The following is a 72,089-nucleotide window of genomic DNA, read 5'->3' on the forward strand; positions in this document are numbered from 1 at the left end:
GACCGTACTCCGGCTATCATTTTAAATGATAATTGGTCATTATGTATTCAATAAAGAAGTCCTTCAAAGCAAACAATACAATATCATAGTATTCAAGATACACGTGCAAAAATACTAAAGTTTTCCGCGACTCCGTTTACAAAATGGGTCAACGACCTCGGTGGCCCAGCAGTCAGCACTATGGACGCTTAATGAGGAAGTCCCGGGCTTGATTCCCGGTTGGGTCAATTTAAGAAGCGTCCTTTTCTTCATAAGCATTTTGCACGAGTTAAATTCGTATAAAGGGTATTACCACCCTTTATCATAACTATGCGAAACTTAGTTATTAACATTATAAGCGGTTTTTAACGGACTGCAAAAAAGGGAAGGTTCTCATTCGATTGTATTTTTTGGTGCGTTTGTTACGCAATTACTCTGGCATTTGTTTATTATTATTATTAGCAGCAGCAGAGCATGTGAAAACCTATTTCTGCAGCCAAGATGTAATGTTAGCATTACTGCGTTCCGGTTTTGAAGGGTAAGGGTGCTGGTGAAATTACAGGCATGTGGGACTTGTCAATTTATGTCTCAGGGTGTCGGGCGCAGTGGCAGTGCCCCTCAGATCTTTTCGATTTAAAGCTCTGAGTGGCACTGCAACTGTTCTGGACAGGCGTGGTGCTTACCATCAGGCCATTACCAAAAAAAATGTGAACCGATTTTGATAATTATTTTTTTGTTATTTTTTAGCTTATTTAGCTTATCCAAAACACCTACAATTTTAACACATTAAAATACAATGATATAAAATTAAAATAAATTGAAATTACTAATACAATTTAAAAAATGTCAAAACTTTAACGTACTTGGTAAGTAATTTCCTATACCTACACACACTCACACTCATAGCCCCGCACTGGGGAAACCCTGTATCGCGGTTGCCATTAACACACATAGACAACCACAAATTGCACCCAAACTCACTAGAGAAATAAATGTAGGCCATACAAATATTTCTCCCGGCCCGGGAATCGAACCTGAGACGTCCGCTTGGCAGGCCAGTATGGTAACCGTTTGGCCACTAAGGCAGTTACGTTAAAAGTATTTATTTAAAAACATGTTCGCCTTCTTAAATTGTCCAAAGGAATCAGCAAATAGGTCAATGTATCAATACGGAGGTACCCTCTTTCCAACATGTTATACATGTTGGAAAGAGGGTACCGCCGTATTGGTACTATTTAAATTTGAAGAAAATATTCCACCTCTAAGGGTGGCAAACTAGGGGATGAATCCGATTTCGCACACTTTCCGGTAACCGTTTCCAATAAAACGTGGCAAATAGATGTAATTCCAATAAAAAAGTCGGCAAACAAACTTTTTAAGTCGGTTTGTTTTTAATCCCCTAGATTGCCACCCTTAGAGGTGAAATATTATCTTCAAATTGAAATGGGACCACCAACCAACAAAAAAAGAATCATCACAGTCGGTTCACAAACGCGTGAGTTACCGTGTAACATACATACAAAAAAAGACAGACGAATTGAGAACCTCCTCCTTTTTTGGAAGTCGGTTAAAAAGTTACAATTAAAGAAAGTTATTTTATACCTTATTTAGTTTCAGTTTCACATTAGTCCTAATGGGAATCGAAACGCATCGGCATCCAGAGCCCACAATTAGGCTACCGAGATCCTGAAATATATCAATAACAACCACCATGTTTCTGGCAAAGAAATAATTTGATTGGTTGATCAATGCCTTATGACATTAACCTGTCAGACCAGAAACTATCTGGTACGTAACTTACATTGTAACTAATGCGTTCGACTGGCTGTACCATTTGTTTTGTAAAAGCAAAACATGAAACGTTCGTGAGATACAAATGTTGTCCTCAAGTGACCCCACGAAAGAGGTCACTCACTCTTCCCTTGTTATCTTAAACGACCATAAAGTTGTCAAAGACATAAAGTGTGTTATGTCTGTTTTATGACAACAAATCGGATTAGTTACGATACAGTGGGCAATTCTTAAAGCCTTATAGTATAATAAAGACACGTCGGGCAACTCCCGCCCGTCTACATTTCGTTCCGAACTTAGGGTTGTCACATTATTGTATTAAAGTTGTATAAACAACGTTTACTTTTCATCACACGTGCACGTAAACAGTATGCAGGCTATAGGCAGGCATTTCAACCATGGTCGGTAATGAAAAGAAGACAGGCCCGAGTGTTTTATTTGGGGCATAATAATCAAGTTAGTCTGCACACAATTATATTATTTACGTGCAAGTGTGATGAAAAACATTGTATGGTTCCATTGACTTACAATTATATGGACGTCGGGTCCGCGCTAAAAAGTGTCCGAACTTATAGGGCGTTAAAATCGTATACAGAGCGTCATTCACGCTCTAGTCTTCGTTTGTTCGACTGGCAGCGAAGCAAGCAAAATTAGACAGTACTGCGATGACATTACAATTTAAATTCAACGTTTCAGCTTTTTCATATTCCTTTACATGTCACTACGTTTAAATAGGTTGACTTGGGACATTTTTTTCGTGGTTTTTGTATTAGACTCGTCGTCCATTTATTTGTAAGTCAATGTATGGTTCACAAGCGGGACGGGGATTACGAACGTCTTCGACTTCGGGCTTCTAATAGAGTCCCTGTTAGATGAATGTACTTATTACCTTACCTATTTCTGTTGTTAATTGGTAATGCGAGTATTACAGCGTTCCAGTTTTGAAAGGCTTTTTATGATACCAAATGACTTGACGAATAAGGAGTGCGCGTGGTGGGTAGCGACACGTCCGTCCTTAGCTGTTACAGTGTCATTCAGAGCTTTAAGATGCAAAGATCTGAGGTACACTCCCATTGCGCCCGTCTTCCTAAGACAAGTTGCCAAGTCCCATGTACCTGTAATTTCACCAGCACCCTTACCCTTCAAAACCGGAACACAGTAATGCTTACATACAGCTTGACGGCAGGAACAGGTAAGGTAGGTAATATAGCAGTACTTTCCTAATATTTTTCATTTTAACTGACAAAAAGGAACCATATTTTTTGTGTCTATGTTACGAGGTTACTCAGGCATTTAAATTTGAAGAACATATTCTATCTCCAAGGGTGGCTAATTAGGGGATGAATGCAGTTTATTGAATTTCACCCACTTTCCATTAACCGATTTCAATAAAACTTGCCACATAGATATGGTGACCTACACTAGAGCTGCGGCCTGATTTTCATTCAAAACGGAATCGATCCGATCGGGTAGTCTCGAAACCAGATGTGTTTCTGAGTGAGAAGATGAACATGATTCCTACTATATCTTTCTAATTTATGAGTTAAATCAACTATTGGTCTAATTAGAAATGTCAAGTTTCCAATCGACTAGTTGTGAATCGCAGTTACGCGCCTCGACTTGGAAAAGACGCAGTTTCCGATAGGGAGAGGTTTAAAATCAAGCTGCAGGTCTGATGATGGAAATGGCTGACCATGAGAGGGACTCCTCAACATTGTACAGCAGCAACCTTGTGTTTGGGCACTTAAGATTCGTTTCTGCGATGAGGCCAGTTACTTTACTGCGATATTAAGTTAAAACATTTTTGTCTTTCATTTTCAATCATTCCTAGATTTCAAAGGGCGTATTATTCACTCTATATGTATCACTTGAAACTTCGCATAATTTCACGAAATTCAGCCGTTAAGTGGCCAGCTCGATCATGTGATTGAACACCGCTGGATTATTTTTTATGTTAAAGACAGAGTCTATACGGAGCCAATCGAATCGATTGCCGCCTTAAAACACAAAATTCGTGAAGTGATTAACGAAATAGACCCACCATTTTGTCAAAAAGTGATTAAAATCTTTGAAAGAAAGAATCGACATCTGTAATTGTGGTCGTGGTGGACATTTATCAGATATTATTTTTCATTCATAATTGCCAAACCTTACTTTTTTAATACAATACAAATTTGAATCATTGTCATCAAAATTTTTATAGAATTGATATTCAATTATTTTTTATGTGAAATTACTACACTAGTTTGTTTACTGACGTCTTCTAACATACCAAATACAAAGACACCACAACAAACACAGAAGAATTCGCGAGGTTCGCTGGTTCGTTCCGTGCCTTGGTTGATATAGCGTAAGGCACGGTATGCTAGAAGACGTCGTCGGTTCGAATCCGGCCGGATCGAAGGAATTTTTTCTGAGTGTTCGATCTTTGTATTAATAATTATAACATTGTCATCTAAATTTATTGTTTTATTTTGATTCACAAAATAAAGTTCTTGTTGAAAAACCCTATATAATCCCGTTAAAAATCTTTTCAGTATTACATCAGTGCAAATATTGTTAAAATCGGTTAAGTGAATCATCATACATCCCACTGTTGGGCACGGGTCTCTGTTTAGGCGCGGTTTTAGGCCATAGTCTGCCGCGCTGGCTAAATACAGGTTAAGGTCTTCACACGTTTGCCAAAGATTGTGAATTACATTTCGAAAAACTCAGAGAACGAAGAAACGAAGAAACTCAGAGATGCAAACACGCGGCCTTTGTTTGAGAGACTATAGGTCAAACCATTAGAATACTACGGCTTATTGAAGAAAGTCCTGCGGCTTATGGGTTAAACTTGCAACTTTCATCTAGTTGCGCCGTGAGGAGCACGTTCTCGGCTTTTTCTGTAATGTTCTATATGACCCTCGTACTCCACCTACCTTAAGGAACGTTTTCGCTTCCCGGGGAGGATCACAACCGTGAATTTAGGTCTAAAATGGATAACCTATTGAAACCACCTTTCACTCTCTCGGAGTATTTAAAAAACTCTTTTACGGTTAAGGCTGCACAACTATGGAACGAACTCTCGTCTGAAATCCGACATTCAAAGTCGCTTCCCATTTTCAAAACTGGATTCGTAAATATCTTCTGACACTGTCCTAATCTGCAACGTGTATTTATTTATTAGTAAGTATTTAAGTTTATTAAGGTATATTTATGTATACTAATATACATGTAGGTATACTATACTATATTTATTATTTGATAAAATATAATGTTCATTATTGTTTATTTTCCTATATCTCAAAGGTTGTCTGGAAGAGATCGCTCTTAGCGATAATGCCACCTTTGCCCACATTAGTTTTAAGCCGTCTATGTACTGTTTTTGTTTTTTGTATTTGAGCAATAAAGTATATTTATTATCTATCTTTCTTTTGTAGTGGGTTAAAACTCGGCATCTTTTCAAGGCCAAATTAAATACGTATTTTCTAGCCAAGCTTCGTCCTAGACAACGTCCGTGTTTCGCATCAGGAGATTAAATTCAAAATTTATGTCGGATGTAACATTATTCTGAAGTTATGACTGGACTTAAAAACAATATTGTAAACGCTTCCCTTTAGTTTATTAACGGCAAAAGCGACTTAGTTCGACAGTTGCGCTGGTCAAATGTAGATTGGAAACTTGCAATCCGTTCGAAAACAAAGAATTATTGTATTGCAATTGTATTTATTCACCCGCAACATTAACTTTGCCGCAACACTCGCCCATATTGACTTCTTTATTTTGCAACCGGTCAGTCCGTAACAGCGCCAAGTGCTACACAGTCGTGTGTTATTTAAAAAAGCAAACAAGTTTTTGAACGTAAGTGAATTTTGTTTTGATTTATTTATTTAAGAAAAAAAAACGAAATAGTGTCGCGCCTTTTTTTTCTCATAAATCCTTCTTTGTTGTGTTTGCAAAGATATTCGTGCGATTGTTGTTTTTTTATCTTCTAAAATCAAGTCGTGCTGTTCAAGTTTCCTTCAAAGTGGTCGTCCTTGAAAATGTACTTTTATTATTTAGACATGCACCTCAGAAGAACTGAAATAATATAATGTAGTACACTGCTTGCAATATTATAAAATTCAATATATTTTGTTTGTATATTTTACAATTTTTTTTGTCGAATACCTGCTTCAGTAGATAGGAAAACACTTTTTGTTGTTTCTAATTCCAATAATACATAAAAATTAAAAACTAACGGTCGCAATTTAACTTAATACAAATTTTCCAGATCAAACAAAATTACTTGGCTTTCTCTTAAGTAGCTCTTATCAAAGTCAGTCTCTCGTTAGGTTATATTATAACAAATAATAAAGAGGGGAGAAATTAATTTACTTAAAGTATGAACATTTTCTTACTACGGACATACCCATTTCGTCATCAATGCGTATACAATTTATTTCTTTATTATTTATTTCTCAATTCGACAACGTTTTTTTTTGTACGCATGTTACGCGATAACTTTGTGAACCGATAATGTTGATTCTTTTTTGTTGCTTAGAGGGTACGTCAATAGGGGTCCGATTTGAATTTGAAGAAAATCTTCAAGGTGGCAAACAAGGGGATAAATGACTTTTGAAGTCGATTCGGAGATTATTTATAATATCAAGTGGAGGGACGAACAAGACGTAAGCTTACTGATAGTTACGCGCCTGTCCATAACAGTTGCTCTGAAGATCTGTGGGACACTGCGCCCGACACCCTGAGATATAAATTGTACAAGTCTCACGTACCTGTAACTTTATCAGCACGTTCATATTACTGCTTGGCAGCAGAAATAGGTAAGTTGGCAGTACTTCCCTGGACGGACTCTTTCACAAGGAGCTGTAGGCTACCAATTTTTATGTTCGTTAAAGTTTAAGTAACTATAAATTGAAAATGAAACTAATTTTTCGTATCTTATTTCGTGAATATTTGTTTTTTTCAAATGAACTAACGTGTCGGGCCCTTTACAGGTCCCACGGCTGACTGCAAAGTATAATATTATAGTATATTATGCAATCGTTTCTTAGTGAGGTGTCCTAAAGGCTTATATTTATAATAATGATCTTTATTTTCTCTGTAAAGTTTTCACTGTAGTCTTACATTAACTGATATATAAGCACTAACATTTGCAGAAACTAAGGCCTGAACTAGGTTGATCCTGTATTTCAGGTCGCCAAGTCTCTACCTCCGTAAAAAAATCAATAACATTATACATATAAGTATAGGCAAAATAAAGGATGTTGGTCAGACAAAATTTGAAATAAAAATTAGTTACTAAATAGTCGTGTTAAATTACGGAGTACAAGAGAAGTGCAGTTGTGTGCGTGGGGGTTACGTGTTCGTGTGTGTTTATCACTCTCCCCAACATTGTTTTGTTTTTAGACCTTTAATATTACCATTTTTAACTTCACAAGACATCTTCAATAAATTGTTCTGTTTCATTGTAGTTTAGTCCATTTTATCACGACTTTCTTGCATTCGTAATTATTTTGAGAATAAATTTTCAAATTTAAATTATATAAGTACGATCCGAGGAAGGTAAAAAACCAAATTATATATCGATAATATTTCGACCAATAGAATTCGACGCAGTAGAACGTTTGAGTAGGGTCATATTTGATATTTGATATTTTCTTTTTTTTTTAAATTGTATTATTAAAAAAAGAAAATGTGAAATAGTTCTATATACAGAACTGTAACGTCCTAACCATGGGACATGTAAAAGGCCCGAAACGTTGGTTTGCTTGAAAAAACCTCTACTACGATCTAGATCCGAAATATTACTTTCATATCTTAGAAACGTGTAACAATCGTAAAAACCTAACTGCTCGATGTGAAATGAATTGTGATTCGATCAATTGTTAATATAGCACTAACATTTTGTAATAAAATATTTATAATGATTTTAAAATTAGTATAATTTATATATTATAGTTTGTTATTTATTCTATTTAACATATTATGATTGTATTATTTGATAACCTCGGTGGCGGAATAGTTTGCACCATGGTTGTTGCTTGGAGATCAGTCCATCTGTTTAGGAGCCACAAGAGCTTCAAACTTAAACTACTTTTTTGTGTCGATTGTTAAAAATTGGTTTCCCGAGACAGGATACCTAAGATGCTGGCACCTACAGAACAATAAAGGGGAAGAAGTGCTTTGAGAGCGGCGTACTTGTTCCAACAGTACGCGTCGTTCCACATACTTGAGCTCAATCTACCATTTTCGCTTTGTACGTTATGATCTTATCAATTATCTCTCGTAAAACTTTGAAAGTCCTACAAAAATACCTTATTTAGCTTGTAATATATTATCTATTGGTGATATTTCGTATCATCATAAAGTCATATTTTGTTTAATTTTATTAAATTTTCCATTTTCTGTTTATAGTTAGCATTTTTCTGTTACCAGAACCGAAAGTAAACCGTATACCGCCGGACTACCACGCCGAGGTCCTGGGTTCGATTCCCAGGCCGGAAGAAATATGTGTATGGCGTATATTTATTTCTGTCGTAAGTTTAGGTGTAATTTGTGGTTGTCTATGTGTGTGTCCATGGCACCCGCGACACAGGGTTTCCCTAGTGCGGTGCTATGAGTGTATTGTAAAAAAATAAAGATAAAAAATATTCTTCTTTTTGGAGGAATAAGTAAATTGTAAATTATCTTACCGACTTGTCCAGACGGTCTATCAATTTTCAGGATATGATTTTCTGATAACAAAGGTCACTGGAAATCCTACGGGCCTAGAAATTGGAAATTTGGAATCTGAAGGATTTTAATATATGGCGAGCGGCTAGGGAATGAATTCCCTGCCTGCAGACTTCTTCCCTGAACGTTATAACTTGGACCTTTTCAAGTCCAAGTGAGTAGGCATTATTTAGTCGTGCATGCTCCATCGTCGACCTCATCGTCACTTTCCATCACGTGAGATGGAGGTCAAATGCGCACTTTGTTTTTGTATAAAAAAAAAGAATAAGTAACCGTATCCGAAACCTCTGTACACAACGCCATTCATTATTTCCGCCATTAAATAACGTAACATTGCCATTATTCTCAGTTTACGGCCAACTGTAAAGGTTAAAACTAACTTAAACATATTACCCTCGGCCATAACTTCAGATTTTTTTACGTGCTGCTTTTTTTAAGAGGCTAACGGTTCCAACTCCTACAGCGACACGTACGTATAATTTTACTTTGTAAATAATTATAACTTTTTTATGACAAAAAACCGACCTCAAAAGTGCGTGGATTTACATATATTTGCCAAGTTTTATTGATATTGGTTACCGGAAAGGGCGAGAAACCTGATTCATCCCCAACCAAATTTTCTTCAAATTTAAATGAGATCAATACTAAGATATTCTCGTTCCAACAAACAAAAGAATCACCAAAAACATACATAAAAAAAAAAGTCTTCCTTTCTTGAAGTCGGTTAATTACGTACAATTCGCAAATGTTTAGTTGCCTCCTAGAGTCGTATAAATATAATACTCAAGTCAGGACTTGAGCATTGCAGTGAGCACTGAAAATCATACTCAAGTCCTTGCCAATAAGGGTCGTATTTCCAGTGCTTGAAATCATACTCAAGTCTGCTCAAATCCTGACTTGAGCATTGAGTACAGTTCTGGAATACGACTCTTAGTGTTGTAAAAACTCGAGTCCGATAGTCTACATTTTAAGACTCGAGATCAATTCACAAGACTCGACTCATAAACTCCACTGCTTGATATATTACGAGCCTATCTAGTTTCCGAATAAACTCGAGTGCGACATTCGTGCTCGAGTCTATTTAAGTCACGAGGCGAGCTCGCGACTGGTATTGACTTGTAGTATATATATAATTCATTATCATATCTGCCGGAAGACTTCCACTGCTGAACCTATGTTATGTAGGCCTATGCCTCCCCCAAAGGTTTCCAGACCTGCCGATCAGTTTTGTTCAAAACTCGAGTTAATTTTAATTACTCGAGTTCTTTAAGAGTTGATGCAACCTCAAATGGCTTTGGTTGATTCCGGATAACAGCGAAAGTGTTGAACACTTTCGAAATAATCTCAGCACAGAGTACTAAAAAAACCGACCTCAAAAGTACGTCGAATTACGTCTATTTGCTAAGTTTCATTGAAATATCCCCTAGTTCGTCACTATACAGGACTTGACCCTGTAGATAATAAAAATCGGTTCTCGCTACTCAAAGTACATTGAGAGAAAAACGCCTTGAATTGGAGAAATAGCAAAATCAAACGTTGAAGTAATTGCTCCTAAATTAATGTTAGGCGCTATTTATAAAAATGAATGTTCATGCGTGAACAGCCACCCTTAGAGGTGGATGATTTTCTTCAAAATGAAATGGGGCCACTATGGAAGTACCCCCTTTCCAACAAAAAAAGAATCATGAAAACCGGTTCACAAATACCGGAGTTATTGCGTAACATACATACACCCTTACTGGGTGCATGTAACATTTTGAATGTAACGTGTATATGCAAATAAAATAAATAAAATAAATAAATAAATAAAAATAAAAAAAAAGCTGTATTCAATAGGTACTTTACACATACCAAAGATTTTTTTTTAATATCAACAGAACTAAATAGAACTCGTTTGTAAAAAAATTAATTGGCCGCTCAACCCAACAAAATGAATTGTATTAGTACGGGAAGAAATTTAATTCCTAAGATAGTATCGACTCCTAAATATGAACTACTTATTTAAGTCCACTATTTTTGAATAGCTGCGATATCTATAAATACCTAGATAACGTATTGCAAAAGTTATGACGCGAAAGATATAATGGTAATTTGTTTCATTTTTGCAACAACAAAGACTGTCAAAAGACGCACATTTTCAACACGAAACGAGTTTTAACCGGTTCACTGTTGCAATTTGAAATTAGAAGCATTGGGAGTACCAAGGGCGTTCGGCACCCAAAGCCTGATGTAGTTATTGCAACAAAGATGCAAAGCGTTATCTAGTGTCCTGTGACAAAAACACATTTCGGTCTATCCCTTCTAGATGGCGTAAGTTTTATTCATTTAGATTCGAGATTTAGAAGGTGGCACTCCGCTCTTGTTGCATAGATTATAAATGTGAGAATTTCGGACGCGTTACAACCTGCAGTTTGTAAATAACTTATTTTAATGTAGTTGTAGCTAGCGATGGGGCGAGTTGTATTTTTAACCGACTTCAATAAAAGGAAGAGGTTCTCAATTCGATTTTTTTTTTGTATGTATGTTACGCGATAACTCCGGTATTTGTGAACCGATTTTGATGATTCTTTTTTGTTGGAAAGGCCTCCATAGTGGTCCCATTTAATTTTGAAGAAAATCATCCGCCTCTAAGGGTTCACGCATGAAGGTTCATTTTTATAAATAGCGCCTAAATTTTATTATAAAGAGCAATTATGTTAATGGTTGATTTAGCTATTCTCCAATTCAAGGCGTTTTTCTCTCAATATACTTTGAGTAGTGAGAACCGATTTTTATTATCTCCTGTGTCAAGTCCCGTATAGTGACGAACTAGGGGATGAATCCCCGGATTCACTTGCGCACTTTCCGGTAACCGATTTCAAAAAAACTTGCCAAATAGATGCAATTCCACGTACTTTTGAGGTCGGTTTTTTTTAGTACTCTGTACTGAGACTATTTTCAACTCGAGTTACTCGAGTTGACGTGACTGCTAACTCGAGTTGCAACTCGAGGTAACTCGACTCGGTTTCTGACACAGCAATCGCGAGTACAACTCGAACTGACGATTCAACGAGTTGCACACGATCGGCCGACCGACCGCGACTCGAGCGTTCTCCGAAGGTCGCCGAGCCGACCGAGTGAGAACGAGTAGCAGATGTTCGAATGTAGAATTCGAGTCGGCGCGGCGCGGCGAGAACCGCACCGAGCTAACTCGTATTCATAAAAAGTAGCTCGAATTATTCGAGTCAAGTAACTCGACTCGCCCTTCGCGAGCGACTCGAGCGTGCTCCGAAGGTCGCCGAACGAGTAGCCTAAGCATATTGCGCTGTATGAATGAATTATTAGGTACTATATAGGACGTAGCTCAGGTAGCGTAGCGAGAGATCTTTTTAAATATAAACCGGGATAATCTTCGTAAATAAATATTTATTACGTATTTTACATTACATGTTGATTTTTGGAAGCTTCTTCTAGAACTCCTAAGATGTTCTTCTTTTTTCTATCCTATTTTTGAAATACATTCTAAACACAAATCTGTATTCATTCAGCCAGTACTTCTACTCATAGAGTAGAGCCTAGACTACACTACCCAGCCGAGTTAGCTGAGGTCATAAAAAAGTAACTCGAATTGACTCGTTGTGGCAGTAACTCGAAGTATTCGAGTTAAATAACTGGATTCGCCCTTCGCTAGTTGTATCCGCCAAACCAAAGTAGAAGGATGTAAAGAATCTCGACGAGCTCGTTAAAGTAAATACGATTTAAGTTGACTGTAATAGATTGGCAATAGGTTACTGGCTTACAGAAGTAGTGCCATTAAACGCTAAACAGTGGCGGTTTCTTGTGAAAGTACAATTCAAAAGTGAACATCCTTTTTTATATTTGAATACTCAGAGCTTTAGAGCTTTAAATTGCAAAGATCTAAGGTGCACTACCACTGCGCCCGTCACCCTTAAGTTGACAAGACCCACGTGCCTGTACTTTCACCAGCACCCGTACCCTTCAAAACCGGAACACAGCAATGCTGACATTACTGCTTGGCGGCAGAAATAGATAGCAGTACAACCCTGGGCGAACTCTTTCACAAGGAGCTCCACTTAGAGCTTCGAAAATTACATTAAGTTAAGTTACAAAAATTCTGTTGCGTTGGCAACAGAACCGAAATGTCTAGGAGTCTATCCGACCAAATTACAATGTCAGCTTCATTAGCATCATGCGTCTTTTCATTTGGTTGAGTGTTTCTTATTTGACAGTAATGTGCAAACGTTCTTAGGCTTAGGTACTCTAATTTAGTTCGTGGGCAGTACTTTTAAGTATACCTCAAATTGCATCCGAGGTGTCCTTAACCTGGTGCGGGTTCATTGCCCTGAGTTTTAACCGAGGTGGATTGAAATTGCGGCCTATAATCTAAATTGGCCGGAGACTGTTTGACTCATGCAAGTCATACAAATCAGCTACATGTAAACTTGTACGTACCTAGTCTTGACCGTATTATCGTAATAAGAATTTATATAGTTTAGTTTTAAAAACGAGTTTGATTATACCTTATTGGTGTTGTATAGGGCTGGGATAAATATACAGTATAAACTACAAATGGTGATAAAAAAACAACTGTATTCACCATTGACTTACAAATAAATGGACGACGGGTCTAATACAAAAACCTCGAAAAAGATGTCCCAAGTCAACCTATTTAAACGCAGTGACATGTAAAGGAATATGAAAAAGCTAAAACGTTGAATTTAAATTGTAATGTCATCGCAGTACTGTCTAATTTTGCTTGCTTCGCTGTCAGTCGAACAAACGAAGACTAGAGCGTGAATGACGCTCTGTATACGATTTTAACGCCCTATAAGTTCGGACACTTTTTAGCGCGGACCCGACGTCCATATAATTGTAAGTCAATGGTATTCACATAGAAATTTTATTCCACTGCAATCTAATTTTCGTTACTGTAATTGTTACAATACACAATTACAAGTTTTTGTAAATTTTCAATATTAAAATTCTGTGTTTCTAATTTTTTTTTTAGTGTATTAAACCCTTTATTTTGTTTTTTCAAGCACGCACGCACCTCTCTTTTTTTTTAATTAAATAATATATTACGTAATATTGAAAATAACAATTATTGCAAGTTTCGTGTAGAAATATGGTCCAAACCTCCAACCAACCAGAACAATAATAACGCAGTCTAAACATGTAATTATGGAAAATAGAAGTCACTTTTTTATTCTAAATATCATTATTTATGTAGAAAACAAATTAAAGAATGTCAATTATTGTAATAAAAAATATATAATTAACATTAATCCGGGCCCTAGTGATGTATAAGATTACCAAAGTCAGTAAAAGGTGTTCAAAATAACTTTTTATAAAAAAAAGAAACAATCCCAAAAATTTTAAATTACATCTATTTGCCAATTTTTATTAAAATCGCTTAATGGAGAGTGAGTGAAATCCTATAAACCGCTCAAATTTAAATGGGACCACTATGGAGGAACCCTCTTTCCAACAAAAAAAGAGTCATGAAAATCGGTTCAAAAATACCGGAGTTATCGCGTAACATACATACAAAAGAAAAATGAGAACCTCCTCCTTTTTTTGAAGTCGTTTAAAAATCTTGTAATATTTCCAATCAACTTGGTTTTATTTCACGTCCACGAAGAGCGCTACAACATCGTTTACAATATTTATTTCAAACATCCTAGGTCGTAACAACCTGCATGAGCTAAACGGGTTTTTGTCACCACGGATTTTTGTCATCCAAGTGCGCAGAAGCTGAATAAATAACCGTTAGAATTAAGTTTTTGTTTTAAACTTCATAAATTGCAAATTTCGAATATCAACTGGAATCTTATTACACTTAATAGAAGTGTACATAGCCCTTTAAATGAATTAGGGTCTTTGTAAACACGACAATCAAGAACAACTAGTTTATTTTTATTCCTCGTAAAAGTTTGAAAGAGTTTTGAAAGAAGACTGCGTCGTTTTAGCGATTTTACTACAGTTCAGCTAATTGGTTAGGTGCTTATGTACATAATTTAAAAGTTTATTCATCGAAAACCGCTAGTGTGGTAATGTACTAGTGTAACCAAACAATTCTGTTGTTGCCACAATCTGACCTCGGCACGGCGCTGCGAAATTTCGAAACACACATAAGATGTGGTTTTTAGATAATATAAATACAATTATAACTTTTTATAAGTAAAAACCCACCCAAAAGTTTGCTTATCCATATTTACATTGTTCGTTATTTAATAATAATAATAATAAAAATCCATTTATTTAGGTAACATGGACCCAAGGTGTTAGTTACAAAATCACTTACATCTAATGTTAGTACGTGTACACAAAACAACAAAGACAAAGCACAATAGGACACCACTACTTATTTTTAAGTACGTGAATCATTGTTCAATGATTTGACGTATGGACAGTAGAGCCGGATCATGCTCAGGATGCTGTTGGGGCTGACCCGAATCCTGCGCGGCAGCCCCATCAGCATCCTGAATGTTGTATTGAACGCGTAGAGCACTGTACTGTTTTATTTAACTGTTGTTTATGGCGAGATACACGAGCCTAGTAATTAGGGGAGGTGTGGGGGATCACCTCTCGCGTTACGCAATCCGCACGTTGTAAATTAAGATTCTATGATACAACCACAAATGGCTTTGGTTGATTCTGCATAACAATGAAAGTATAAAAAATATATAGTATAATCTCAGTACACAGTACTAAAAAACCGACCTCAAAAGTAAGTGGAATTTCGTCTATTTGCTAAGTTTTATTGAAATATCCCCTAGTTCGCCACTAAACAGGACTTGACACTGGAGATAATAAAAATCGGTTCTCACTCCTCAAAGTATATTGAGAGAGAAACGCCTTGAATTGGAGAAATAGCAAAATCAACCATTAAAGTAATTGATCCTAAATTAAAGTTAGGCGCTATTTATAAAAATGAATCTTCATGCGTGAACAGCCACCCTTAGAGGTGGATGCTTTTCTTAAAAATGAAATGGGACCACTATGGAAGTACCCCCTTTCCAACAAAAAAGAATCATGAAAATCGGTTCACAAATACCGGAGTTATCGCGTAACATACATACCAAAAAAAAAACATACAGACGAATTGAGAACCTCCTCCTTTTTTGAAGTCGGTTAAAAATAGAGGATATACTCTGATTAGTATACGGTGTGAGAACACGATTCCTAGCAATTTTCATGATAGAAAAAAAACACAAACTTACCTAGAAATTTTACAAGAGAACCACCATATACAATAGGTACTTTATATATACCAATGATTTTTTTCTTATGTCATTGAACTAAATAGAACACGATATACATTTTTCAAAGGGCTTTAATTACATTTGTAAAAAAATAAATTGGCCGCTCGACCCAAGCAAAATGAACCTTATTAGTACGGGATAAATTACAATTCATGCTGAGGTAGTATCGATTCTTAATATGAATAATATAAAAACAGTTCGAGAAAATTGGACACAGATCCGACCGCGCTGGGCAATTTGCAAATTTTGGATTAACTGTGAATTTAATAAGGCTTCATATCGAGTTCTTAGGTTTTCGCGATTGTTACACATAGGAAATGAAACCTTGGGGAATTTATCGTTCCCCTAACTAACAATAAAACGGCCTCGTGAACTTCGTGAATGGCGATATAATTATAATGTTTCGTGGTTTTTACAAGATCTTTATAACAAACCTGGCAAACAATTTGCAATCGCTGACATGACCATTTACGTAACTGTAAACTGTCAAACATTTACGGCAAGTGTGACACTCTCCTTGGCGACTCTCGTCCAAAGAGACTGCCACAGCCAGCCGGTGATAATAGGCGGCGTCTAAAGCCGCCCCAAAACTATTTCTAATTAGACATAACTGGTTGAACACTGTACCACCTCAGTCAACCGTGGGACCTGTAAAGGGCCCGAAACGTCGGTTTTTTTGAAAAAACAAATATACGCGATTTAAATCCGGAAAAATAGTTTCATTTCCTATATAAGGCTTCAGTTAAGAAACCAAAATTTAACAAATTCTCTGTAGATAAAGAAAAATATCTCAATATAAAAATGTTTAATAGCCGTAGAGCTCCTTGTGAAAGAGTTCGTCCAGGGAAGTACTGCCCCCTTATCCATTATTTCCGCCAAGCACAGCTGTAATGTCAGCATTACTGTGTTCCGGTTTTGAAGGGTAAGGGTGCTGGTGAAATTACAGGCACATGGGACTTGTCAACTTATGTCTCAGGGTGACGGACGCAGTGACAGTGCCCCTCAGGTCTTTGCGATTTAAAGCTCTGAGTGGCACTGCAACTGTTATGGACAGGCGTGTAGTTTACCAACAGGCGCTCAAATTGCTCGTCCCGTCACTTGAAGTATAAAAAAAACATGATGAGAATTCAAATACAAAAATATTACGTACTTTTGTCATAACTTTCACAAGATACTTTATAAAGTGAAAACAGACAACATACCTAACCACATGGTCACTCTCAACAATCTTACAAAGACCTTTCCTATAAATGCTATTACTCTTGAATTAGAGACCAGGCTGCTCTGGCTCATTATTGGTAGTCAACTTTGACCTATGCGTCAAGATGTGGCGATAATAACATGTTGTAATGAGTAACTTTAGGAATGAACCGGTTACTAACATGGAGTTAACGTAGTTTCTATTTATATTTATTTATTTATTTAAATTCACCAACGCTTAATACATTCGGTTACAACAATGTTTTACACACATTCGATAGGGTGTTACAGTTAAAATGCTTAACCAATTACAGGTGAACATGCCATGATGAGAGTATGAAAGTTAAGACAATTATTATTAATTTACTGTTATTACATATGTTTACTGTATTAACAAATTAAGTTATAAAATAACAAATTAAATTATAAAATAAATATAATATACATTACAAATATAATATACATTACAAATAATATTCACTTTTATGCCAAAAACTGCAATATTGACTTCCTGAAGCGAGGCATACGTATAGATTTCTTTTTAACCTGCTTCTTATGCGATGCTGAATTGGTTTGGGCACATGGAATGGACGAATGAATGTAGATTAACGAAAGAAATACATAGAACTGACGTGGAAGGCATCGTTGGAAGAGGATGGCCACGAAGAACATCATAATAATCTCAATATAGAGTACCAAAAAAACCAACTTCACAAATCATTGATCCCCTAGTTTGTCACCCTGATAGGGGGAATATTTTCTTTATATTAAAATGGGACTACCACTGAGGTACCCTCTTTCCAACAAAAAACGATTCATCAAAATCGGTTCACAAATTTCGGAGTTATCGCGTAACTACAAAAAGAAATACAGACGTATTGAGAACCTCCTCCTTTTTTGAAGTCGGTTAAAAATAGAGGATATACTCTGATTAGTATACGGTGTGAAAACACGATTCCTAACAATTTTCATGATAGAAAAAAAAACACAAACTTACCTAGAAATTTTACGTACGGCTACGCGCAGGAATCTACTTTTGAACCTTAGCGTCCTTCGCTTCCTCAGGTTTCAATATAAGCACTCGCCTCAAATAACAACTTTGCAGCCTTGCATAACAAATAACTATTATGACACTAATTTCGTAATGTAAATTAGGTTTCAGGCTATCACGGCGTTTATATCCCAAGTTGGTACTAAAGAGTATTGAATCCGGGATCTTCTCTGACCATGCCAACTGTTAAAAATAAAGCAAAAGTTCAACAAACGCATTTAAACGATAACCTACTGATTATATAAATAATTATACATACCTATTATTTTGACGTTGGCTAACCTTTACTCTGCTTCGTCAGATAATGGTGTCTTGTTGCTTTGTCTTCATTTCAAATGAAGTCAGTAATATTTTAATTCGATAACGCGTGTGACGTTTATTATAAAGTATACTTGAAATTAATTAAGATCGAGAAACAAGTGTGGTACAGTCAACATCAAAAAAAAAAATCATTGTTACTTCTCATGCTCGTAAAATATGTCGATATGGCCTTACGTGGCGGGTGTAAAGTGGTTCCTTTATTATGGAGTAAAAAGAATCTAATTTTTTAATTTACTTCCAGTCATCATGGAGTGAACAAACTCTAACAGCCATGAATACGCTCGGTTTTCGTTCCGTACCTTTTCCGCATAGACGGTGGCGCCATATTATTTTCCCCGTTAGTGCGTTGGTTGTATCTGTGTCTGGGGGTCTACTCTCGAGTTCCACCCGACATCCGTCCGAAACAATTGCTGCCAAATAAGCAATACTTGACCAAATGAAAAGACGCGTGATGCGAATGAAGCTTCATACTGGATACTTGTCTTATAATTTTGTCGAATATTACTTATTTGACAATAATTGTTTCGGACGGATATCGGACGGAGATCGAGGGTAGACCCCCTGGTTGGAAACAGCGAAAACTTTAGAATTTTGGTTCGTAATCTTGTTGTAGTTGAAGTGAAAAGTTAAGTTTTTACCCCAAGACTTAAAGCCAATATCTAAACCCCTCGGAGTAATGGACACCCTCGCTAACTACCCCCGGGAAAAAATAGGGTCGTTTTAGTCCCTCGTTAAAAATACACTTACTATAATTGACCGGTAGCATAGTTAACACAACAAAAAACTAACAAACACAGCACAATAACAAATTTTAAATCGCACCGTTGGTGTAATAAAGTTACATCTACAAAATAACGACTTTTTAGAAGAGAGGTTTGAAAATGTTAAGAACAAAATTAATCGGTTTTATTTTTAAATAGATGTATAAAAATTCACTTATAGAATAGAATTCTTTATAGAAAAGCAAAATATACAGAGAGAAATAAAAAAAGACAAAGCAAAAGCAAAACAAAAAATAAAATAAGAAAAAACAACGAAGCAAACATAATCCAATTTTAAATCTACTCAATTAACAAATAGAAATAGAAACCATTTATTGCAATTTGAATAAATATCATGTGCGCGGCTGTGACGTATGTAAATGGATCCACTCAGCTTATATCACAGTCGAGTAAAGACTGTGGCGCTGATCTTAAGCGGACCCTTTAATTTGTGTCTTGTACTTCGTGTTATTTTTACGACTTTCATATGATAAACAGCTGTTACCATTTCCGGGCCGGAAGAATTATTTCTGTGGCCCTAGTGAAAAGGGATACAAGTAAAAAAAGCGAACTTTACAAGGAAACGCGAAAAGCGCTTAACGCTTAATATCATGTTAAACTTTTACTGTTTTTCGGGCCGCCTTGTAGTGTTAGCGTTTTTGACTTGTACCCGTTTTCACTAGTAGAGCCACAGATTTATACGGCCTACATTTATTTCTCTCGTGAGTTAGTGGTGTAATCGTGCTTGAGTATGCCGCCGCCGGTAGTTGAAAGAGATGTGACAAAAACTCAAAAAGCCGAGAAAATAATGTTTAAAGAAATCAAATAAAAAAATATCAACTTTTCAAAAATAATGACACTTCTTTTACTAATCACAGCAGTAGACTTCGTCCAGGGTAGAGTACTAACCCTGGACGAACAATCTTGGCGGCAGAAATAGGTAAGGTGGCAGTAGCCAAGCAGTAATGTCAGCAATTTATATATTTCGTTTTTGCAATATTTGTATTGCAAAAACGAGCGATTCGTTCTGTGTACCGTCTAGGCTCTCGGGTATCTCTCAGAGAAAAGTTTAAGGAGACTGGTATCATGACTGTGGCATCGCAGTACATTTACTCAAATATTTTATATGCCCGTAAAAATATACATAATTTCAATAAGAAAGAAGATATCCATAATATTAACCTTAGAGCTAAGTCCAAACTCATGGCACCACGATTTCGTTTAACCAAGGTAAACAACTCTTTTATGGGGAACTGTATACGTTTTTACAATAAGATTCCGGAGCATATATTAAGTTTATCATTTCCTAAGTTTAAAAACTACATTAAAAATATTTTGATCGAAAAATCATATTACAAAATTGAAGACTACGTGTTAGATAAAGATGTATGGAAAGACGACATGGCTCCAGAATCCACACAAATTTGATTCCAAGTGTATTCCATAGCATTTAAGTTTATTTGAAAAGAGCAATCCCTAGAGTTTCTTGCTCGTTCTTCTCAGGGAGGTCAGCGTAGTGAACGAGCAGTAGCTTAAATGTGACGTTTTCAAGTGTAAATTTATTTTACCTATGGAATAAATAATCTTTGACTTTGACTTTGACTAATTACTGTGTTCCGGTTTTGCAGAGTAAGGGTGCTGGTGAAATTACAGTACAGGCACATGGGACTTATCAATTTATGTCTCAGGGTGACGGGCGTAGTGGCCAGGCGTATAGCTTACCATCAGGCGCACGACTTGTTGGTCCCGTCACTTGATGTAATAAAAAAAAACAACTTTTTAAATATCACATGCGCCCTTTCAGCTCACGACAGCAGTATGTGTGTCCATGGCGCCCGCGACACAGAGTTTCCCAAAATTTCATCTATGATCGATCACTAAGTAGAAGTACTGCTACCTTACCTATTTCTGCCACCAAGCAGTAATGTGAAGATTATTGTCTTCCAGTTTTTAAGGGTAAGCGCGCTGGTGAAATCACATGGGACTTATCAACTTATGTCTCAGGGTGACGGGCACAGTGGCAGTCCTCTAAGATCTTTGCGACTGCAATGGACAGGCGTGTCGCTTACCACACAGGTGCGTGACTTGTTCGTCCTGTCACTTTGTGTCATAAAAAAATTTAAAATTGTAAACATTGTTACATACAATGGTTATTAAGGTTCTTTTTACCTAATAAGTAAGATAAGTTTACTCACTTTTGATGTTGACTGTAACTACTTAAATATAACCATAATTTTGCTGTCTGTTTTGCGTAACTATCAAGTGATTATAAACATTTAGTGTGTGACAAGGCGTTCATTGAAGTTTTGGTGTCAAATAGACAATTTTGAAGTTACGACATTTTTATTTTGCGACGTTATTGATGAGATTATTAATTATAAAAATTTGTAAATTAATTTTAAGGGTAAGTGATTATTTTAACCTATAATACTTATTTATGAAATAAACATATATTTGTTTTTCAAACAAACCAGCATTTCTGGCCCTTTACAGGTCCCATGGTCACGGTTGACTGAGGTGGTACAGTCATCAACCAGTTATGTTTAATATTAAAGCAAACCACCCTATTTTATTCGCGCAGTTAAAAAGTTATTAATTAAATACCTTATTTTTAATTTTACAAAGAAACATTCCAATTTCAATAAATGGTTACATTACATAACATTACAATAAATGGTTTCTATTTCTATTTCCGCTACATTATCTTTTACAAATTATTTTATTGTAACAATATGAATTTTTATTAACTTAAATTTATTATTAATTAATAACGGAAATTAGAATAAATTAAAACATATTAATTAGTACTGCAGTCTTATGTCCGTTTGGGATTTTTCATCAGAGGAAATACTGGATCCCAAACTGGTGGTACGGAGAAACCATCTTGAAATTAGGATGTTTTTTAATTTCAATGGCCTCTCGCAACATCCTGATTGTATTATTAATATTATTATTATTATATGAGTATCCTTAGCCATAATAAATACCACTGCTGTGCACAGGAATCTTCTCACAATGAGAGTGCTTGAACTATAGTACCTACGCGGGCCTATAATGCATATTATTATACATTTCCAAAAATTAAAGTTGCAAACCCGAATTCAAACCCATAACCCTCTGCTAGAGAGGCGATAGGTCAATCCATTAGGCTACCACATCGGTAACAAAATAAGCTTACGATAATAATTAAAAAATAATAAGTGCAGTAGCAGACTTGACCGTTGCCTCCCAAAGTGACAAGTTGGTCGTTCGATTCCTTAAATAATCTCAGTACTAAAAAACCGACCTCAAAAGTACGTGGAATTACATATAATTACAATGTCTTATTGAAATCGGTTACCGGGTAGTGCGCAAACCCGGATCCATCCCCTAGTTCGCCACTAAAATATAATAAAAATCGGTTCTCACTTCTCAAAGTATATCGAGAGAGAAAAACGCCTCGAATAGGAGAATAGCAAAATCAACCATTAAAATAATTGCTGCTTGTAATAAAATTTAGGCGCTATTTATAAAAATGAATCTTCATGCGTGAACAGCCACCCTTAGAGGTGGATGATTTTCTTCAAAATTAAATGGGACCACTATGGCGGTACCCTCTTTCCAACAAACCGGAGTTATCGCGTAACATACATACAAAAAAAAAGAAAAACAAACAGTCGAATTGAGAACCTCCTCCTTTTTTTGAAGTCGGTTATGTAACCGACTGTTATGACTATGTAGTCATAACTTTCATTTCTAAATAGGTTACATTTGTGAATGTTTGGGTGAAGGAAAACGTCGTCACGAAACCGACAATGGGTATCTCTAGACCCGTGCTGAGAAGTGGAACTTATAAAGAATAAAAAGTAATGTATTGTTATAATTATTAATACAAAGATCGAAAAAATTTCACTCAGAAAAAAATTCTTCGATCCGGCCGGATTCGAACCGACATCTTCTAGCATACCGTGCCAGACGCTATACCAACTAAGCCAATCATTTTTCAGTCACAAATCAGAGCACTTATCTGTATACACTTATTTGTTAGAAAAGTACAAGTGTGTTAAAAAAACTTCTTGTACACTTAGAATAATAACGCATAGAAACCTAGTCCGCACACGCTAAGTGAGGCAAATTGAAGCGCGCCCAATGGGCCTACACGAGCGGGCGGGCCTTCAGTGCTCAAGGTCAACTTGCACCGCGAACAGATCAAGAATTTTAGCTAAAAATGACGAAATGTGCGGTAAATGAGTGTAAAAATACGTCAGACAAACATAAAATAGATACTAACATCACATTCCACAAGGAAGTAACGCGTTTCAACTTGTATTTTTATATAAATATTCACTAAAACCGAAAATTAACCTACTACTAAAACTAGCCTACATGAATTTGGTTTTTGCCTCACTTGTGACAGTTCGTTTGATATGAAACTATCATTCTATGCGTTATTATTCTAAGGTTGTACATTTTTAGACATTTTGCTTTTTTCTCCCGCCATTTTGACCTTGCAAAGAGAAAAATAATAAACAAAAGAGTGTGACTAATTTTGAAAAAAGAACAAACAATGGAAGCGGCACGGTAGTAACTTGTATTATATTTAGGAGTCGAATTCAAGTTTTTCCGGTTCTACTCCGCGGGTGGAGCTGCAGGGACACAAGCTTTATTTCAGAAATAATATTTTTTACAATAAAATTAAAGCCATTTCAAAAATGCATATCGTATACTATACGTGTTCTATTTAGTTTATATGATATAAAATAATCTCAGTACAGAGTACTAAAAAAACCGACCTCAAAAGTACGTGGAATTACGTCTATAAGCTAAGTTTTATTGAAATATCCCCTAGTTCGCCACTATACAGGATTTGACACTGGAGATAATAAAAATCGGTTCTCACTACTCAAAGTATATGGAGAGAAAAACGCCTCGAATTAGAGAAATAGCAAAATCAACCATTAAAGTAATTGCTCCTAAATTAATGTTAGGCGCTATTTATGAAAATGAATCTTAATGCGTGAACAGCCACCCTTCGAGGTGGATGATTTTCTTCAAAATGAAATGGGACCACTATGGAAGTACCCCCTTTCCAACAAAAAAAGAATCATGAAAATCGGTTCACAAACACCGTAGTTATCGCGTAATATACATACAAAAAAAAAGAACTGACAGTCGAATTGAGAACCTCCTCCTTTTTTGAAGGCGGTCAAAAAAATCTTTGATATATTAAAGTACCTATTGAATACAGCGGTTTTTTTGTTAAATTTCGAGGCAAATTTGTGTTTTTTTCTATCGTGAAAATTTTTAGGAAACGTGTTTTCACACCGTATACTAATCAGTGTATAACCTCAATTTTATTATATATTTTTTCCAGAGCGATTGATTCAACACTCACTGTTATTCGGTATGACCATAGGTTGTATCGAAAATAGTCTTATGAGATAACTTTTCAGCCACTCCTCGTATTTTGAATTTAATTTTTTTTATATCAAGTGACGAGACTTATAAGTCGTGCGCCTGATGGTTAGCTACACGCCTGTCCATAACAGTTGCAGTGCCACTCAGAGCTTTAAATAGCAAAGATCTGAGGCTGCGCCTGCTAAGTTGGAAAGTCCCATGTGCCTGCAATTTCACCAGCACCCTTGCCCTTCTAAACTGGACATTATTGCTTGGCGACAGAAATAGGCAAGGTGGCAGTACTTCCCTGGACGAACTCTTCCACAAGGAGCTGTATTGCTGCTATGAAATAAATATTGTAAATGATAAATATGTACAAATATATATTTAAAACAAAGAGTAACATTAGTAGTCGGTTAAAAACTCACCGTTTATTAGGTGACGTAAGCATCATGCAAGAATCAAATTAATATTGACGCTATAATACTGTGAACAAGCGTAGACAATCTAAATTTAACCATAGCCAATGCCGATGTATTGTGTGAATCGAAGGCCATAGATAAACCCATTCACGTATTTTGAGAATAACGTTAACTAATTGGTTCTATACGTGTACATCAATTTGTTAACCGATTTAAAAACAGGAGGAGGTTCTCAAGTAAACTGTATGTTTTAAATGAATGACATACATAAGCTCACGCCCTGGTCCCACAGGAGGGGTAGGCAGAGACCACGGAACGCCACTTTGCTCTATCCTGACACATCTTTAGAGGCTCACATACATCAACTACCCTTTTCATACAACTTCTTTTATTCTTGTCCCTTCGGATCCCAGCCTTTTTGTGGACATCACTGATCTGATCAATATAAATCCTTCTCGGACGTCCTCTTAAAACCTTCCATCCACATCGCTTCATAAACCTGTTTGGTAATTCTTCTTACATCCATCCGCTCTACATGCCCAAACCACCTCAACATTCCTTTCTCTATTCCAGTCTCCACATCCTCTTTCAAGTCACATCTTTCACGTTTCACGAATTTTCCTCAACGATCTCATTTCCACTGCATTAATTCTACTTTCATGCTTCTTCTCCCACACCTAACTCTCACTACTGTGCTATGGTTTTTTGGATAAGATGTTGCCCCCATTAGACCATTTATGGCTCCATTTACTCCGTTTCCCTGTCGTAGCCTTCTTTCAAAGTCTTCATCAAACTTTCCATCTCTTGTAAACACACTACCCAGATCATTGACTTACAATTATATGGACGTCGGGTCCGCGCTAAAAAGTATCCGAACTTATTGGGCGTTAAAATCGTATACAGAGCGTCATTCACGCTTTAGTCTTCGTTTGTTCGACTGACAGCGAAGCAAGCAAAATTAGACAGTACTGCGATGACATTACAATTTAAATTCAACGTTTTAGCTTTTTCATATTCCTTGACATGTCACTACGTTTAAATAGGTTGACTTGGGACATTTTTTTCGTGGTTTTTGTATTACACCCGTCGTCCATTTATTTGTAAGTCAATGACCCAAATACACAAACTCATTCACTTGAGCAACATTCGTACCTTGTATTTTAATCTTACATGCCGTCACGATCTCGTTTCTTTAAAAAACCATCACTTTCGTCTTCTCTGCATGAATCTTCGTACCTCTCTTTCTAAACGACTCATTCATAATATCCAGCATTTTTTGCAACTCGCCCTCCGACGGCGCAAGTATCACTTGGTCGTCAGCGTATACGAGACATTTGATGCTGGACTTACCCATTTTCACTCCATAGTCACTCTCACGCAGCTCCTTCATGCAGTTGTCCATAAACAAATTGAAGAGCCAAGGTGTCGCTACGCATCCCTGTCTGACACCTCTAGAGATGGAATCCAGTTTGTTGGATTCCACCCACTTTCTGTTAACCGCAAAAACTTGGCAAATAAATGTTTTGCATAGGAAATGAAACTATTTTTCCGGATTTAAATCGCGTATATTTGTTTTTTCAAACAAACTGACGTTTCGGGCCCTTTACAGGTCCCATGGTCACGGTTGACTGACAAATACACGCGATTTAAATCCGGAAAAAATAGTTTCATTTCCTATGTGTAACAATCGCGAAAACCTAAGAACTCGATATATTGGGGGTTGATGTTGCTCGCTTCCGTAGGTTTACCCTTGAGACCCTACAAGTGACCCCTGGGTGGTGCTAAAGAGCAATAACTACTGGTGGTAGGCTTCGGCCGTGGCTAGTCACCACCCTCCCGACGCAGTCGAGTCGCCAAATGGTTTTTACCGTGTTCCGACTCGTGTTCGGGAGTTGCCATTTGGAGGTCGGGTCTGAACAGTTGCATTGCGTCTGACGGCGAGTTGTAGCTGCTTGTACTGCCACACTGAGCACTCGGTTCTGGAGGCTAGCGGGATCCGAAGCACGGTGCACCGCTGGCCGACCGTGGGAAGTTGGGGGCCCAAGTAGCGGGAAAGCCACCCGTGAAAGGCTGCCCCGCCACCCAACGAAAAATCCCGGAATGCTCCACCTTGCCGGTTGGCGACCGGAAGGGAGGACCAGGTGGCCATCTCCGGGGGGGTTCGGGCGTCCCCGCGGTCTCCAAGCCGATTGTAACCTCGTGTGGCAGTATGAGTCTGCTGCTTGGTTGAACACGACGCAGTGCCTCGTTCAACTGCCTTCCTCCTGCCTATTCACTTCTCCAAAACAGAATGAAAAACTTTAAAAATGGAAAAAAGTATACACAGCGGTTGCACGTCCTCCCACTAAAAGTGCACCTCACTAACATCCGAGGTCTGCACTCAAATCTCGATTCGGTCCACTACCACCTTGAAACCGACAAACCGCTGCTGCTGTTCCTCACAGAGACGCAGATCAGATGTCCGACTGACGCAGCGTACCTCAGCTACCCCGGGTATACTCTGGAGCACAGGTTCGTACCTCGTGCCGGAGTCTGTGTGTACGTTCGCGATGACATCTGTGTCAAGCGTCTCAAGAACCTTGAGGCACCGAGTTTTTCAATTTTATGGCTTCTGGTTGACACAGGAGTTACACAAATAGTGTACTGCTGTGTTTACCGATCGCACAGTGGAGATCAGGAGACGACCAAGCTGTTCCAATATCTAAGTGAGACGTCTGATGAGATTCAGCATAGGTACCCAGCGGCGCAACTAGTCATTCTGGGGGACTTTAATGCACACCATCAAGAATGGTTGTTCCCATACCAGAAGACCGATCACGCTGGGAGAGAGACGCGTAAACTTGCGTTAACGCTAAGCTTATCCCAGCTTGTCAGTGGCGCCACTAGGATACCAGATGTTGAATCCCATACGGCTAATTGCTTGGACCTTCTGCTGACAACTGATCCGGACCGATACTCTGTGGTTGTGGAGGCCCCACTGGGTACTTCCGACCATTGTCTGGTGAAAACTGTATCCGTATACTCCCCACCCGATCAGGGCCCTAGTGGTATGAGACGGGTGTGGCGATACAAGTTAGCAGATTGGGACGAAATGCGCCATTTCTTTGCGTCATATCCCTGGCAGGCGTGCTTTACTTCAGGAGACTCGTCGAGCTGTGCTGATGCTGTAGTCGAGGTCTTGCGTTTGGGTATGGAGTATTACATTCCATACTCTGATGTACCCAATGGACCCCAAGCTCGTCCATGGTTTAACGCTAATTGTAGTTGTGCTGAAGCACGTAAACAGTCCGCGTACCAAGCTTGGGCAGATGCTCGACTACGCAAAACTCCGAGTACTCAGAACATGAAGAAAGCTTTTAATAAGGCCGCCAAGAAGTGCAAAAGCATGTTACGTAGGGCCAAGTTCGACCATGTGCGCCGCATAGGAGCCAAGCTTGCCTCTTATCCAGCAGGCAGCAAATCCTTTTGGTCCCTGGCCAAAGCGGTCGAATCGAACTTTTGTCGCCCATCTTTGCCACCTCTGCTGAGGCCGGATGGTTCGCTGGCTCATACTGCGGAAGAGAAGGCGAATCTCTTTGCCTCACTCTTTGCAGAAAATTCGCGTCTAGATGCCGCAGGGACCCTACCACCTACTTTACCTCAGGCTGGCTGCACTATGGCGCCAGTTCGCATACGCCAAAAAGAGGTACTTAGAACTCTGCGAAATCTAGACGTGAATAAAGCTAGCGGGCCAGATGGAATTCCAGCAATAGTCCTGCGTAACTGTGCACCTGAGTTGTCTCCTGTTCTCACACGCCTGTACCGCCTCTCACTTGAGACTGGTGTAGTTCCCAGGTCGTGGAAGCTTGCAAACGTGCAACCTGTACCAAAAAAGGGAAGCAGAGCTGACCCTGTCAACTATAGACCTATCTCAGTCACTTCCATACTCTGCAAGACTATGGAACGTGTACTCAACAACCGTCTCCTATCGTACCTTGAAGACAACGATCTCCTCAGTGATCGCCAGTACGGATTCCGACGAGGGCGATCTACTGGGGATCTTCTTGTGTATGCCTGTCACATATGGAGCGAGGCTATAGAAAAGCAAGGCGAAGCACTTGCAGTGTCTTTGGACATTTCTAAAGCCTTTGACAGGGTCTGGCACGCAAGCCTTTTAAGCAAGCTTCCCTCTTATGGGCTTCCCACTGACCTTTGCAATTGGATCTCGGATTTCTTGAGCGAACGTTCGATTCGAGTGGTCTTAGAAGGCTACTCTTCCGAACATATGGCGATAGATGCCGGAGTTCCTCAGGGTTCCGTACTGTCTGCAACTCTCTTTCTGCTGCATATCAATGATATGTTAATTCCAGGTACCTTTGCGTATGCTGATGACAGCACAGTTGTAGATAGGTACTTGACCAATGCAAGGGTCAGTGGAGAGGAAATCCAGTCTTGTCGAGAGTCCATGGTTAGCCGTTTAGATTTGACACTCCAGGCAGTCTCCGATTGGGGCAATGCCAATCTTGTCAAATTTAACGCTACCAAAACGCAGGCGTGTCTATTCTCCACAAAACGGAGTCCCTTTGAGCTGACTCCGACTTTTCGTGATATATCCATACCGATAGCCGATTGTCTCCAGCTACTTGGAATGGACCTGTCGTCCAATTTGAACTTCGGCAGATACATTGAATCCACGGCCAAAAATGCAGCAAGGAAGCTTGGGATCCTTTCCAGGGTGAGGCGGTACTTTACACCGGGACAGTTGCTCCAGCTGTACCAAGCACAAGTCCGATCGTGCATGGAGTACTGCTGCCACCTTTGGGATGGCTCTGCGACATATCAACTGGCCACTTTGGATTCAATTGACAACCGTGCCAAGAGGCTTATAGGTGACTCGGAATTAGTGGAGGCGAAGCTGCAGAGCCTTGAACACCGCCGTAAAGTTGCCTGCTTATCGGTATTTTACAGGATATATCACGGAGAGTGTGCGATGGAATTACATGATTTAATTCCGCCTTCCCCTTTCCATCACCGGGGGACTAGGCGTAGGCTTGGGTTCCACCCCTATGTTGTGGATATTCCAAAGATTCGCACGAAGCGTTACGCTTCCACATTTATATGGCGAACGGCTATGGAGTGGAATTCCCTGCCTGCAGACTTGTTCCCTGAACGTTATAACTTGGACCTTTTCAAGGCGAGAGTGAATAGGCATTATTTAGGTGTGCATGCTCCATCGTCGACCTCATCGTCACTTTCCATCAGGTGAGATGGAGGTCAAATGCGCACCTATATTTTATAAAAAAAAAAAAAAAAAAAAAAAAATATACATAATTTCGTTAAGAAAGAGATATTCATAATATTACCCTTAGAACTAAGTCCAAACTCATGGTACTACTGTTTCGTTTAAATAAGGTAAACGATTCTTTTATGGGGAACTGCAGGTATACGTTTTTATATTATCATTTCCTAAGCTTAAAAACTACATTAAAAATATTTTAATTGAAAAGTCATATTACAAAATTGAAGACTACGTGTTACATAAATATGTATGGAAAGACGACATGGCTCTACATTCCTCACGAATTTGATTTAAAGTGTATTACATAGCATTTAAGTTTATTTGAAAAGAGCAATCCCCAGAGTTTCTTGCTCGTTCTTCTCAGGGAGGTCAGAGTAGTGAACGAGCAGTAGCTTAAAAAATTACTTTTCAAGCGTAAAAATTTTACCTATGGATTAGATGATTGTTTCACTTTGTTTTGACTCCTATAAAATTTGGTTTGGCGCAGATACGAGCCTTTTGCCATTTGCACCACCTCTACGATATCATTCGAATACGAAACCATTAACCACAGATATAAAACTGGATTATGACTTACTAGCTGTGTTAACATCTATAATCGTGTTGTAGCTAGGGTGATCAAGTGTCAGCTACCAATGTCATTGGATACCCAGCGTCATAGGTGTGCTATTCATATCACTCGAAACGTACGCCTTGTCTGTTGGAATTGTGGAATGTGTACTAGGGATGCCGAAAACGTCAGCATCCGCAACTGCAGATCATTCGCATGAATCGATGCAGAGTTTTTGCGGATGCGGATGTTGTGCGGGTCTCGACAAGATCATCAGGAACAGGCTTTGTAAAAATTAGCCAATCTGAGATCGAGAATTTGGCAACCCATGGTTTAACTGCCTCCGTGGCCTAACGGTTACCATGCCGGACTGCCACGCAGAGGTCCCAGGTTCGATTCCCGGGCCGGGAGAAATAGTTGAATGGCCCACAATTATTTCTCTCGTGTCCATGGCACTCGCGACACAGGGTTTCCCTAGTGCGGGGCAATGTTGAGTGTGTGCGTTATTTATTATGGTGCAGGCTGCGTTCTGTTTGTTTTCTAAACAAATAAATTAAATTATTGGAAGAACGAACACTTAGAAAAAATTCCTTCGATCCAGCCGGATTCGAACCGACGTATGTATGCTAGCAAAGCGTGGCAGACGCTACGCAAACTAACGCTAACTAAGCGCTATGGCCAAATACTTTCATAGATTTCTCATAGATGGCGCTACGGCTAAAAGTCGTTGAAAAGCAAATAATAATAATAATAAAGAACTTTATTTATCTACATTTACAAAACAATTTAGTCGTAAATAACATCACTTCTAAATAAATAACCCACACACTCAACATAGCCCCGCACTAGGGAAACCCTGTGTCGCGGGTGCCATGGACACACACATAAACAACCACAAATTACACCCAAACTCACGAGAGGAATAATTGTAGGCCATACAACTATTTCTCCCGGCCCGGGAATCGAACCTGGGACCTCTGCGTGGCAGTCCGGCATGGTAACCGTTCAGCCACGGAGGCAGTTAACTTAATAAGTCACTTATAGATACTGTGTAGATAAAAAGGATAGAGTCTCAGCTTAAGCTGTTTTTCAGACCCTACTTTTTTGAAACTCGCTACATTTTAATCATAGTATTTGTCTGACGCGTCTCGAGTAGCTCCAAAAGATATCACAAAATAATAAATATATATATGTATACTCACTTAAAGTTATAATAAATCTATTGTCCTTATAGTACCTGAGATAGATAAAATATTCCAACTAAAAAATACTCAAATTTGGGGTTTAGGTAGAGATGAACAGCACCCACACGTATAAATATAATTACAAACTACATCCAATTACTTTCTGATCTTTGCCTCGAAAGTAACCAAAGCTTGCACTTTCTTTTAAAAGTATAAGATGACTTTGAGTTTCGTACTGGAGGAGGCAAATCATTCCAGCACTTAGATGCAGCGAATTTGAAACTCCCGCGGTATAATACGCGGTAAATACATAGATCCATGCTTTACTTGGCATAGCCTCTGGCACGGTTTGCTGTAAGACGGTGGTTCGAATCCGGCCGGATCGAAGGAAATTTTTGTAAGTAATTTCACAAAAAATAATTGAATATCACGTAGACTAACATTGCTCGAATGGTAGTTGGGAGCATATTTTTGTTTGAATTTAAATTCATTTTCGTCACAGCTCATTTATTGATTTTTGTAAGTTTAAATATAAACGACCCCGTCACGTTTAATAGTACATTATGATACAAGTGTGCTAAGTTGGTCATTACACACGAGGCGTTATTACTCGCGCGAGCCGCAGGCGAGCGCGATAAGAAAGCCGAGAGTGTAATGATCAAAGCACACGTGTTTCATACGACGTTTTTCAACACATTTGCGAGGAAAATGAAACAAACTTGAGTAAAATGGAAATGAAAAATAGCTTTATTTGGCATTAATTAAAAGTTTCATATGCAGCCATGTATTTTTCTCTGGATTTCGAAGGTAATAAACTGTCACTTGCGTTTTGTGCCTCTGTGAGGATTTCGGGCGGTGTTAAATCCATCAAAATGTTTTCTTCCGTGCTTGAGCAGGACATTTTAAACACCTAGGTAATTATCTAACACACAGCGTATATAAATGTTTCGAACGTATCAATGGAAATTGGCGCGCAGAGTTATTTTTTCTGCGCCTGGCGCCGCGGCGCGGATATGCGCGCGCAGGTGCTTCGGCAATAATGAGACTTAGGTGAAATTCCTAAACAGCCAATGCGAAATAATATAAATATGTCCTTATTTCACTCAAATTCGTGTAAAATATTATCCAAAATAAGTAATTTTATTCAATTAAAGTTTTATAGGTGTATATTGTGTATGTTTTTCTATATTTATCACATCAAATAAGAAATATAAATTTATTAATAAAAATATTATTTGTAAGGTAAGACTACACAACCGTATTAAACAGAAATAAAAAAAAAACTGTGACCCTGTTTGTTTGGGATTACTGTCATTGTAATTTGAATCTTATAATATGTAGGTTAGAGCTGTTTTTTTAATAGACCAAGTTAATTTCAAAGACATAACCCGGATAATTTAAGAATGCATAGTTTTAATACATAGGCCTTGTTGTGAGATACATCTTAATCCGGTTAAGCCTATACTTATTACACACACGTTTTGTAATATAATTACAAACGCGTGTTCAATAGCTAGGTTTATGAGCCTAAAAGCGATACAATAAGAAGCCCGTTACGAGCAAATGTGTTGAAAAATTATTTATGAATATTTGCAACAATTTTCACTCAAGATACGTCAAAGTGAATAAAAATTGCTTTTTAGCAGCGTGGGTTTAATTTCCTTTTTTTATAATACAACGAACAACTCGTGCGCCTGGTGGTAAGCGACGCATCTGTTCATAACAGTGGCACTCGGAGAATTAAACCGCAAAGATCGCAGGGGTCTGTAATTTCATAATATATTTAGCACTTTTTAGCACTATACTGGTTAAATGTCATAAATCGTTTATGACAAGTAAATAGGCATTTAATATGACAAGCGATGAGTCAATGACATCTTTTGAGGGGTCACTTGAGGTCATTACTTACAATTTACTATCATTACATAGTGTACTTTTACAAAACAAATTGTACAGTCAACTGAATGTATCCGTAACAATGAAATATAATCATGTGTTTGGTGTAATTTGGTAAACAGAAAAGGAAGTACACCAGTCTTGTGGCCCCGCCCCGACCACAGAACAATAAATACAGTAGACGTGGTTAGTTAGCGTCTGACGCGTGCTAATTATAGGTCTTGAAAGACCTATCTGAGATCAGTCCGCCATTTTTGCTTTGTGTGATAGGGTTGTCATTCTTTCGTGCAAATTGCTGTTTGGAAGTGCAAAAAATTATAGCCGCACCAAAGATATTGCCCGTGGTGATATTTCATATCATCGGAGTCTTATTTAAATAAATTTCAAAGGTACTAACTGGGTGATAAATCTTTCATAGATTTCTCATAGATGGCGCTACGACTAAAAAGTCGTTGAAAAACCAAATACAAAGACACGACGCATGCACATAGAAAAATTCGTGAGGTCCGTTGGTTCGTTCCGTGGCTTAGTTCGTAGAGCGTCTGGCACGGTATGCAAGAAGACGTCGGTTCGAATCCGACCGGATCGAAGGAATTTTTTCTGAGTGTTCGATCTTTGTATTAATAATTATAACAAACTAGTGGAGTAATTACACAAAAAATAATTGAATAAAAATTTAATTAAATTTTAAATTTTTTTGCTTATCGAAATATTTTTTTTTTGTTACAAGAAACGAAAGTATCGCTTATGGTCGCTTCTTGTTTGGAGAACTAAATTAATAATTCCAATACATCGTCATTACCCTCTGTGGTAGCACATTTATTGAAATTTCAATATAATATCAAAACGTCGTAACTTGTAATAACAGGTATCGAGTTCTTAGGTTTTCGCGATTGTTACACATGGGAAATGATTCAAGACTCCAATTCAAGGCGTTTTTCTCTCTCAGTATACTTTGAGAAGTGAGAACCGATTTTTATTATATTTTAGTGGCGAACTAGGAGATGAATCCGGGTTTGCGCACTACCCGGTAACCGATATCAATAAAACATGGTAATTATATGTAATTAGACGTACTTTTGAGGTCAGTTTTTTTAGTGCTCGGTACTGAGATTATTGTGAAATTACTCCATTAGTTTGTAATCATTATTAAGTTTGAAACACAACCAATCAATATCAAGATTCTGTATTGTTTCATTAATTTGAAACACAACAATGTGTGACTTTTGGCGACATTGGTTCTGATAATAATCGGCACTTCCATTGTTTTTTTTCTTCCGCGGCCCCGATGCGACAATGCGATTATACATATATACGACCCAACTCATCTATGGCGTCCAGCGTTATTATACGTGACACGGCTTCATTACTCCACAAAGTCTATGGATACTGTGGAGTACATAAAACAATAAATACAGTAGACGTGCTTAGAGTGCGGGACACGTATGCCAACAGCAAGCGGAGTTACATAGATTTGAGCTCAGTCCTTTGAAGCCCAAAATGTAAGCTGTAATTGGCACCCATGGTGGTATTTCATCTCATTGTTAAGTCTTATTTAAGTTAATTGTAATTCTATTTTCTGTTTATCGTAATAGTTTTTTTGTTATAATAAAAGAAAAACCTTATACCGCTGCAATAATATGGTAAACTTTTAGTTGTTCGGCATCTCATAGTCATTCAGCTATTGACTTACAATTATATGGACGTCGGGTCCGCGCTAAAAAGTGTCCGAACTTGTAAGGCGTTAAAATCGTATACAGAGCGTCAAACTCCGCTTTAGTCTTCGTTTGTTCGACTGACAGCGCGATACTGCGATGACATTACAATTTAAATTTCGAATAAGTTGACTTGGGACATTTTTTTCGTGGTTTTTGTATGAGACCCGTCGTCCATTTATTTGTAAGTCAATGTCATTCAGCTATTGACGCTTGATGACAGCACATTAAATGAAATTTAATTTGAAATTAAAATGTCATTAAATGAAATTTCAATTTGAAGTTAAAATGTTGTAACTTACAATAATGGATATTAATACAAAGATCGAATACTCGGAGAAAAATCCTCCGATCCGGCCGGATTCGAACCGACGTCTTCTAACATACCGTGCCAGACGTTGTATACCAATTAAGCCACGGAACGAACCAGCGGACCTCACAAATTATTGTATGTGCTTGCGTCGTACCTTTATTTGGCTTTTCAACGACTTTTTTTCAGAGTATTCGATCTTTGTATTAATAATTATAACAAACTAGTGGGAGCCATTTCACGTAAAAATAATTGAATATCAATTCAATAAAAATTTAATTGCAATAACAGGTTTTAAACCTTCAACGATATGCCAACTGAGTAAACGTTAAATTACATTCACAGTCCAGAACTTGCAACATCTTTTTAATTTAGAAACTAAGCCCAACCATTATCAAGATTTCATAGTGTTTAAAATTTTGGCAACAACGGTTCTGATAGTAATCGAAACTTATTGCACTTCCATTATTTTTGGCTTCCGTGATGGAGTATTAAAAAATAAAGCTACCCTGAAGGCGAGCTGTTGGTGTCCCACTACAATGTGAATTTTAATTAATTTGTGGTATAGTACCAACTGAACATCCATCGACTTTTGTGAAGGTGGAATTTTGGTCGAAGGGTATCATGTACCGACGTTTCCCAGGCCGGTTACCGGACACCCGCCTTGCGTCACACGTCGCAATCCATACTTGTAAATAATTAGTGCTTTATTATATTATAATATCATCCTAATCTCAAAATTAGGAGGTCACTTTGATGTTTTCGACAACAATCTTTGTAGACAACAATCTCCTCAATTACTTCGAATGATCTTCTTATTAGTACTATCAAATTACTATAGTAATTTATACTATGTAGTAATTAGTACTATCAAATTACTATAGTAATTTATACTATGTAGTAATTAGTATAAATTACTATTATATATATATTTATTCACATTTTCAAGTTTTAAGCTTGTCCCCTTTTTTATTACTGAAAAAGGGAAAAGTTGAGATTAATTTATAACAAATATGTTTCATACTTCGCATAACGATACCTCCAATTATAATAATAATAACGCACACACTCAACATAGCCCCGCACTAGGGAAACCCTGTGTCGCGGGTGCCATGGACACACACATAGACAACCACAAATTACACCCAAACTCACGAGAGTAATAAATGTAGGTAATACAAATATTTCTCCCGGCCCGGGAATCGAACCTGGGACCTCTGCGTGGCAGTCACCGTTCGGCCACGGAGGCGGTTAAGACTACGCCAATTTTATTTATGTTAATTTTTTGTTATTTCTGTAAAGAGCCATATTTATTTACTAATATTATGTTCCCCGAATTTTGTGAAAAGATACAAACAACTAATTTCGAAAAAAATACAAAAAACCTAATTTTGTGAAAATAAAAGAAACGAAACCACAGGTCCAATTCAGTTGGCGTAATGTATAATAAAATAATGTTGGATTAACTGTATCTCAAAACATGTACCACTGAATGTAAACTGTTTTGTACATCGAAATATACAAAATAAAAAAAAAAAAATTTATAGATTAGTTACTTTTCTACATTGACCTGGCCGGGAATTGAACCCGGTGTACAGTAGAGCTCCTTGTGAGAGAGTACTGCCACCTTACCTATTTCTGCCGACAAGTAGTAATATGAGCATTACTGGATCCAGATTTTTAGGGTGTCCGTGAAACTATAGACACGTGGGACTTGTCAACATATGTTTCAGGGTGACAGGCGCAGTGGCAGTGCCCCTCAGATCATTGGCACTGCAACTGTTATGGATAGGTAGTAGCTTACCATCAGGCGCACGACTTGTTCGTCCCCGTCACTTAATGTTATAAAAAACAGTACAGAGTACTAAAAAAACCGACCTCAAAAGTCATTCATCCCCTAGTTTGCCACCCTTAGAGATAGAATGTTGAATGTCTGAGGTAACAAAAAAAGAATCAACAAATTCGGTTCACAAATGTCGGAGTTATCGCGTAACATACATACAAAAAAAAACGTACAGTCGAATAGAAAAGTCCTCCTTTTTTGAAGTCGGTTAAATAAAGACATTCGATCACGGGGTCGTCAACATTTCATTTGTTTTTATGGCATTAAAGTCGTCTTTATAATATTCAACATTTGGTGAAACGGCGCGTTAGCCTTCTCTGCCCTTATACCGCTAAGTTGGTGGTCCTGTATTAGCGTGCGCAGTACACATGATTCAATAATTATATGTGGCTAAAGTACGGGAAAGCGGCTTTGTTTACGATTTCACTTAAGAACTTGCATCGATAGTCACTTTCTATTACGCGATTGGAGTACAGTGATACACGGTATGAAGGACCTGTAGTGATCTCTAACAAACATGTTAGTATTCTATTTTGCATTTGTAGATATATATCGTGTTCTTAGGTTCTTATTACAATTCAATTTTATTATTCATCTTTATTTGATAGGTAAGCAAATTACACTTGAAAACTGTTACCTCAAAAGTCTGTGAAATTACATCTATTTACCAAGTTTTATTGAAATCGGTTTACGGAAAAATTCTAATTCAAATTCAAAATTCAAAATAATCTTTATTTCATAGGTAAGCATTATTACACTTGAAATCGTCACAATGGTTAAACTCTACCGCTCATTCGTAAGGCAGATTCCCCTGAAAAGAATAAGCAAGAAACTCTAGGGGTTGCTCTTTGTAAATAACATTTAATATTGTACATCAGAGACATCAGAGATCGAGACTACCTCCATGAGCTAAACGGGTTACTACCACGGATTTTTGTCATCCAAGCACGCAGAAGTTGTATAATAACGTTTAGTTAGTAGAAGGTAGAATAAATCCAATAAACTAAATTCATCTCCCAATTTGCCAACCTTACAGGCATCCATGGCACACAGGGTTTCCCTAGTGCAGGGCTTTGAACATGCATTAGAGGTGGAATATTTTCTTCAAATTTGAATGAGGTACCCCTTTTCCAACAAACAACAAATGTCGGAGTAACATAGTGGTAGCACTACCAGTTTACCTATTTCTGCCGCCAAGCAGTAATGTCAGCGTTACTGTATTCTGGTTTTGAAGGGTTAGTAAGGGTGCTGGTGAAATTACAAGCACATGGGACTTGTCAACTTATGCCTCAGGGCGACGGGCGCAGCGGCAGTGCCCTCAGATCTTTGCTATTTAAAGCTCTGAATGACACTGCAACTGTTGTCGACAGGCGTGTAGCTTACCATCAGGCGCACGACTTGTTCGTCCCGTCACTTGATAAGATAAAAAGAAACTACGTAAATAAGGCGTTTAATACTACGTAAATATTTTCACTCTAACGCAACGACATGTAGAATTCCACTTATTTTTATAAAGCAGGTTAAACATAATCACCATATTAAGGTACTATGTTAAAAGCGAGTTAATATTGCATTATGTAACAGTGCGTAATCATCATAATGCCACAAGCCTATGTCATCATTCTAAAGTTAGCATTGCTTCAATATGTTACACCATTAAGGTTTCTCTGTCATTAAATAATAATTAAGTACAATCCAGTAAGAAATATACTTATTTATTTTATTATTTTGTAACACGTGCGCCAACAGTACGCGCCGTTCCACATACTTGAGCTCAGCCCGCCATTTTCACTTTGTACTTTATATTAAGAGCTCTCATGCCAAAAAAGTTTTGACATTGGCTCCGCCCAAATTTGTGAAACAAATATATGCCTGAAGTTCGCGTGACATGCGACAGGAGATGTTGAATTTTGCGCATTAAAAGTACCAAATTCGTTTTAGCGGAATAACTCTAAAACTAAAGGGATTCAAAAAAATCCGTAGTGACAGTTCTCGATCATGCATAAATATAATTAATTATCTAATTTTTGTCCTAATAACCTGTAGCATTTCGAGGATGAATCGAAAAAATGTGAAAATTAGAGGTCATTTCGTGATTTTTATCTATCGAGGAAACTTTATTGTTTTATGTTACTGATTAATGTCTATGCTTGAATATATCGCGTAGTTACTCATACAATTTTTTATTTTTAACTTTAAAGTGGATATACCCCTCGAAAATCAAATCGAAGATTAGGAATTTTTCCTCTGCTCCCTGTTAATGTCAATTAACTCACGCAAAACGTCAAAAATCGTGGAAGAATGCTTTATTTTGCTATTATCGAGAGCAAAAATGATAGTCACAGCCTTGCCTTAATAAGTTTGATAAGCCTTGATAAGAAATTTAAAATAAATGGATAGTTTTGCCATCTTCTGAATATTACTCTTTATAAGATACGAGTATGAGAAAGTAAGGCGATTTTATGCCTCAAAGTGACACGCGCAGTGGCACTGTCCCTCAGCTCTTTGTGATTTGAAGGTCTCAGTGGCACTGCAACTGCCATGAACCGGCGTGTCGCCTAACACCAGGCGCACGACTTGTTCGTCCTGTTGTTGTTGACATCAAGGTTGAAATTACAGTTGGTTTTGCAAACGCGATTCAATAACTTACGTGGGAACGTTCTCAGGCTTAATTGCAACGTAAGATATAAGCTATGGTTACTAGATAAGATACTTATGGCTTTTGTAATGTACACAACAAATGCGAGTTTCCCAATATTTTCAACATGCAGTCACAATGCAACGTGAGTCGGAAAAGTATTTTTTTGGGAAGCCGTATATGCCTTTTGTTTGGTGCCAAATATGATATTCCGTACCCCAGCCATTGTGTTTATACGTCCAAAGTGAAAAATATGGACTGGCTTCATATACAACATAAGTCTACGTGTCTTAATTTTAATTTTAAAAAGCCAGGCTCAAGAAGAGGTATGATGTGGCGTTGTTAGCTCGAAAATCAAATGGATTTAAAGTTGTATAATTTGGTTCTCACTATGGGCCTCTTAAGAAAGCTCAAGGTCACTCTGCGGACAATAGATAGAGCGATGCTCGGTATGTCCCTTCGTGATAGAATCAGAAATGTGGAACCGTAGGAGAACTAATGCGGACAGCGCAGGACCGATCGTCGTGGAGATCGTTGGGGGAGGCCTATGCCCAGCAGTGGGCGTCGTATGGCTGAATGATGATGATGTTTAACTTTTGTATTAAAATAAACCGACTTCAAAGGTTTGCTTATCGGATTTTTTACATCTATTTTCCAAGTTTATTGAAATCGGTTAAAGGAAAATGCGCAAAACCGGATTCAGAAACAGGTACCCTCTTTTCAACAAAATGAATCATCAAAATCGGTTCACGAACATCGGGGTAATCCTTCAAAAAGTCGACAAAAAGGAGGGTGTTCTTAATTATTGGAAATTGGAAATATAGGGTACGTGTGTCTGTTATGGTTCGATTCATATTTGAAAACAACATTCCACCTCTAAAGGTGGCAAATTAGGAGATGTATATGGTTTACTGGATTTCACCCATTTTCCGTTAATCGATGTCAATAAAACTTGGCACATGTAATTTCACAAGTAGACTTTTGAGTCGGTTTTTTTTTTTCATAAAAAGGTTTTTTTTATAATACAAAGTGACGAGATGAATAACATAACCCCATAAAAAATAATCAGATGATCGAGCTGGCCATTTCGTGAAATTATGAGATCGGGAAATTTCGTTTGCAGTAAATTAATTGTTTCGGTGGCTGTGTGACTTGTGCCGTTGGCATTGGGCCATTTTTTTCGGCAGTAAATGCGGTTACGGTCAATGGATTACGCTATCAAGAGATGTTAACAACTCAATTTTGGCCTATTATTGATGATATGGATATCACTAACATGTGGTTTCAACAAGACGATGCCACAAGTCACGCAGCCACCGAAACAATGAATTTATTGCAAACCAAATTGTGCGCCTGGTGTTACTACTGTAGTCTAGCCTCTACTCTATGAGTAGAATCACTGGCTGAATGAATAGTTTTGTAATTAGAATGTGTTATAAAAAAGGAAGTAAGAAAAAAATGGAGCATCTTGACATATCAAATTGTGATCCCACGCCGAAAGTATGTGAAAGAATACAATAAACCAAGTTTTGAAGATTATTCCAGTTTAAATTCATAAAAGTACCTCTCGCTACGCATCCTAAGCTACGCCCCAGTTACACTACCAACACGCAACACGCCTACCAATAACAGTTGCAGCGCCACTCAGAGCTTTGAATCGCAAAGATCTAAGGGGCACTGCCACAGCGCCTGTCACCCTGAGACATAAGTTAACAAGTCCCAAGTGCCTGTAATTTCACTAGCACCCTTACCCTTCATAAACGGAACACAGTAATGCTGACGTTACTACTTGGCGGCAGAAACAGGCAAGGGGTACTTCCCTGGACAAACTCTTTCACAAGGGGTTCTAATGCTACTAATTTCACCAGGTCCCTTACCCTGATTTCATGTATTCTGGTTACGTGTTCTAACGATTTATATGTTTCTTTTTCAACAGAACAAAATGAGGACAATGCTGGTAGCCTGTCTGGTGGCACTTTTCTGCGGAGCAATGGCCAAGGGTGGCCGGCGGGCAGAAGACAATAAAGTAATTAAAGTTCATCGAGTATATAACCAGAAATAGAGACGAAATGTCATTTAATTTGTTTGAAAATTATTCTGCCTAATCGTTACGGTGATACCATTGGGTGATACGGTTACTGCGCTCTGATTGGCCAGCCCGGATTCGAAACAATTGACGGGTGTCGTCAATTGTTTCACTTCAAATCGGCCAGTTTAACTTGAGTTTTGCTATAATGGACGAATATTGAAAAATTACATATTTAATATTTAATTACCGATGAAATGTGATTCCGTTTGTTTTGTAATTAGATGTTTGGCTGTTTTTCCCACACCACCATATGGGACAGCCCCATTGTTATAGATATTATCTTCATTATGATAAATACAGAATATTTTTGGAATATACGGAGATGTACACACAGGTCAGTTGTTGGCGCTGTACTATTTCAGCTTTCTGATTTGTGATTTCAGCGCAAAGAAGAGTTGATATTTAAAAGTGATTGAAGGCCTATTTGCCTGATTAGTTGCCAGGGATGGACGGCCCTTATTTCGTCTCTATTTCTGATTACATACTCGATGGCAAAGTCAAACCAAACACACAAAGAAGAAACGCTTCATTTTTTAAACCACTTCCGTCAATAACTTTGCTATTAGAAAAAACCGACCTCAAAAGTTCGTGTAATTACATCTATTTGCCAAGTTTTATTGCAAACGGTTACCGGAAAGTGTGCGAAACTGTCACCTAGTTAGCCACTCTTGGAGGCGGAATATTGTTTTTCAAACTTAAATGAGACCAATAGTGAGGCACTCAGTTTCTTGTGAACCGATTTTTTTTGTTGGAAAAGAGGTACTTTAGTTGTTTAAATTTCAATGGGACCACTACCATTGACATTTAAACAACATATTCCACCTCAAAGGGTGGAAAAATCTTCCTTTTTTATTTTGTCTATTAATTATTTTTATGTCAATGGTTTCAATACTTTTTTGTATCTTTGTGTTGTGGCGTTGCTATAAATGTCTATTTTATTCTAATTTCTTATTCACTATATGCAATACTCTTTCATAGGGCACTCTACCCATGATATTTTCAAAATTCTTCCGTATACCCAGCACATATAATTGATGAAGTAATTCCAATGAAAATAAAATGCTATGATAACCTAGAGCTGATCACTTCGCTTATTATTTTATTGAGTCTGGTAATATACCTACACAGATATGCTGTCTTTGCTGGCGAACAACGGTATATTTGTACGTTATTTACTACTTATGCCAACTATTATATAATTGTATCTACATAAAGATTGTTAATTGTGTTAAAACACGCAACACTCGAGCTCTATTTCCGTTACTAAATTCACTCCAGCGAAAGCCTAAATACTTCAACGTAATTCTAAAAATCAACTTGCTAATTGCGATTATGTAAGTATATGTTTCATTTTCTAATTTAGATAATTGATACTTAATTGCACGGTTAGGGAACCGGTGGTAAAGCTAAGTGTAAAACGCGGCTGCGTATTTTCAGTGTAAGTTGAAGGCCTCAGACAACACCATCAGTGAGTTGCGTGCCCAAGTTGCATTACTTAGTAGTGCGGCTTCGGTAAGTAGGTCACCTGAGGCCTGCAACGTGAACACTTGTCGCGGGGCGCAAAATGCTTCTTTCAGCAGTTTTAAGTCGGCTGACATGCATGTGTCACCGACCTCTGGCGCTGTTGCCGCGCGCGTTTCCCCGCACCCCGCCCCGCCGGAGACGACCCCTTCACGTGATTACGCAGCTGTTGCCGCTGCCCGACCCAGTACTCCACAACCACAACCCAGGCAACCAATGAAGGGAAAACTGAAAAAGAAACTCGTATCTGGAGCTGCGTCGTCAGTACCACCGAGACGAGTTGATCAGTGCGACGAGGACGGCTTTCGGAAGGTGGAAAAGAAAAAGAAGAACATCAGCCGAAACCTTAGTGGCACCGCCCTGACTGGCCCGAATCATTTATTGCGTCCAGCGGTACCGACGACGTTGTTATACGTGTCGCGTCTTCATTACTCCACCAAGTCTGCGGATATTGTGGAGTACATGCGAGTGAAGGCCAATGCAAACCTGAGGGTCGAGCGGTTGGAGTCGCGCCACAACGTGAATTTTAATTCATTTGTGGTGCGAGTACCAACTCAACACCTGTCGACCTTCTAAGAGGAGACTTTTGGCCGAAGGGTGTCATATACCGGCGTTTCCGAGGACGGCTACCGGACACCCACGTTGCGTCACACGTCGAAGTACATACGTGTAAACAAATAGTGTTATATGTATATTATCATGTTATATTGTATTTATGATTAGTCCGTAAGGTATTTATTTAATATTTCTGTTATTGTTTTATTATATTATTGTTATATTATATGTATGTTAGTCTGTAAGGTGTGTATCTATGGGTCCTAGTTGCCTGAAATAAATAAATAAATAAATAAAAATAAATAAATAAAATAGTCAAATTCAAAATATTTACTCGCACAAGACAACAAAACAAAGCAAATACAAACTTAAATTATGTATACAGGTAATATTATGATTTTTTTAAAGAAAATGAATATTCAGGAAATATCGAGTTCTTAAGTTTTCGCTATTGTTACACACAGAAAATAAAACTATTTTTCCTGATTTAAATCGCGTATATTTGTTTTTTCAAGCAAACCAACATTTCGGGCCCTCTACCGGTCCCATCATAGTTGAGTCAACCGTGACCATGGGACCTGTAAAGGGCCCGAAACGTTGGTTTGTTTGAAAAAACAAATAGGTATACACGATTTAAATCCGGAAAAATAGTTTCATTTCCTAAATACTCATTTAAATTTGAATCCATAACATCGTTGATTTTATAATAATCTCAGTACAGAGTACTAAAAAAAACCGACCGAAAAGAACGTGGAATTGAGTCTATTTGCTAAGTTTTTTTGAAATATCCCCTAGTTCGCCACTATACTTGACTTGACACTGGAGATAATAAAAATAAGTTCTCACTACACAAAGTATATCGAGAGAAAAACGCCTAGAATTGGAGAAATAGCAAAATCAACCATTAAAGTAATTGCTCCTAAATTAAAGTTAGGCGCTATTTATAAAAATGAATCTTCATGCGTGAACAGCCACCCTTCGGGGTGGATGATTTCCTTCAAAATGAAATGGGACCACCATGGAAGTACACCCTTTCCAACAAAAAAAGAATCATGAAAATCGGTTCACAAATATCGGAGTTATCGCGTAACGTACATACAAAAAAAAAAGAACATACAGTCGAATTGAGACTCCTCCTCCTCCTTTTTTGAAGTCGGTTAAAAAGCGTGACTTTCAAAGTAAAGTTTTACTGTCTGTTTGAATGCAGCCATTTCCAATTCATATACATTAACTGTTAGTTTATAGTACGTATTGATTTTTACATACAAGTATTTTGTATTTACTGTTTTTTACCGACTTCAAAAAGGGACGTTTTTGTGTTTATGTTACGTGATTACTCCGGCTGTTTGGACAGATTTTGATTATTCTTTTTTGTTCGAAAGGAAGTACATCTATGTGCCAAGTTTTGTTAAAATGGGCTAACGGAAAGTGTGCGAAATCTAATAAACCGGATTCATCCCCTAATTTGCTACCCTTAGAGGTGGAATATTTTCTTCAAATTTAAATGGGACCAATACTGAGGTACCTACTTTCCAACAAAATAAAAATCATCGAAATCTATTCTCAAATGTCGGAGTTATCACGTAATACACACACAAAATATAGAGTCCTGTAGAGTTCTCCTTTTTTTGAAGTCCGTTAAAAAATATGAAAATATGTACAGACGAAGGCTCTGCCTATCTTAATTTGACAAGGGCATGAAGTGTATGTACGAGTATGTATTCAGATCATAGTTTCCCCCCAGTGGGCACTGAAAAGTCCTAGGGCGGTCGGGCCTCAGACGCAATTGGGTTGGGAAACGTTGATGATGTCTATCTATCTATATAAAGTATTATACATGGTAATCTACTACAAACTCGAACATTTTTTTTGTCCGAAATAACGTTTTTACGAATTTTCATTACACCGAAAACCGAATTATAATGAAACATTTGTTCTTTCAGGATATGTTGAATGTTTATCGCAAAGACACGATTAGGTTCGGTTAGGTTAGTTTAAGTTACGTTTAAAAGAAAAAACATTTTCCTCTCAAAATTACTTTCGAGGTTATGAAAATTCGAGCAAACGTTATTTCTGGAAAATGTCATTTCAGACTGCTGATAGGTAACCATTTTATACATATATAATTATTTTTATGTGATTTTTCGTGTTAAGTTAATATAAAAACAATGCGTTTTCAATTATTTTTTGTCATGTTGGACGTTGAAAATGTTTTCTTCAAATTTGAGAGGGATCACTACCGAGATACAGGGTGTACCAACAAAAACAGAATCATCGAAATCGGTTAACAAATGTCCGACTAATCGCGTAAAATATGCAAAAAAAATAATAGTGGAATCGAGAACTCCTCCTTATTTTGAAGTCGGTTAAAAAAATATGTAAAGACGAAAGACTGCGGTCTCTGCCTTCCTTAATTTGAAAAGGGCATGAAGTGTATGTATTGTAAGAAATATATAACCGTAAAATACAAAAAATATTTTCATTAATTATTTATTTAAATATTACAAGGGTAAATAAGCTTATTCTATATATTCATTTAATAGTTTGTTAATTGGCACGTCGGAGTGTTGAGATTGTGATTGGTCCGAACATTTTGCAGTAGATGCACGTTTTATCTGGCACGATATGCTAAATACGTTGGTTCAAATCCGGCCGGATCGGAGGATTTTTCTGACTGTTCGATCTTTGTATTAATAATTATTTTATCTACCGGTTCGACTAGCCATTGACATTGCTTTTAAAATTCCGTACTTGCGAAAAAATGGCGGGAATTGAAAAAGAAGGGATTTAGAAAGCGACGTCTTTAGGTGAAAGAAAAATTTATGCATTGGTATTTCATCAAATGTTCAAGTTAGATTGGTCAGGAATTATTACGGTTTTTGAGGTTAGAAATTTTGTTGAGAATATTTTAAAGTTCTAACATAAATTGTTGGATGAATAGATAATTTAAGAAATCAGTTCTGTTAACATGGCGTATTATTGAAGGGTTTGGAGAAGTCTACATAGTATGTATTGAGACAATCAATTTGATTTCAGGTGAAAGTGGCAGTGTACTACGAGTCTCTGTGTCCGGACAGCAAGAAGTTCATCGTGGAGCAACTGGCCCCGGTGTGGCGTGACTTCCGCGGGGCAATTAAAGTCAAGCTAGTGCCTTACGGCAAGGCTACTGTGAGTATATTTTACGCTTTGTTCTAAAGCAATTATAGTTTAAACTGGCATTTCTGCCGGGGCTAACCTAAAACTGCTGACCCATCTGTTTTCACGATTACAAAAGGGGATAATGTTATTATTGATCCTCAAAAGGTAACCTATCACAATCTCGAATTGATTTTGTCCGAAATAACGTTTGTTCGAATTTTCATTACCCCGAAAACCGAATTATAACGAAATGGTTGTTCTTTCAGGATATGTTGGATATTCGGTTAGGTTAGGTTTTAAAAAAACATTTTCCTCTCAAAATTACTTTCGAGGTTATGGAAATTCGACCAAACGTTATTTCTGAAAAATGTCATTTCGGACTTATGATAGGTAACTTCCTAAAAAATATAATTGATCTTATTTGATTTTTATTTCGGGACTTAATCACGTATAAAACACATTTTAATTACCTCGTCGTTTCGGACGTAGTGACAATCCTAATGTACAAATAAATAATGAAGATCAAGTTCAGTACCTTCGAGACCATGGACGTTACGTCGAGGTCATTAAAATATGTTTTATACGTGATTAGGTCCCGAATTAAAAATCAAATAATGTGGAAAATCGTGAATGTTTAAATCAAAGTATAATTGATGAATTTTTTAATTAAACTTTAATTTAAAATTTTTTTTGATAAAAGATAACTATTGTAACTATAGTGAAAAATAGGATGGTTTGCATTAATATTAGACATAACTGGTTGAAGACTGTACCACCTCAGTCAACCGTGACCATGGGACCTCTAAACGTCGGTTTGTTTGAAAAAACAAATATACTATAATATAGTTTCATTACCTATAATTCTAACGTATTTTGAAAATTATCCCGTTGTTTTGTTGTATGTTTCAATTCGTTAAATTATTTAAGATTTTTGTTTTGACAGCACGGCTATGCACCACTAGTAAGTAACTATTATATAAAACTTGCGTGAAATCTGTTGAACTGAAAAAAAACTGACTCTTTTGAAGTGAAACGTAATTGAATCAATTACAACATTATTAATTCGTTTCTTAAAGTCGTTGATGCAATCATTGTGCGCGATAAGCTCAAAATGTACAATAATTACAGTCATAAATAGTGACGTAAATGACATCAAAAAAATTTGTAGTAATAGCTCTCTGCTAACCTTACCTATTTCTGCATTTAAATGATAAGGGGTGCTAGTAAAATTACAAGCACATGGAACTTAGTCTCTATTATGACGGACGCAATGACAGTGACTCTGAGTGGCACTGCAACTGCTATAGACAGGCGTGTCGCTTATCACCAGGCGTACGACTTGTTCGTCCTGTCACGATGGTATCATAAAAAAGTAATCACACTTTTGTTATTTATTTTATTTATTTATTTATAAAGAAAACATTCTTTTGGACTTACAGCTTAAGCCAGAGCGTCCATAAGACTTAAACTTAAAGATAATGTAAAATTTAAATAAAAAAATACATATTATTTGACAAAACATGTTTACAATTTCAGATTTACCACAGTCCTCACACTAGACAATTTATTTATTTGTTGAGACAAGCCTGAATCGCGATGTCCCAGACATACGATTTACATACATTATATATTAGCCTCTAAAAGGAAAAGAAAAGGAAAAAATTGTGTTTGATAGGGAGAGCTGGACGTGAAATACACGTTTTTTGATCAAACCACTGTAGTCATATGATCGAAGCACTTGGACGTGGGTTTTTATTGCAATTTTAAGAGCGAAGAGCTTGCGAACGCTGACGAAATATAACATAAGATACAAAATAATACTTAAAAACTAAATTTGTTTACTTTTAATTATTATAGGAAAGAAAATATAAATACAACATTACACAATTTACTACAATATAACACTTATCTTAAAATTACAAAGCGGTTTAAGACCGCTGAGAGGACACGCTATTTGTCGGCAAACACATCGGTCTCCCGGAACTGAGCCAGAAACTCATTTATCTCCACCTAATAAGAGTCAGTTTTTTTCAGCGTGGGCTTACTCCTAGTTACTTAAGTCTGTACCATATTTATTTCTCCATCGAATAATAAAACTTTCAAGATCAACCACTTGAATTTCTTACTCGTTCTTCTCCAGGGAATCTGCCTTATAGTACATTCTTGAAATGTCTATTTAGGTAATTTTCAGGTAAGTTCTTTGTACTCAATTGTAGTGATTATTGAATACTAGCGTCCATAAACAACTACTTTTGTTCCATGATTTTTAATAATTCAGCAGATTTTACTTACATACAATAATAAAAGTTTTTTTTTCTACTCCTGTACTTTATAATCTGTCAATTATAATTTCATAAACCATATCACAAAGGCGCTCTTTTTAGTTGTCGAGTATATAACCAGAAATAGAGACCAATCATTACGGTGACAACTGCGCTCCGATTGGCCAGCCCGAATTCGAAACAAATGACGGGTGTTGTCAATTGTTTCGCTTCAAATCGACTAATTTAACTTGAGCTTTGCTGTAATGGACGAAAATGGAAAAATTACATATTTGGTATTTAATTTCCGATGAAATGAGATTCCGTTTGTTTTGTAATTAGATGTTTTGCTGTTTTTCCTACACCACCGAATACGTTAGATATATATAATATTACCTTTGTTACTATAAATACGAACCCTACACACAGGTCAGTTGTTGATGCTGTAGCTGAAATAAGCTTTCTAATTTGTTGATATTTAAAAGTGATATAAGGCCCATTTGCCTGATTAGTTGCCAGGGATTGCCCCTATTTCGTCTCTAGTTCTGGTTATGTACTCGATGTTTTTAGCTATAAATCGATTATTATTGTCTATGGTACTCGCTACTGAGCTGAAAAATGTCATTAAAGTTCTGAACCCAGAACTATACGGTCGGTTGACATGGGACTTGTCAACTTATGTCTCAGGGTGACGAGCGCAGCCGCAGTGCCCCTAAGATCTTTGTGATTTAAAGGTTTGAGGGACACTGCAACTTTTATGGACAGTCGTGTCGCTTACCATCAGACGCACGAATTGGTCGTCTCGTCACTTACGGATAATCCAAAAATTATCATTCACCTCGCTTATTTTTTGTTTGTTGTTTCACAGCATGACCGGACACCCACCGGCTGGCAGTTCATATGTCACCATGGTCCTAATGAGTGTTACGGCAACAAGGTGATATTTTGTTCATTTTATCAATTAGCATAGAAAATTACAGGGAAAAATCGTAGCTGTACTAAATTCAGGCAACTCAATTCGACTGTATGTTTTTTTTGTGCTCCGGTATTTGTGAACCGATTTTCTTGATTCTTTTTTTCTTGGAAAGAGGGTATCTCCATAGTATCCCATTTAATTTTGAAGAAAATCATCCACCTCTAAGGGTGGATGTTCACGCATGAAGATTTTTTATAAATAGCGCCTAAATTTTATTATAAGGAGCAATTATTTTAATTCTTGATTTTGCTATTTTCCAATTCAAGGCGTTTTTCTCTCGATATACTTTGAGAAGTGAGAACCGATTTTATTATATTTTAGTGGCGAACTAGGGGATGAATCCGGGTTTGCGCTAGTGCGCACCGGGTAGTCCCGGTAACCGATTTCAATAAAACATGGGAATTATATGTAATTCCACGTACATTTGAGACTATATAAACATAGAGTTAACCTGAAATGAAATTCTCCAAAAAGTAACTTTTTTACACGTTGGAATTTGTAAAAAACTACTTTTCTTTAATTTAGAAGTATACTTCTAAAAATCCGAAAACAATGAAGATTTTTTGTTTAATTGTGTTGTTTTCGTTGTAGCCCAAGAGTTATTTGACTACGAGTTGTTTGTTTTAAAACGTTCTTTGTTTAAATATGTGTTATTGTTTTTTCTGATAATTTTTGAATTCGTTTTTCGTTTACTTTCTGATAGTGTATGATTATGATATCATTCTTTATTTAATACACACAGCTCTACTAAAATGTATACAAATTTAAAAGTATGAACAACCGCATCTTTTCCTTGTGTAAATGAACACGAAACAATTCAGTTCGAAGTTATGAAAATTCCACAACTTTGGACTCGCATTGTGGCGTATTAAATAATAGTGGTCGATCTATAAATTGCACCGTAAAACGAAAGCGACATGAACTCTGACAATTGATTGATTGATTTCAGGTACAAGCGTGCATCCTGAAGGACCGCAGCATGATAGACACAGAGAAGATGGACCTCATCATCTGCTTGATGGGAACCGCCAATCCTGATAAGTCGTTGGATATGGTGAGTCATCTATCGTAACAAACTGCCGCGAAGCAGTAATGCTCGTATACTGTGTTCCTGTTTTGAAGGGTAAAGGCACGTGGACTAGGCAATTTTATGTCTCAAGGTCTTTGCGATTTAAAGCTCTGAGTGGCACTGCAACTGTTGTGGGTAAGCGTGTTATTAAGATAATCGTGCAGGTTAAAGTGTCGTGGCTAGTATATTTAAATGAAGTTGTTCACATATAGAACAATACAATTAACTGTAGTTCACGACTTTTTTGAAGTTACGACGACAGACTGTCGGGACAATGGTAAGGGTTAGAACGACAGTCGTCCGAGGATAAACACGATAAAAATGTGACGACAGACAATCGCAGCTTCAAACGATTATGTCGCGCAAATGACAAGGCGTCTGCCGTAAACCGATAAATTGTCGTCACGATCTAGTGGGAATAGCTAGGCACGACAGTCGTTCAACGATAAAGAAAACGTTACGACATGATGAGAATGCACCCTTACCTCCAGGCGCACGACTTGCTTGTGCCGTCACTTGATATAAAAATCACAAATTGATGCGCCAACTTATTTTTGGACCTGCTCTGCTTCTATTTTGATTTTGTTTCTTTTTTTTCACAAAATTCGTTTTTATGTTTTTTTTCGAATTTTGTTTTTTATTTCTTTTTTTTTCACAAAATTCAGGTAGTATAATATTGGTAAATAAACATGGCTGTTTACAAAAATAACAGAATATGACCAAAAATAAAGTTGACGTAGACATTGGAAGTATCGAAATATAAACAAATTTTTACACATCCATATTGTGAAGGTACTTATATTTAATTTTAAGACCCGTCTACACGGTTATGCTTCCACGAATTGAACAAACTAAGCATTTAAAGTGGTTTCCACAAATTACTGTTTTCCCTTAATGTGACGATTACAAATATAAATTACTTATCTTTGAAATCATCGAGTACATACCAGAAATAGAGACGAAATGTCATTTAATTTGTTTAAAAACTATTCTGCCAAATCATTACGATGACAACTGCGCTCCGTTTGGCCAGCCCGAGTTCGAAACAATTGACGAGTGTCGTCAATAGTTTCACTTCAAATCGACCAGTTTAAATTGAGCTTCGCTAAAATGGACAAGAATTGCAATATTGCATATTAAATATTTAATTATCGATGAAATGTGATTCCACTTGTTTTGTAATTAGATGTTTTGCTGTTTTTCCCACACCACCGAATGGAATAGCCCACATTGTTAGAGATAATAGTATCTTTATGACAATAAATACAGAATATTTATGGAATATACGGAGACGTACATACATACACGTTGTTGGCGCTGTACTATTTCAGCTTTCTAATTTGTGATTTAAAAGTGATATAAGGCCCATTTGCCTGATAAGTTGCCAGGGATGGATGGCCCTTATTTCGTCTCTATTTCTGGTTATTACTCGAGGTTTGAAACAAGGATTATGTGCGTGTGAGTTATTATTACCATCATATTTTGTTATCAAACTCTCATCACTACCATTGACACCACTATCTTTTTCATTGATGTTATAATTTTATTATAGTTAATCAACAAGCTCCCATATTTGTTCCAGTGCCTGGCCAAGTTCAATAAGGCGGAGGAGTCCGAGAAACTGACGCGTTGCGCCAATGGTGAGCAGGGCGACAACCTCCTGGCATCATATGGCGACAAAAGTGATGCCGTTTTGAGGCCACTCCAGTTCGTGCCTACCGTTGTCATTAACGAAGTAAGTAAATACTGCCTATACTGCGCCATGAATAATATTACCAGTGCAACTATCATTTTTGCGCTCCAAATTAGCAAAATAAGGCATTTTTCCACGATTATCGAGGTTTTATTACAAAATGGCGGACAGCTCAAGTATATGTAACTCCGCGTACTCTTGACACACGTACCCCGCACTCTAAGCACTTCTACTATAGTTATTGTTCTGTTGTAACTGCATCCGTGGCCGAATTATCTTGCTGGACAGCCACGCAGAGGTCTCGGGTTAGATTCCAGGGCCGGGAGATATTGAGTGAAATTTGTGGTTGTCTATTTGTGTGTCCATGGCACCCGCGATACAGAGTTTCCTTAGTGCGGGGCTATGAATGTGTGAGTTAAAAAGAAAATAGCAATTAAGTTTATTGAATGTCAGGATATTTCACTATCATGATATTCAAGATGTAATAATTATTAAAAGAAAGATCGAACACTAAAAAAAATTCCTTCAATCCGGCTGGATATTAGAAGCAGTACAGTTCCTAGTGAAAGAGTTAGTCCAGTGAAGTACTGCCGCCAAGCAGTAATGTAAGCATTACTGGGTTCCGGCTTAGAAGGGTATGGGTGCTGGTGAAATTACAGGCACATGAGACTTGTCAACATATGTCTTAGGGTGAAAGACGCACTGGCAGTGCCCTTCAGAGCTTTGCGAGTTAAAGCTCTGAGTGACTCTGCAACTGTTCTAGCCAGGCTTGTAGCTTACCATCAGGCGCGCCACTTGTTCGTCCCGTCACTTGATTTTTGCCGATATTTTTGCGGTGGCGCCATCTGTAAGAAATATATTTCTAAAATAGATGTAATTCCATATGTTATTGAGGTCTTTTTTTATAAAAAAAACTTATATGTTGTAATAGGGGTTAAAGTATGAAATTGCCGATTTGTACTGAAAATCTAAATTGTTTATTTTTTAAATTTTTAACAAATTTATTTAATCAAAATAGTTGCCATTATTATCTATACATTGCTGCCATCTAATGGGAAGGTTATTAATGCCTTTGTGATAGAACTCCGACGATCTAGACTGCACAAACTGTGTGAAAGCATTTTGTACTGCCTCCTGGGAAGAAAACTTCTTGTCACGTAGATAATTGTCCAAATCACGAAAAAAATGGTAGTCCGTTGGAGCAAGGTCTGGTGAATACGGAGGATGACGAATGGTTTCTAACTGCAGTTCCTGAAGGGTCAAAATGGTTTCTCGTGCTGTGTGAGGTCTCGCTTTGTCGTGGAGCAATAATGGTGAAGATCGATTCATGAGTCGGGGCTGTTTTACTGCTAGTTTTGTCAACATGGTTCGGAGTTCGGCACAATAGACATCTGCCATTATTGCTTGACCAGATCGGAGAAAACTATGGTGAATAACACCATGCTGAGACCACCAAACAGTTACCATTACCTTTTTATTGGTAAGTTTTGCTTTAGGACACTGTTGTGGCATTTGACCTGGGGTCAGCCATTGCATTTTTCTTTTCCGGTTATCATAAAGAATCCACTTTTCATCACATGTTACAATTCGATCCAATATTCCTTCATTTCTGTACCGGTTCAACAAGGCAACACAAGTTTCAACACGCGTTTCTTTCTGCAGATCAGTCAAATCATGAGGCACCCATTTTTTGTATTTTTTTATTTTATTGATTTGACGCAAGTGAGTCAATATTGTGGGTAAGGTAACGTTAAACCATGCCGCTAATTCCTGGGTAGTTTGACTAGGATCGGCTTCCACTATCTCTCTTAATTCATCGTTATTCACCTGTGTGGGCGGTCTTCCTCGTGCCTCGTTCTTTAAGTCGAAATTTCCATCACGAAAGCGTTTAAACCAAAATCGCACGGTGCGTTCATTAGTAGACCCCTCTCCAAACGCAGCATTGAGATTGCGGGCTGTTTCTGCCGCGTTAGTTCCGCGTCGGAACTCGTATTCAAAAATCACTCGAATTTTCGCAGTATCCATCTTTCTTGTCTAAATTGAATAACAAAAACAATTGAAAGTCGATATTCAAATGTTTCAAATTAAAAAAAAAAATCACAGAAACCATTTGAAAAAAGTTTCATTCGAAAACCTCAAACCATGAAGATTCTATGAAAATTCAAAGAACCTATTGCAATAAAACGGCAATTTCATACTTTAACCCCTAATATTAAAATAGCTGCACTAGTTTATAACGTCAGTTGAAGCACTTGTAAAGGTACCGGCTGCGGTGAAGAACGTTCTAAAATCTCTCACTAAATGTCACTAGCGGCGCAGAATGCCGAAAAGTATAGAATTTCGACAACTTGATAAATTGACCCGTAGCTCAGTTGGTAAGAGCTTATTACTACGGTGCAGTATGGTCGTGGGTGCAAGTCCCATCGGGTTGAAAAGTTTTTCTATGTTCCCGTAGCTCAGTTGGTAAGAGCTTATTACTACGGTGCAGTATGGTCGCGGGTGCAAGTCCCATCGGGTTGAAAAGTTTTTCTATGTTTTCGATCTTTGCATTAATAATCATAATAAACAGTTATAATTATTATTAATATGGTTTTCCACAAACTAACGCCTGAATCTAAAACAGGCAGCACGTAATTTAACTACAGTTCAACTTTGTAATCAACCCATATTTCCTTTGCAGAAATTCAACCAAACCACTCAAGACTTGGCTTACAGTAACCTCAAAGAAGCCGTATGCAACGCAGCTACAGTGAAGCCTCCGGCGTGTCAATAACAGTCGATGCACAGATGTATTACTTAGGAAGGACCAATATAACTAGACCGCCATAAACTCAACTCTCATTAACATTTCCGAGATGCATAGCGGGGTCAGCTATTGAGCAATTATCGTCCTAGAGTCTGTCTTTTTTGAAGATGGAGTAAAATGACTGTTCATTGCGTAAAAGCGTTGCCCGCTTGCAAGCAGATAGTGATTGCAGTCGATAAACATTCTGTCGACTATAGAGATATTCATATTAATTCAATATAGATAATTAAATCTGCTTGTGCTTATTGAAATGTATACGAATAAATATTTATTTCGATACTAATAGACCAACCCTCAAAATGAGAATGAAGAAGGCAATAACTCAATTAGTAATCATTCGAACGTCGTAACATTCACAATTCGGGCATTTTCGGCAAAATTTTACCTTCTTTCACAATCCATCGATAAAACTGTCGACAACAGCTACATGACTATTTAAAATTTTATGAAAAACTGGCAACCCTGCAAATATCATTTTACTCTGTCTTCAAAAATTTTAATTATCTTGTGCAAAAATGATATGACAAATTCCAATTGACCCCCGCCTTTGTTTTTTTATTGACGAAGATTGATATGAAAAATCAATAACGACCGTTATTTCAGAGTCCAAAAGTAATTATAGTTCGTTTCAATACATTTTACGTGAAAGGTAAACAAACTGGTCATTGACCCGACCATAGACAGTTTAGTGATGGCCAAATGTACTTCCAACAACAAATCAACTATTAATTGAATGCTTCGATTTATTTAATTACATCGTTTGGAGTTACCTGCTATAAATTAATGTCGATCCGCGCTTAAAAGTGTCCCAAGCAAAAGGGCATTAAATTGCAAAAAGAGCATCCATCGAGCGTCAGTCTTCGCTTATTCGACCAACCGCGCGCTTGTCTATCACTCCGTACTAAGAACTTGTGAAAATTACTCGAGTTAAGTGTAAAGTGACCAAACGAAAAGGGCATGAAATCACATTTTTCAAATACGATTTTAAGCTGTTATTCGAATGAAAATTATTAGAAAAGGCGGGAGATATCAAGTTAGAACCTTCAAAATATATATGAAAGTGTTACTTATTCCATTTTATTGATTGATTGTTTTAACCAAACTGGTTTGTTTATCCTTCATCTTTTAGAATGGATTGATACGAATTATAGTTAGTTATGTCATAAATCAACATTTACTAATTATCGCTATCTTCTCCATTTTGTCTTAGTCAAAACCAGTACAAAAATCTTAATAATATTAAAAAATATCCCATGTGTACGTATCTCGTAGAATAGAGGGACATAAACTCAATTTACAAATGTATGCTTTAATAATCAAAATGGACATCATGTTGCACATTTAGCACGCACTAAAAGTACAATTTCACAAAAAAAAACACGAAAGAACTATAGTTTAAAAACTCAAAATGTTATAAATACTCCCGCCATATTGAATTTTCTGTCATAATTTCTCAATATGGCCGTGTTTAGTACTTTTAATTTTAGATTTTTTTTTTGTTGTAATCGCATACATTTTGCAAATTTGTAACACGCAGATTGTAAATTTTAAGACGTAATTGTTTAGTTTATAAGTGACTTTTCTATAATTATTTTAATAAATTAAGTTAAGTGGATTTTTCTTTGTTTTATTCTAAACTAGCTGCTCCCGGGGTTATGATGCGTGCAAGCATGCACCACTTACATATCTTCCTCTAATACTCACTTTAGCAGAAAGATGTCCACTGCTGAACATAGGTGTTGGATCTCCTCTTTCTTCTTCAATAAAACTCGGGAGCCTCGTAATCTTCCGATTTATTGAGACGTGGACTATATACACTTCTATAAAACATGACTTTTTTGTTTTTTATGATGTTTTTTTATGATTTTTTAGTGATGGCCTTTTTCCAAAACAATTAAAAATTTCTGTTATCAAACCCCTTTTTAAGAATGGTGATAAGGAAAGCACGAGAAATTATAGGCCAATATCTTTAATACCGACTATATCTAAGGTATTCGAAAGAGCTCTACATATTAGATTAAACGCATTTTTAGGAAAACATAAAATCATAAACTGTTCTCAATACGGATTTTAAAAAGGTAGCTCGCGTCATGACTCAATCTATTAACGTCTCGACCCCAGTAATGTCAATCTATCTTGGTATGAGTAGAGCCTTCGATTTTGTCAATCATTCTAAACTCTTACGCAAACTCGAAATGTATGGTATCAAGGGGAAAGCCCTTGAATGGTTAGAGAGCTACTTAAAAAATAGAACTCAATATACAGAAATAAATGGAATTATTAGAAACAAATACAATAATATGTTTGAAAAACAAACCTTTAGATCAAATATTAAAACGACTAATGCTGGAATTCCCCAAGGTAGCGTGCTAGGTCCGTTACTGTTCATCCTATACATTAACGACCTCCCACGTGCAACTAACCATAAATGTATACAATTTGCTGACGATACAACAATTATGATAAAATGTGAAGATAAAGCGACATTTAACACCGACATAAACAAAGCATTGACAGATGTAATAAATTGGTTGAACTTTAATGACTTAAATATTAATATAATTAAAACTAAAATTACGACATTTCGATCGTACAATTCAAATCCTATACCAATTACAATTCAATACAATGCTGACACCGTATAGGAAGTTGACACATTTAATTTTCTTGGATTAACAATTGACACGCACCTAAGCTGGAAAGAACATGTCGAGCAGATTTGTATGAAGCTAAATAGATTTGTTTACGCTCTACGAAGATTAAGGAAAACTGTCTCTCGAGAAGCAGCATTGACGGCGTATCACGGCTACGTTTCGTCTGTGCTTAGCTACGGTCTTATACGTATGGCAATTCAATAATCGTAGACAGTGCGTTTAAGGTTCAGAAGAACTGTGTTCGGGCGATCTGGGGTGCGTGGTTCGACAACAGCTGTAAACCGCTGTTCAAAAAACTAAAAAAAACGAAGTAAAGCAGAGCTCCTTCTGAAAGAGTTCGTTCAGGGAAGTACTGCCACCTTACCTATTTCTGCCGCCAAGCAGTATAGTCAGCATTACTGTGTTCCGGTTTTGAAGGGTAAGGGTGCTGGTGAAATTACAGGCACATGGGACTTGTCAACTTAGGTCGCAGGGTGACGGGCGCAGTGGCAGATCTTTGCGATATAAAGCTGTTGAGTGGCACTGCAATTGTTATGGACTATAGGTAAGGTGGCAGAACTTCCCTGGACGAACTCTTTCACAAGGAGGTCTATTGCTACTAAACCCTTCTTAGGCTGCTAACAGATTGACTACATGTTTGCAACTTTTTGCTTAATTTTGACGTAAAACATCCATAGAACGTAATAAAAAAGCCCGTGTCACAATTTAGGATATTACGTGACACTGTTTATGAGCAAATGTAATGAAAAATACTATTATTTACATGCCACAAACGACACCACACAAGAAAAAAAATAAAAAATAAAAAACAAAACATAATAATAAACATGATTATTTTTTAAATAATAAATAATTTAAAAGACTCAATTGCACAGGCCCCCGCTAGGAATCGAACACTATACCAGCACAAGAGTTCACCCAACCAAGCTATCGCGAAAGCAAAAATGCTTCTCATACAATTTTTATTCCAAGATTCACCGCTAGATGGCACTAGTTGTGCCCTGAAACACGCTATCGTTTTATTCACAGCGAAAATATGTAAGGGCGCCTACGATTCGAGTGTCATAAATAGTAATGCCGATTTATCATAGATTTTCATAGTATTTTACAAGAGATTTTGTTGCACGTCATAGTGCAGCATCACAACACATACTATTTCTGTAGACGCAGAGGTGGGTTTCTAGAACCCTGACTCCCACAGGGGCCACTGTAAGGCTCAACTCACATTGGCGCAGAGTTGAAGCGTCGCGTCGCGTCCTGTTTTTCAACTCCACCGCCAGGCGACGCGCGACGACGTTCGCATTAGTGCGCAGGGATCAGTTTGGTCGGCGTCTGACGCCTCACGGCGCCCAAGTGACGCGTGACCAAATGCTACCAAGCTCGAATGCTACCAAGCGCCTAATACTACGCACGTCGCCACTCGATTCCGTATTTGCAAATCATAAATTTGTACCTTAATAATTGAAAAATATAGATGAATATGCTATAGGCGAAAAACATGACGCGTCGCGACGCTTCGACTCTGCGCCAGTGTGAGTTGAGCCTAACTGTACGAGATACGTCTATTCTATGGGGTGACGAATTCTGCTTTGACAACATACCGCGTAGAATTTGCAAACTGGGCCCTAGGAGTATATTGGAAATAATTAACCGACTTCTAAAAATTAGGTTCTTAATTGATTTTTCCGACATTCGTGAAGCGATTTTTTTGTTGGAAAGGAAGAAGGAATAAATAAAAAATAAAAACAGAGATGGCAGAGATGAAGGGTTGACTACCAACTTGCCGAACTTACGACGACACGCCGTCACGTACTATGGTAAAAATCAAAATCAATCTTGGATGGAACATTTTATTTTAAATAACCTTATTTACAAAAAAAAATCTTAAAATAAAAAAGGTGGTGAATTTAGTTTTAAAATTATAATAAGAGACTTAAAAACATATAATTATTAGCTAGTTGTGTCCATTTTGTTCTGCACACTTAAAATTAATTATGGTTTATAGACCTCAACATTAAAAACAGCTTCCGAGTAATGGTGTGATTTTGTTGACAGCCTCGGGCAATGTAAATTTACACTTACAGTTTTACACAAACACAACGCAATCCCGAATGATTCTCAACCCTGTACTTCAGAATATCTAGTGTAAATGATTTTGTTGATAGCCCCGAGGGGTAACCTATCACAAATTCGAATTTTATTTTCCGAAATAACGTTGTTCTTTAAGGAATTATGTTGGATGTTTATCGCAAAGACGCGATTAGGTTCGGTTAGGTTAGGTTAAGTTCCCCCCCGAAGGGGTTCCCGCCTTGTCGTGGCGGGGGGGCTCTAGTAGCCGTGGTCGATTTCATCCCACGGTGAAGCTAAGAGGAACCCACAGGGCCGGCCGATGGTGGTAGGCTGGCCCGAGGAGGAGGGCGTTCCGCGCGGACTCGTCTGCTCAGCGGGACCGCGCGGATGCGCGAGGAGGAGGGTCGCGGGGGGAGAGACGTGTCGGTGTGTCGTTGCCGCTCGTCCTGTCCTCCGCGACCCTGGCGGGGCTGCACCGCTTTCGACAATGCAGTGGCGGCGGGGCCGCGGGGGAAGAGACGTGTCGGTGTGTCGTTGCCGCTCGTCCTATCCTCCGCGGCCGAATGTGGGCGGTTGGCCCGTGGTGGGCGCTCCAAGGGACTTTCTTCGGAGAGTCCGTGCGGAAACGCGTTAGGTGTTGCGGCGGAGCCTGTCATCAGATCCGCCGCGGGGGCTGGGGGAGCAGCCACTGAACTTCACGGTTGATTCGGAGTCGGGGGACGGATGTGTCTCCCTTCTCGGGGAGGGGCTGCGCAGGGCGCGGCCAGCCGCTGGTGGGGGCGCGGACGAGTGCAACAGCGTACCCGTACCCCCAACTACAGCGGAGAGGAGGAACACTCCTGGGGTTTAGTGCGGTCGGGCTGCTCCCCTTCAGGGTTCAGCCCAGTCCCACATAACCCCGGTTCTGCCCCCGCGGGGCCGGGGTATCTGTAAGCAGATTCCCCCGGATTAACAAAAAAAAAGGTTAGGTTAAGTTAGGTTTAAACGAAAATGTACGGGGAGAAGGCGAAGGCAGTTCGCTGCTCGCCTGATCCCCTAGTAAGACCAGCGGGCTCTGGACAGGGACTCCGGAGCCTGCATTGCACGGCCTCACTCGTCTGGGGGGCGGGTCGGAGGACAACCGACTCGCCCCTCCGTTGGCACGGGAGCCCTGGCGGAAGCTAGGGCGGCCGGGCGGCGTCGTGGTGAATGTTCACTGATCCCACGGCGCCGACTCAACCGGCGAGAGGGAAACCCGGGGGGGTTTTAGTGGGGTAGGTCCTCCAGTCTGGAGGGAGAGTCCCCACATAACCCCTGAGTCTCCCTGGGCTCAGGGGTATAAATATTTCCCCCCCGTCAAAAAAAAAGGTTTAAACGAAAAAACATTTTCCTCTCAACATTACTTTCGAGGTTATGAAATTTCGAGCAAACGTGACAGTGTCATTTCGGACTGCTGATAGGTAACCCCCTGGGGAGTACTAGTTTACACAAATTCTCACAATACAAATCCGAATGATTCTACAACTTGTAGTTTAGACATTGCTACACTATTTTTTTTAATAAATAATAGACATACACTTGGCCACGATGTCACTTGTAAAAGATTCCTATGCACTCTTGCCTTGAATAGCCCCCAAATTGTACTTTTCGGGAAACACAGATAGAGTATTCCATTAACCAAAAATATTTTTTTATAATATGCAGAACAACGATAGACACTAAACTAGAAAAAAATACATGATTTGTCTGTTCTTAAAGTCTTTTCAGTTATTACCATTTGCTGCATCTCAATGTAAATGAGTTAGAAAATGATGCTATGTGAATAGCATGCCACAAAAATAAACGAACAGGTGACAAATATCGTGCCTTACTTTCTCAAACGCGCACCTTAAAGCACAAAGTTACTGAAGTGCAAAAAATTGATTGTATATACAAGTTGTGCCGGGTGATTTTACATCATATTTCCTAGACCAAATAAGGTTTTTGCCTATTCTTAAAACAGTGCATCCAAAATAACACCCTTGATAAGAAATTTTTAATAAATAGACAGTTTTGCCATCTACAGAATAATCACTCTTTATAAGATACGAGTTGGAGAAAGTATGGCATCGATTTGTTATTTTCAAATATCTTATCTCAACAACATTTAAGAGCAAAACTATTCACAATTTTAATTACTGCCGGTTGCAGTCGAACACCCTACATCGCATTTAAAAGTAATTAACTCGAAAAAGTTTTTTTTTAAATTAACAAAAAAGAATAAGATGTTACGGCCGTGGCGCCATAATATACTTCATTTGGCTCATGCCAAATATGACCAAATTCATTTTGATATGAAACACGATTCTTTATAACTGCGCGTTAGGCACATAATGACAAAAGAAATGAGCGTACGCTCTTTGTACAATATCAGCACATGCATCAGACGTATTTCATATTAGCCGAGTTGTACAGTCAAACAGTATATAATATGGAACATATATTGCCCTCCTTGTCACAACTTCTGTTGTGTAATTTTCCGAAAAATTTCGAATAGTGGGATTTTTTCTGGAAAAGTTGGAAAAACATAATTTCGGAGACTTATATTATATTCTACGTTTAGAAATACCTCTTTAAGTTTTATTTAGCGTGAATTATAAAATAAACTTGTATAGCTAAATGCTACTTAGAGAAAAACGAGATTTAAAATGATTTCTCAACAGCGAAACAAACATTTTTAATGGCTCCATCGTTTACGTTCAGTAACTTCAACTTTTGACAGGTGTCAACGTCAAATGTGGAAAGTAAAGAAAAAATATTGAAAAAATATTTCTTTTTTTGAAAATATGATTTTTTTCTAAATGGAAATTTTTCCATGACCAAACACTAGTCACAACTAATGCATTTGCATTTCGGTAACTTTCGAGATATTGGCACTTATTTTATTGTCATCTAAAAAATGTGAATTAGGAAATTTTGTTTAACAATAAAACTGGAACTAAATAAGATATCAGAAAACCGATTAAAGGTGGTTGTAGATCTCGTTCTGCTGGCTCCAGACACGTTAATAACTCAAATTCGCTAAAATATCGATAACGTTAGTTATGATAAAAGAGGGCAGTAAAGGTCTCATGCTACAGTACGTCTATGAATGCTACATTCAATACATGGAGATGGAATTCGAGGTCAAAAATGTAAACAAACAACTGTCATTGTCAAAATGACATACATAGACATAGATTATAAACATTTTTTTCGGGTTCGTTTTAATAAATCTGTTAACATATTAAAGAAGCATAATAATTTATTGTATTTACATATCTACTTACTTCCAATAACAAAACGCTTTACACGGGTCTATTTTCATATTTTCACAATTCTTAAAATATTTATTTTTGTAATAAGACCTTTGTTAAATTTTTGATCTCGAATGCCAACACCAAGTATATGAAATGCTTAACTAATATCTTTTGCCATAAGTACATATTGACAAGAAACACGTAGAACATTTTATTTGTCTCATATATTATTTACAAACTACCTATCTATCTAACTTAGTATTTAGAAGTGTTTGGAAATAGTGTTGCACGTCAATTATAGTCAAATTATCGACATGATATCGATACTATCCAGGCCTTGGACTACAAAGATACCTTTTTAAAATGCAACAGAAATATAAAATGTCAATGTTATCAGTCGAGTCGTTAACATAAATGTGGACAGATGTTCATTTAAAAGGAGAAATCACTAGAGTTTCTTACTCATTCTTATCGAGTTCTTAGATATTTGCGACAGTTACAGATTGGAAATGAAACTATTTTTTGAGCCGTGACCATGGGACTATGAAAGGCCCGAAACGTAGGTTCGTTTGAAAAAACGTATACGCAACTAAGATCCGGAAAATACTTAGAAGTAGTAGAGCTCCTTGTGAAAGAGTTCGTCTAGGGAAGTACTGCGACCCCCGACTGCCACCTTGTGGTGCGGAACGGACGTGCCCTTTTGGACGCGCTGACAGGGGACTGCACCCCTGAAAAAAGCAACAATGATGTGGAGTCATCGCAGACGGAGAAAAATGATGAAACACACTACTTTGAAAATGGATACCCAGGTGGGTCCCCGAAAGCGGGAATCACACCCGTCGGCGGACGGCACCTCTCGTACTCTGGTTGGCAGAAATAGTGTAAACACGACTCTGACCCGGCTTCAGAGGATGTCCTTCGAGGAACTCCGAGTGCAGGTTACCCGCCTGTCGAATTCGGAGATATCGGACTCGAGTCTCGAAACGGTAACGTCGCGGGATTCGCATGATATGTCATGATGGATGAGGATCTCAAATTCTGTAGGAATCATGAAGTTACGGTTAAAGAATACTGCCTCTGGCCCGAGGCTCTGTTGCCTACAATTCAGGGTCACGTGCTGGAAAGTGTCACTGGTGTTCCGGGGTACCTAGAACGAAGAATGGAGCGGCGTCGCCAACTCAAGTGGCGGGCCCGCAAGGGCAATCGAAAGCGGGGTTGCGGAAGTAAGCAACCGCGTTTCCCGGGACCCCGTGTCTGCGTCGTGAGGAACACCCCAGGGGTTTTAGTCGGTGATAGTCCGACATAACCACTCGCAAAACGCGGATAAGTAACAAAATATTTTTTTGAGATATCATAAAAACCATAACCGTTTTCAGAATGTTGAAATTGTTTAATGATATTTCAGCTATGCATCGTTAGGGTCAGATCCGATCAGTCGAACACGTTAACTAATTTTAACTGTTTTTAAAAGATAATTTTGTGCTCTTTTTAACCGACTTCGAAAAAAGAGGAGTTCTCAATTCGACTGTGTTTATTAACAGCAGGCACGCCACCTAGTATCATAAAAAATAGGACGATCTTATTATCCTTATATTTTAAATTTAAATAGTAACTTTATTTACATGACATAAACAATTATAATCTACAACCCAAAAACTCACGATTTAAAACACCCAGTAATAAAATCGATAGTCTTATCGATATTGAATACGCACGCAACACTATTTCGGAAATATATCTTCAAATTTAGCCGTATATTTATTTTTCTTATACACAGTAAGTTTTGTATTTCTTAACGTTTTTACAATTTAGTTACGACTTAGGTTAAGTTGGAATTTTCACATTTTAAATTACAATGTATCCATTTTGAGTAACTTTTGTCACATTTACTTATTTAAACAACCTCGCTGGAGTATATATCAAACATCGTAAAGAACAACTTTTGTTCCACGACTCACAAAACATAATAAATTTACCAAATCTTTTTGGTAAATTTCTCACAGATGGCGCTACGGCAAAAGTTTTAAAAAACCTAAACAAAGATCTTCAACAAACACATGGAAAAATTCGTGAGGTCCGTTGGTTCGTTCAGTGGCTTAGTTAGAATAGCGTTTGGCACGGTTCACTAGGAGACGTTAGTTCGAATCCTGCCGGAACAAAGTGAGTTTTTGCTAAGTTTCGATCTTTGTATTAATAATAACAAAGTAAGGCTCAACTCACACTGGCGCAGAGTCGAAGCGTCGCGTCGCGTCGCTTTGTTTTCAACTACAAAAAGGCGAAGGCGAAGGCAGCGAAGGCAGCGAAGGCGCGCGACGTCGCGATACTACGAATCCGGATTTGCATAACACACATTTGTACCTTAATAATGGGAAAATAGAGATGAATATGGTATAAGCGAAAATATGACGCATCGCGACCCTTCGACTCTGCGCCAGAGTGAGTTGAGCCTAATAGAGTGATTTCAAATGCAGTTGGTCATAACTAACGTGACCGCTATTTTTTACATTAATTTATTATTTTAAAAGTAAAACCATGTTTATGATACTTATTAAACATGTAATGATAAAAAAAAGAACTAAAATGTTTAACGATTAAAAATTCAATTATAAATAATCTGGTTTTATATATTTTTCACATTCGCGTCATTTAAAAAATAATAATGTGAGGTGTATCCTGGTTTGTCAAAGCGGGGCATTGTTAAGAGTTTTGGGGACAGCAGGAGCTTAAGCTTTTAAGCTTCGTTTAAAAGCGGGACTATCCCGGTAAATGCGGGATGTATGGTCACGTTAGTCATAACATAAAATTCTGGTCGATATTCAAAATTTGCCATTTACGAGGCTTAAAACTATAGTGAAACAAAAATTTTATTCTAAAGGTCATTATTATACAGCTTCTGCGTACTTGGATGACAAAAATCCGTGGTAGTGGTCTGCTTAACTTTTAGGTAGGTAGGTAAACTCGATCTAAGATGTGTTAACTAAATATTGTAAATAATAAATGTATTCAAATGTATATTTACAATGAGCAACCCCGAGAGTTTCTTGCTTATTCTTCTAGCAAACGCTGCTTGTTTCAATTTTGGTAAGTTACACATCGTCGGCTAAATTTGAAAATCTCAACTTCGTTTTTGAATAAAATCTCTTTTTTACTCTACAAGCGCAACATCGGGCATTTAAAGCTTATAATATAATTTGTAAACCCTTTTTTAGTTATAAACCAAAAGTATAATCATAGATTGTCTTATAATTTAATTGCTGTAGAGTTCCTTGTGAAAGAGGTCGTCCAGGGAAGTAATGCCACCTTTATTACTGCGTTTCAGTTTTAAAGGGTAAGGGGTTTATTTTTATTCAAATGTAAGTGTGCATTTGACCTCCATCTCACCTGACGGAAAGTGACGATAAGGTCGACGATGGAGCATGCACACCTAAATAATGCCTATTCACTCTCGCCGTGAAAAGGTCAAAGTTATAACGTTTAGGGAACAAGTCTGCTGGCAGGGAATTCCACTCCATAGCCGTTCGCCATATAAATGTGGAAGCCAAGCCGATGATGCAGGTAGAGATGGGCGCGGTTTTAGGTTTAAATTGGGTTAAACCCAAACGAGGGCAAAAACTGTTTACAACTAAATATTTGTTGTAAATAGAGTTTTGTTTAAATTGAATATTATTACAAAATGTTTATTGCTTTATTAGAAGATTCGATTTACCTTTCTATTCAATCGATTCGATTGAAAATCGCATTTAAATAAATCGATACCAAAAATCGTTAAATCGTATGCACTTGAATCGATCTTTATAAAAATCGAAATTACAGGCACACGGGACTTGTCAACTTATGGCTCAGGGTGATGGGCGCCCTGCAGAGTCCCTCAATTATTTGCGTCATGTTTTTCCCCTATAGTATATTCATCTATATTTTCCCATTATTAAGGTACAAATTTGTGTTATGTAAACATGGCAACGGAGTGGAATTTTTTAAGTCGTTAATAGCGTCTGGCACGGTAACCTATCACAAACTCGAATTTCTTTTCCGAAATAACGTTTGTTCGAATTTTCATTACACCGAAAACCGAATTATAACGAAGCCGTTGTTCTTTCAGGATATGTTGGATGTTTATCGCAAAGACACGATTAGGTTCGGTTAGGTTACATTAAGTTTAGTTTAAAAGAAACAACATTTTCCTCTCAAAATTACTTCAGAGTTTATGAAAATTCGAGCGAACGTTATAGCTGGAAAATGTCATTTCGGACTACTGATAACCGTCTGGCACGGTTCGCTAGATGACGACGGTTCCGGCCGGATCGATGTTCGATGTTATGATTATAGCTGCGGTGAGAAGGTTATTCAAAAATCTCTCACTAAATGTCAATAGTGGCGACGAATGCCGAAGATCTATAACAAAAACACATAGAAGAATTTCAACGACTCGGTAACTGGACCTGTGGTCAGAGCAATGCTACGGTGCAGCATGGTTGTGGATTCAGGTCCCACCGGTTCGACGAAATTTTTCTGTATTTGGATCTTTGTATCATAAAAAAAATAAAACTAGTAATTCTGTTTTTATGCCTATTCAATCGTACCTATCAATGGCGGTTACGAGATTTACGAATTTAACCGACGTTATTAGACAGTATTTATATGACTTACATATGGATTTTTTTTTAATTATCACCTTCTATCATAATTACACAACTCACACTTTTGTTACAAGTGTCACAACATCAATAACAAGTCCCATTACAATTGCAAATTGCAACAATTCATTCTGGGTTGTAATCTTCGTCGTTGCCATCGTTTGTTTTTTTCCTATTCGATTTCAAATGCACTGAGGTCTTATGCCTTTTCAGGTCGCTTCTCCTTTTTGTTACATAGGTACAAGTATCACATTTGAATATAGTAAATTTTTTACACATCTTGTAATGCTTCATCATCTCTTTTCTATTCGAAAAGCCGGCTTTACATTTCGTACACTTGACTCTTTTGACTTTCTTAATAAAATGCCTTAAAGGTACAACGTCTGCGAAGGGGTTTAAATTACCGTGATTTAAATTACTCCCCTCCTCGTGGCCCTTCAAATGGTACACCAAACTCATGTTGTGTCTAGCTTTATAATCGCACAAATGGCATTTGAATTTTTTGTCTTCTTTGTGCTTTTTCTTGTGGCGCATGAACTGAGCTTCGCTGGCGGTGGTGAATTTACAAATCTCACATATTTGAATAACCTTCGAATGTGCCAGTCTGTGACGTATGCTCTCCGCGTGACTGACAGTTTTGAATCCACACGTAAAGCAGTAATACTCTTGTAGTGTCCCCCAGAATATCTTGGTCAAATCTGAATTATCTTTGGGCACTAACTTGTTTAAGGGGAGGTCATCCTCATCCTCGTCGGACACCTCCACGGTGTCTATGTGCGGTTCTTCTATTATGACGTCATCGTCATCGGAAGACGTTAGGAGGGATATTGGGTTTTGCGATCTGGAAATAAGAATTATTCATTACATTAATTAGAAACTATAGAGACTAAAGAAACATTGAATCCCATTAATATTTGCACATCTGCTTGCAGGTTGAATACAATGTACCTAATTTTACTTAAGACCTTTGTAATTACTGTATTCTGGCAAATAAATGTATTCTTCTTCTTCTTCTAAAATTAATGCTCCAAAAAAAATTTACAAAGATTGATTAACATATATTATGTTCTTATTATATGATACAGTATAAGCCCTTATAACAAAGAGGGGCAGAGAGTATTTATTTTTTATATATAAAAAATTGTTTTATAAATAAAACCAATCTATAAAACTTAAACTACCATAACCGTTGTCATGTTGACCTCTAGAATCAACAAATGGATTATCTGTCAAGTATACAGTAGCCGTCACCATGTTGATTAATAGATTTATCATCGTTTATTAATGGATTATCTATTGTCTACTCACTTGTCTTCCGCCGGCGAGGGTGGTCCACTCTCACGACTGTCGAGGAGCAGCGTTGGGTCGATGGCAACTTGGACATTTTCCAACAGCATCAGGCAGTCGTTGTTCGGACTGCCCGGAGCTCCTTCTCGACTTGCTTCTATAGAAACAATAACCTATGTGAAATATACCTACAGGACTGCAAAATCGAGAAGTGAAAGTACCTTAAATCGAGAAGTGAAAGTACCTTAAATGCGATTTAACTAATTTTACTTAAAGCAAATTTTTTCTTAATATGAATTCAAAGTTTTTTTGAAAAAGTAAAATAATCTCTAGAAAATTAGGAAATGAAACTATTTTTTTCGGATTTAAATCGCGTATATTTGTTTTTTCAAACAAACCGACGTTTCACAACAAACAGTATTTCCTCTAATGAAAAATCCCAAACAGACATAAGACTGCAGTACTAATTGATATGTTTTAGTTTATTCTAATTTCTATTAATAATTAATAATAAACTAAACTTAATAAAAATTCATTCAATAAAATAATTTGTAAAACTTAATGTAGCGTAAATTGGAATGTTTTCTTTGTAAAATTAGAAATAAGGTATTTAATTAATCACTATTGTAACTATAGTGAAAAAATAGGGTGGTTTCATTGACTTACAAATGAATGGACGACGGGTCTAATACAAAAACCACGAAAAAATGTCCCAAGTCAACCTATTTAAACGTAGTGACATGTAAAGGAATATGAAAAAGCTAAAACGTTGAATTTAAATTGTAATGTCATCGCAGTACTGTCTAATTTTGCTTGCTTCGCTGTCAGTCGAACAAACGAAGACTAAAGCGTGAATGACGCTCTGTATACGATTTTAACGCCCTATAAGTTCGGACACTTTTAGCGCGGACCCGACGTCCATATAATTGTAAGTCAATGGGTGGTTTGCATTAATATTAGACATAACTGGTTGAAGACTGTACCACCTCAGTCAACCGTGACCATGGGACCTGTAAAGGGCCCGAAACGTCGGTTTGTTTGAAAAAACAAATATACGCGATTCAAATCCGGAAAAATAGTTTCATTTCCTATGAGTAACAATCGCGAAAACCTAAGAACTCTAGAAAATTTTTATTGAATTGATATTCAATTATTTTTTGTGAAATTACTTCACTAGTTTGTTATAATTATTAATACAAAATCGCGTTACATACACACAAGAAAAAAATACAGTCGAATTGAGAACCCCCTTTTTTGCAGTCGGTTAAAAACATGAACTCACCTCCTCCAACTGAAATTTCAACAAAATGCGGTTCCTTTACATCTCCAATAGGTGGTTGAAATTCAACTTCCACAACTTCATATTCTATCTGTCTCGCGATATCATTTGTACCACCATCAATTGATTTAATAACATTATTTTGGTTTTTATTGCCACTAACGTGGTTTTTACCATTTGCATCTGAATTCCCGTCATTACGTACGCAAACAACAAAGTCTTGTTGGTTTTCATGGCCACCGTCGTGGGTTTTATCACCGCTACTTCGATTCTTACTATCAATAATTAGGTTATCCCGGTTTTTATTGCCACTAATATGATTGTCATTAACTTGGCTAATTTCTATCTCAACTTTGTTAATGTCTTGATTCTCATCTATAGATGCTTTGAGGCGTTCAGCAAGTTTTTTGTCCTGTTTAATATGATAATTTGCTATAATATCTTCAATGTCTTCTTTATGTAGCTCAGTGTCAGATACATCACTATCTTGATGTAATATTGCT

The 72,089-nt window shown here is 37.5% G+C and overlaps 2 protein-coding genes across 2 annotated transcripts in view; one reads left to right on the forward strand and one right to left on the reverse strand.

The window, feature by feature from the left end:
* The first annotated feature begins 5,511 nt into the window (after positions 1 to 5,511).
* LOC113240519 (GILT-like protein 1) lies at positions 5,512 to 57,304 on the forward strand. The gene is made up of 7 exons (XM_026477850.1): positions 5,512 to 5,613; positions 42,234 to 42,323; positions 47,499 to 47,630; positions 50,730 to 50,798; positions 51,787 to 51,891; positions 53,489 to 53,641; positions 56,280 to 57,304. Exons 2-7 carry the CDS (start codon positions 42,240 to 42,242, stop codon positions 56,370 to 56,372), a joined length of 636 nt encoding a protein of 211 aa, XP_026333635.1. The 5' UTR covers positions 5,512 to 5,613; positions 42,234 to 42,239; the 3' UTR covers positions 56,373 to 57,304.
* An 11,842-nt stretch (positions 57,305 to 69,146) lies between these two features.
* Positions 69,147 to 72,089, reverse strand: part of LOC113240525 (RE1-silencing transcription factor B-like) — a 3,156-nt gene continuing 213 nt past the window's right edge. Inside the window, exons 2-4 of the mRNA XM_026477855.1 lie at positions 71,590 to 72,089; positions 70,329 to 70,464; positions 69,147 to 69,861 (exon numbers count right to left, since the gene is read on the reverse strand). The exon at positions 71,590 to 72,089 is cut by the window's right edge and continues 9 nt beyond it. Of these exons, the coding sequence (XP_026333640.1) occupies positions 69,147 to 69,861; positions 70,329 to 70,464; positions 71,590 to 72,089 (1,351 nt within the window). The remainder of the gene's footprint in view (positions 69,862 to 70,328; positions 70,465 to 71,589) is intronic.

This window comes from Hyposmocoma kahamanoa, unplaced genomic scaffold (genome assembly GCF_003589595.1).
Source record: "Hyposmocoma kahamanoa isolate Upper Pololo Valley unplaced genomic scaffold, ASM358959v1 146, whole genome shotgun sequence".
Lineage (NCBI taxonomy): Eukaryota > Metazoa > Arthropoda > Insecta > Lepidoptera > Cosmopterigidae > Hyposmocoma > Hyposmocoma kahamanoa.

Coding starts and splice junctions, on each gene's coding strand:
- LOC113240519 (XM_026477850.1), top strand. CDS start 42,240: ATGAGGACAATGCTGGTAGCCTGTCTGGTGGCACTTTTCTGCGGAGCA. Junction 50,799..51,786: donor ATGAGTGTTACGGCAACAAG/GTGATATTTTGT, acceptor GATTGATTTCAG/GTACAAGCGTGCATCCTGAA. Junction 51,892..53,488: donor CTGATAAGTCGTTGGATATG/GTGAGTCATCTA, acceptor TATTTGTTCCAG/TGCCTGGCCAAGTTCAATAA.